Source organism: Pinus tabuliformis, chromosome 5_2, assembly GCF_031772625.1.
Source record: "Pinus tabuliformis cultivar Carrire ecotype Pingquan chromosome 5_2, CPIR1, whole genome shotgun sequence".
NCBI classification, from domain to species: Eukaryota; Viridiplantae; Streptophyta; class Pinopsida; order Pinales; family Pinaceae; genus Pinus; species Pinus tabuliformis.
The window spans coordinates 454,755,061-454,827,149 of NC_142306.1; the positions used below are offsets into that span (position 1 = coordinate 454,755,061).

Sequence of the window (72,089 nt, forward strand, 5' to 3'; positions counted from 1 at the left end):
TCGTTAAGAATTGGTCAACTTTTCGAACCAACTAATGTGGTTCATCCTCAAGACAAGGTGAGAAATCAATTGATCTGAAGGAATAAATGGAGTTGTCTACCGAGGCGGAGGAATTGCGCGGACGGCTAAAAGTGACCGCAATTCGGGCAAAAAAATTTCAAAAAATCTTGTAGAGGCAGTGTTTGAATCGTGTTTTTGATGGTGGAAATGGATTCAGCACCACCAAAAACATCCAGGACACCTAAAATTTTGAAGTTTAACAACTATAACTTGGATTTACAAAAATCTTTGTCCGATTTTCTCTAAATATGACTGGAATTTCCATAACTTTCCGGGCAATTCCTCCGCCTAGTTAGACTAGGGCAGAATAAATAGCATGGATGCATCATTGCCTAGAGTTAGCCGTTGGTTAATTTTTTACTGAGGAATCTAGGGCCGTTGGTTAATTTGTTATTGAGGAAAAATTGTTTAATATCTAGTTAAAAACTAGTTGTTCATTATTACATAATAGCTCGTTCCTAACTATATATTAAGCAATAATATTCTTATTATAGAAATTAAATAATATTTTATTTTGAAATATTATCAAATTTATCATGAATAAGTCAAACTCTAACAAATTAGATTATACAAATTAATTATTTTCTAGATAAAATTATTATTATAAAACTTGATATTATTAAATAATCTATTTATAATATCGAAATAAAATATTTAATTACATAACAGTTAGTTTTTAACTAGATATTAAACAATTTTTCCTCAATAACAAATTAACCAACGGCTAACTCTGGGCAATGATGCATCCATGCTATTTATTCCCTTCAGATCAATTGATTTCTCACTTTCTCTTTAGGATGAATCACATTAGTTGGTTTGAAACCTCTACCAAATCCTAACGATGTGATTAATTTGAAAGACTAATATCTACATCATGGATAACAAAAATCTTAAATCTAATATTATTATTTTATTTAATATATAAACTAACATCAATTTAAATAATAATATATATATATATATATATATATATATATATATAATCTAAGTTATATATATAAAATGAAATTTTCAATTGTATAAATCAATTCAATTTTTTTAATATAACATAATAAAACCCACGAATATTATTTTTTTCAATAGAGAAGTGGTGGGGTTGGGACATTATTGATGCAGCGTCCACTTACAATGGCACTGAAGTCACTTTGAAGGAATCATTAAGGATTACACAAAATCTTTACAACATCCACATGATAGACTGACATTAGAAAAACAAGGATAGTGGGAGGTGAATCGAATTGATGTTGAAGGCTATTGACGTTGGACTGGAAAATGACTTCATCAACCACAAGTTATAAAATTAGTTATCATATCAATTAGTAAAATAAGCAAAGAGAGAGGTAAATTAATGTTGATGGAATGGATTTCTCTCACAAAGGAATATTTACTTAATCACAAAAAGTCCTTAAACTAATTATCATATCATTGAATTAATTTACCTACTTTCTCAATCACGAGTTTTTAAACTAATTATTATATCATTGAATTAACATACCGGTTTTCAATAGATGATAAGGATTAGGTTCTTTGGAGTTAAAAAATAATGATTTATTATAAAATATTAATTGGTCTAAGAATTTGTAAAATTAGTAATTAGTATTGTAAAATATTAATTTTATAATGGTTTGAAGCTATTTTACTTTTCAAGATAATAAAGTGGATTTTGAATGTACACATTATTAGTATATACAAAAATTTCAGCGTCTTGAGCTTTTTGGGATTTGTTATTGTTTTAGTATTTGTGTTTTTATTACAATAATCATTATGCTAAGTTGTGTATGTATCAACATTGTATTTGTGTTTTTATTATAATAATCATTATGCTAAGTTGTGTATGTATCAATATTGTTTTTGACGTTTTTTGCTTTTGTGTAGTTTTTTTCTGGCCTAAATTGCGAGCTTCTCTCTTGTTTTTTTTAGCAAGAGATTTTGGCTTCTTTCGTTTTTATGTACTCTCTTCATATAATGAAAGGTGATTTCTCTCTTCTGGAAAAAACTAAATAGATAAAGCCTGTGTTATCTTTTATTAAACAAATGTGTCTATAAATACAATTTTAGGTGATTATTGGATTCATATTCCAACATTTCTTGGACTCCTTGTGATGGTTCATATTCTCTCCTTCGTCCCTTCCCCCCAACAACAACAAAAATCTGAAGGGGTATATGTGAGTCTAAGGAGAGAGTTGAAATCTCGAAGTGGATAGTAGACAATGGCTAAATGTGGTCTCTGAATCTGGTGGTTTAAGGAAGACCACAAACCAAATGGGGTAGTCGAAGTCGAAGTCTTTTACTCGTGGTGGTTTAAGGAAGACCACAAACCAAATGGGGTAGTCGAAGTCGAAGTCTTTTACTGGTGGTGGTTTAAGGAAGACCACAAACCAAGAGGGTAGCAGAAGCAAAAGTCTTCTACCAATGGGGTTTAAGGCTAACCACCAACTATGTGACTTGGCTCGAAGTGGTTCCTAGAACAATTTTGAATTTGGCTAGAAGTTGATTTCTTCTATGAAATCGAAGTGCTCCCTAGTGATGGTTTAAAGATAACCACAAATTGATGAGATGATTTGAAGTTGACCACATATTGTTGTCTGGAAGAAGCAATAAGTCTTATATTGAGTGGTGGCTTAAGGAGGACGATAAACAAACTATTGTTCATGGAACATGAGTCTATCTTTGGCTATAGCTCTAGCTCTAGCTTTGACTAACTCTAGCTCTAGGTTTTGGTTGTAGGTTTTGGTTCTAACTATGGCTCAGGTTCACTTGATATAACTTTGAAACTAGTAGTTGATTGTTGATTCCTCCCCTATCATATATAAGGTGAGAAGATGAAAATCTCTCCACTATAAGACGTGTCAATACCTGAGAATGAACTTTGTCATATGGCTGATATATCTTCTTAGTTGTTGAATGTTGAAATTCAGATAGATGATAGAATCTCTTATCATGGTAATTACTTGTGACTGATATACATGTTTTTCTTAACATTTACTTTGATCAATTATGTCATCAAGCAATTAAAAATGAACAAAATCGAGATCATAATAGACAAAAGACACAAGAGATTAGGCTAGAGGCCGGGGAAAAACCCACAAGGGGAAAACCCGTCAATCCTTTCCTTGTAGATCATTCATCAACAAGAGAAATCCAAGTCACAACTAGAAGATCCACTTTCCAAGTCAACCCTCCATCAAATCTATACATGAAGTCTGTAATAAGATAGTCCATTGTTCAAAGGATGTCACTTTGTCTGCCTTCAAACCAGCCTCAGAAGCTCGCATCATTACAGAGATAATAATTACGAAAGCTCGCATCAATACCATAGAGAATTCACATTATCATTCTAGGAAGCTTGCATTATTATTTCAGGAAACTCGCATCATTATTACAGGAATTGCCTTTGAAATTCGCATCAACACATACGTTTGAAACTTCACTCTCAAACCTCAAGAAACTCGGATTTCACAACACGGTTTTTTCCTCTGAGAAATTCAAATATTGCAGAACATTACTTGCCTCGTAAAACTTGCATATGTATCTCAGGAATCTATGCCATAGACCCGAACCAATCTGCCATAGAAGACCACCAAATTGTTGCCAAATGATGGAGGGTAGGTGCCAATACATAGTTGTTTCCACATGTGAAAATACATGACCCTTGGGCAAGCCGAATTGTTATCCTTGATGGCTAACTTGGCAATTTGGAGGGACAAATGACATTTATAAAATTCAAATTTTCTTCTTTTCAGAGGGTCACAAAGAACATGCCCTTAACTTTTTCTTTTGACCAAAATAAAGCATGAAGAACATGCTTGATAGTAAAAATAATAATACTAATTTTTATTCTTTTTGTTTTTACATAAAATACATATTGACACAAGTACAATGACAATTACGGAGACTAAACCTAGTTACAATTCCAACACTCCCTCTTAACTAGGGATGTATTCATAATGACTTAATAGGATATTCTCAAGTTGATAACTTCTATAATAAATTATTTGAATTGATAAGCATCAATGATGGTTTATATCATCATAGCCAAATTTGTAAAAAATACCAAGGCCTTGGCAAGTACGCTCTATCTCTCTACTAGATCAGAGCACAATGTTGGGAGGCATAAATTTGGACATCACTACCTCTAAAGGCACATAACCCACCTAGGTGTTCTCATGGTATGACCTCACAAGACCATTTCATAATCCAAGGAAAAGTATGTCCTTCAAACCATTCTTTACCAAGTTCATGTATCCAAATTAGGATGTTAATCCTAGTCAATCATAATACAAAACTCAAGAATATACGTCCTTGATGCTTATCCAATCCATTGTTCTCCCTACCAGTGTTCATGCACTAGGTTCACGATTGTTAGTCCTAGGCATAGTACGTGACACATGGATAACACGTTGTCCACCCTCACTCCCTCTTAGCTAGGGAGGATATCCTCACTCCCTCTCAACTAGGGAGGATATAACTGCAAACCTAAGCTTGTCTAAAAAATACTCATATGTTTCCATGAAAAGGAACTTCATCAATCCATCAACTACTTGTTTGTCCTATGGAGATACATTATAGCTTCTTGGCTTCTATCTGCATCACATCATAATGAGCTTCGACCTTCTTGGCTTTCTAACAATCTTCATATCAAATCCAATGTGTCATCAAATATTCCATCACAACATTTTACGGAGCCAAAATGCTTCATAGCTAGGCCTTCACATCTTCTTCCTTTGCATTGTAACATAGTTCTACTTCATGCTCTTCCAAGAAATCATACCAGTTCCCAACCATCAATAGTATGTTGACCCAATCGATGTGTTCATGAATTGAATATATCAGGAACCAATCAGCTGCCAGTACTATGATGTATCAACAATATCAAAACTCTTCAACTTCTAGCTAAAGGGTATTGTCATAAATATGTCCTCTATCCTTTTAATCAAAAGCTTATTTTTCGAACTTCAAATAGTATTATATCCATCCAAGATCTTACAACTCCCTCTTTCCAGCTAAGGTAAATAAACTTCTTCCATTTTATTAAGTCTAGCTTTCATGTTTCCATCTAATTGACTTCTTTGATTCATACTTCAAACTGCTTTCTCCTTCTTCAATCACATTCTTTCATCTTCGTGCTTTACTACATTCTTCCAATTCTTCCATCTGCTAATAAAGCTCACATAGTTCTTGTTTTGACTTGAAAACTTTATTAAAAGGTTATGAAATAACAAATATCATTAGGAAAAGTGCATAGTTAAAATAACAACAGTTAGTAATCAAGGAAGTGAGATGTGGAATACTTAAGTTTTGAGGAGAGTCAATTCCCTCTTTATCTTGGACCTTTCATCAAACTTGTCCTTACATCATCATGATGTCAATCATGTCATACTTAAGAGCTAGGTTTTCTTTTTACAATGGAAACAATTAGATAGGGTTTTATTCCCAGGGTTTTCTAACTCAAACCTTTGCTTGGTTTTATAAACCCTAGATGATTCAAGTTCAAGACCTTCCATTCTTTTAAAAATTGCAATTTCTACAAGTACATTAATGTGTTAGTTATAAACCCTAGAAATGATATTGACAAGCCTTTTATACATGGAGTTCATTTCATTCCTTAATTACAAAACCTAGTCTTCGCATGCAAGGAGAAACTTCAAATGTTATATCAATGATTTCTAATATGTCTATGCAGAACCATCACTATAAAGGATCATAAGATCATTAGCTTACTCTTCATGGTCATTTATTAGATGTAATCATGACCTAGACGACTTAGTGTTATATGCAATATAGGTTATGAAAAGAGCAAAACTTAGATGTACCTCTTCAACTTTACTTGTCCATCCTTGCAAAGATCTCGTCATTTGCAACATATATTATTCGACTCTTCTTTAGATGACATATATCATTTTTATCTAACAAAGGTACCTCAGATCTTCAACCATCAAACTAGGATGTGAACCATAAAAACTTCTTACAATGTTTTTGCACAAACATTTTCTATCTTCTCACAGTTCTTCCACGGTGTTCAAAAAATTTCAGAGATGGTCCTTATAGCTTCAGTCCCTTCCACTATATATCACTGACAAGGTGATATTTTGTATCCTTAGGTCTTCAAACTCATGTCCTTGACATATATATTATGGCATAACATCCCTCAGGTATTGTCATAGAAATGTATACAAAACTTCTCTCAAGTTGCCATAGAATGAAGTCTCAGATTCTTCCATAGAGAAATTCATCAACTCAGAAATTTCCTGTCATGGGAAATTTGGGTTTCTACGCAATTTGTATCTTTGTCACAAAGAATTCAAATATTTTTCAGGTATAGTTATGATCTTCTATCAGACCACGGAGTTATCACCACAAATTAAGATTGCTTCACATATTTGTATCTTTTCAGAGTATCACTACATGTTCGAACTGTTCATAATTACTATCAAACATTTGGATATGCTTCAAGATTATATTTAGTTTTGGCAAGACTTTAAAGAGTTTTCAAGACTCTTAATATATTTACAATAAATACTTCAGAAATTTGCAATGATAGGTGTACTATCATCCAATGTCACTTGTCAATTTAGGGCTGCCACACTTGAAGACTCCAAATATGTTCCAAGACTTTTCCAATAAGTTTTTCAATAAGGCTTTACAAGGGTGTCTTCAACAATATTCAATGCCCAAAAATATCTTCAATAGTCATTACAAGTAATTTCAAATATGCTTTCAGGTTTGCCTTAACCATTGTCACTAGGCTACTTCAAATGATGCCTCTAATCTGATTCAAAGAATGCTCAGTTTCCATGCTTTGTCTTCAATTATACTCTGATTATTTCACAAGAATAAAGACCATAGGTTCAAAAGTCTGAGCCCAAAGGTTGAATGTAGAAGGTCATAGGTAAAATTACAAGATTAAGATTGTAGGTAAAGCTGAGGAGGAATAGGCCTCAAGTATGAAGTTGAGATGCCACATGTTCGAAAGGAAGGTGTCACAGTTCCGAGAAAGAGGTGTCGTAGGTCTAAAAAGCTTCATGTCTGAAATTCCATAGAAGATATACACATGATTCAGATCTCTTCTTCTCATAGTATGCCACATGAAACTCGGGTGTATCCCCAAAATTTTACCCCTTATTAGCTTGTCCTTTGCTTATTTAAAGCTCAGTTTATCTTGTCCAACTTAGTGCTCATGTCTTTATCATAGCTCTGATACCATGTTGAAATTCAAATAGATACTAGAATTTCTTATCATGGTAATTACTTGTGATTGATATACATATTTTCCTTAGCATTTACTTTGATTATTTATGTCATCAAGCAATTACACATTAACAAAATAGATATTATAATGCACAAAAGACAAGAGACAAGAGACACAAGGGATTAGGCCAGAGGCCAAGGAAAAAACCACAAAGGGAAAAACCGTCAATCCTTTCCTTATAGATCATTCATCAACAACAGAAATCCAAGTCACATTTAGAAGATTTAGTTGCCAAGTCAACCCTCCACCAAATCTGAACATGAAGTCTTCCATAAGATAGTCCATTTTTCAAAGGATGTCACTTTGTCTGTCTTCAAACCAACCTCAAAATCTTGTATCATTACAAAGATAATCATCATGGAATCTTGTATCAATTCCATAGAGAATTCACATTATCATTCCAGAAGCTCACATTATTATTTCAGGAAAATCGCATCGTCATTATAGGAGTTGCCTATGAAATTTGCATCAACATATACCTCTAAAAATTTGCTCTCAAACCTCAAGAAATTGGGTTCACAACACTGTTTTTTCCTTAGAGAAATTCATATATTTTAGAAATTTAATTTCCTTAGAAAACTTGGATATGTAACTCAAGAATATATGCCACAAACCCGAACCAATCTGTCACAAAAGACCACTGAATTGTTGCCAAATGATGGAGGGTATGTGCCAATATATAGTTGTTTCCACATGCGAAAAGGCATGAATCTTGGGCAAGCCAACTTGTCATCCTGGAGGGCCGACTTGGAAATTTTGAGGGACAAATGACATTTACAAAATTCATTTTTTCTTCTTTTCACAGGGTCACGAAGAACATGCCCTTGACTTTTTCTTTTGACCAAAATAAAGCATGAAGAACATGCTTGATAATAATAATAATAATAATAATAATAACATTTTTTCTTCTTTTTATTTTTACATAAAATACATGTTGACACAAATACGATGACAATTATAAAAACCGAACCTAGTTGCAATTCGAACATTGAAGACCATTTCCAAGAAGCGATCCATCCAAGGTGAATCTTTGCTCTTGTAGGACTCTTGTGTCTAGAACATCTTTTCAAAATGATGAGTACGTTTTCCACAATGTTCATAAGTCTGAAGATCAAAACATTGATCTTTGATGTGGCTAACTCAATCACAATGTTGGCATTTGGGAATATTAAGTGAATGTGGAGCAGGTGTTGATGAGTTGTCATGAAGAAACCCAACACTTTGAAATTGGATTAATTTTTAGTAGTCTGAAATGTGAAAGGTCACTTCCTTTTGTATATTGATTCTATGTTTGTTGTTGATGACTTCTTCCCAAGGTCTGATGATAGGCTTGGGAAGTGCAAGCTAAACTTGTTTTTGACAAACTCCATCTTCATTTTATTATGTTCATGATGTGGTGTCATTGATATGATCAAGTGCTAAGAAGAGGTTAGTTGCAATGCATATTGTTGGATTGCAAGTTAGGAAATATGAAAATCCCCAACTCTAAGATTGGTGTTTAACAATTCAACTAAGAATACTACATTGAGTATAAAAGTAAGAAAACAAAAATGGCTCCCTTTATGCCTTGATATGATACTTGTATGTGAGCCTCTACTCACCACTCAAGTTTGGAAGTTTGTAGGTGATAGGTCATACAAAATTTAGGTTTGCACTACAACCTCTCCAAATTCCAACTTTGCCTAAAAATGGTACTACTCCACCAAACACATTTTTGAAGGCTAAATCAACTCGACAAAAATAGAGATTTATTGCCCTCCCAATCACCTTCCTATCCCTACCTATATCATTCCCCCCCTTAAAGTTGCATGTGACTACCAGGGGTATGTCTCCTTATCTGTATATGAGAATATCCCTACACTAACCACCATAAATAAACATGAATAATGTTGTTTTATAACTACCAAAAATATTGCTTGTGCATGTTCCACATTTAAGTAAACCATATTCCTTGCACGCTCTTAGTCAACCTAAAAATGAACATAAGATGCAAAAATGAAAACTTGAAACCTATTTGAGACACTATCCTTTTGGGCATACTCGAGAGCCCATCAACAAACCAAAAGACTAGTTTTGTGAAGGAGGAATGAACAACTAATGCTATTAAATTTATTAACCCTTCTCTCATCCCAATGAAGGGATGGTAGGAGACATAAGAGAAGAACAATGCTCAACAATCTCAAGCTCCTCCTTTGTCTATAACCACAACAAATAGGAAGTATTGGCACTTAGAAACAAATGAATAAAATGATGCAAGTGTTAGCTTGTAACTACCAGTGGAGTGTGACTATGGCTTTCAAGAAGTGCCTATACCGAACAACGTGATCTTGGCCTCAATCTAGATATTCTCTGAGATAGCCCAGAGTGACTTTACAAGCACAAAGAAACACTTCTATCAAAAGCATAATGAGGAGAAATGGAAGTGTGACATGTTCTAAGCACTATGTAGTTCATTCTGAATGGAAGGCCCATTCTCAGACCTATGACATCATTAAGGCAGAAGAGTTGGGCATGCTAATGAAGTCAACAACATCGGAGGCTGTTATGGATGGAAATTCTCTCACTGGGCACCACAAGAGCTACAAGAAACAAAGAGGTCATCCCCTCATCATTTAGCAATCATAATAATGGGGAGAATAAACAAGATAGCTCTTCACTACCAAAGTCTTGGAATAGTTCATAGCCAAAGACATGAACCTTGGCTAACCTCAAGCTTCCTCACACCTGCAACAAGGTCATAAACTTGGACTGGGGCATTGTGGAGCAAGGGCTATGTTGAGTGCATGTTGTCTTATCCAAGCATAGGGAAATAATATTCTGTCAATGAATTCCAGAATGTGTGCTGATAGAAACTATCAATAGTCGATAATGCTTTGTGATATGAATTCACTCAACAGGTCAAGAAGACCACAAAACCTTGATTGTCATGTTGGTGCAATGCTCCTAGGGGATAAGTTGTTGCACACAACAACACAGTTGATACCGATCATTTCTGCTTGATATGGATGGTGCAGATAGAGCAGATAAATGGGAAGGAGAAAAAATGCTCCAGTAACATACAATTGAGCAGTTGAATGGGGTGCAGAGTTGAGAGGTTATAGAGAGTGCCTGCCTCTGATAGCACACACAAAAATAGACAACTAAATGGATAAGACATATGTTACATTTCATTAAACAAATGTGCATATAAATACAATTTCTGGTTATAATTATATTCATATTTCAACATTACTTGGATTCCTCTTGATCGTTCATATTCCTTTACACCAACCCTAATGGATTAGGTGCCCAAATATTATTTCTAAGATAAATCTTACAAATTATTTCAAATTTATGCCTACTCTTTATGGATTAGTGCAAAGCTTAATTGAATTATGGAATCTTAATTAGATCTTGAGTAGTTTCTCTACGACAATATAATCTCTTTCAACCATTTGATATAATTTTACATGTGTTAGGTGACGACTTTACTATTTATCCACTGATATAAAATTATAAGACATCAGAGAGGGAGAGTAATAATGGCAAAGTTGAAGAAATGCATAACATTTTCATGTTTTTATATCTTTCTCTTTTTTTAGTTAGTTAATATTTATATTAATAAAGTACAATATATAGTAAATATATGACTACTTGTGGCTCGTCTCCTAAAACCAAGACCATGGTAATTCAAAAAGACAACATTTATCTCATGTGATTATTCGATATAGATATTTGATTGTATATTCCTATGTGTTTTATGACTTTTGCTACTGAAAGTAACACGAAAGAGAGATAATATAACCATAAATGGAACCTTGCTTCTCTTATGTAATTCTATCAAAAGAGAACGTCCGTGGCTACTTTTGCCAATGCTACATATCCTCCTATTCTTTAGGATCTCCATCAACCAAGATGGGTTTGGAGGGTGTGCATTCACTTACTTAAGTAGGCTTACCTTCTTCCATTGAGTTGTATCGAGTGTTCACTAATTCTCTTACAATAACATTAATATAATAGACTACTTTGTAGATTTCTTCATGATTTTATCCAATAGGTCTAATTTGTGAAGGATGGTTTGCCACTATAGACCTCTCTTCTCCACTCCCTGTGCTATGATGGTTTATTCTACCAATAGAAGTATATGAGCTTAAACATCTTAGTCTCCCTAGAGTGTGAAAATCTTATATTTGACACCCAATCCTTGAAATATGTCTCCACTTGATCTTGGGAAAGTTTTCACCTTTGCTACTTGACAAAATCCTCCATATGTGCGACCTCAACCTTAACCCCAACAAAGAAACAATAGTGATAATTAAATGTTTCCCTCAGGGCTTCAAATTGGGCTTGGGTGATGTGCTAGGGGATCTTCTAGATCAAGGGATTCTTGATATTCTTTTTGGATCCTTGTATGAGCTCACAATTATTCGATTTTAGCCACAATTCTTTGCCAAAGTTCAACATTGTAGGCTTGGGATGCTTGATAGAGGAAATAGAAGGATGGTAGTGACTCAATAGGGAGATTTGGTGAAAGGGAGGGGAGTAGAAACTATGGTGTTAGTCACCCACCCAAAAAGAAGAACCAATAAGAGACCTCTTTAACTAGCTCACATGATTTCCAACAATCGTAGTTGCGTTTCTCACCCCAACAAGCTATTGAAACGAATTGGCCAATAATATATTTCATCATAATAAAATAATAGAAAATCTTAAAGTTGAGTTAAAGAGATAAAACCTCGAGGTGGAGTTAGAGTTATTATAGAACCCAATAAATTGTATTCCTTCATCCTCCCACCTTCCTATGCTTCTCAAAATAGCCATATGAAGTTGTAATCATGTTCCAACAATCATGTTGCTTGAGGAGGGATTAATCATTACATCATTCCAATTTCTTCACCTCAAATGAGAGAGCTCTGCAATGAGAGCTTTCTTCCACGACGAGAGTTTTCTTCCCTTCCACTCTCCAAGTACACACTCTTGGCATGGGTGAGCCCACACGAGCATGTATACATGAATCACATGGGGCCTATCCCTGCTCCACTTAATGACACCTGATACAGGGAATGCCTTTATATCTTTTTAATTTTAATTTTTGAATGTTTTTGTTCAATATAAACAAGTGACACCATTTAATATGGGTTATCATAATCAAGCACATATATATCACATGTTATGGAATCACTTTTTCCTTGAGTAGTTGCAAAAAGGGGTAACTATTTCACTAAATCACTAAAGAATTACACTTAGTTTTAACCATCACCTAGAATTTGTACTTAGTCCCATATTACAACGACACTTCACTTAATAACATTGAAAGAAGTAAATGCACTTTACAATCCAATATGAATGATATAGGTAAAGTCTTTGTGAAAGGTGATGTCTCAAAAGGTGTTTTTGTAATTTCGAAAGATTGACTACCACTATTACACAAGATACAACTATTTTATAAATTCCACAAACGAGCTAGTTACAACATGTCTATGGAAAAATGAACCCACACAATTGGGGAAATGAATTATTCACCAAACTCGAGCTAAGATCCTTTTGCCCATATCTAGAGAAGAACACGGGGGTGAGCTTTGATCCACTTATGCATGCACGAGTTATGAAACCATTTATTATGGTCTCTCCGGGTGCAACCGAAGGTTCGATCACCACCTTGAGGTGCCCCCATGGCTCTAGGGAAGCCTTCATGAGAATTGAACCTTGCCCAATAGTGAAAAACTCATCCCTTTCCACCATTAGATTTAACTCTTTGGGTGATATCTCAAAATAAATTAATAAGTGAACAAGGTCATTTTTTTTTTAAGTTAATTTATTTGAAGATGAGGTAAAGTTTTTTTTTTTTTTCATATATGACTATTTAGAATACTTCAAAACTTTTAAATACAAAGTTATATGAATTCTCCTCTTAATTTTTTTTGAGTTTGTCTATTAATTAACATACTTTGAATTCCATTTTAATTTTCCACTCAAGTTAAATTTTAGACTTTTTAACTTACTTTTAATTCCATTTTAATGTGAAACTTTTTTTGAGTTTGTCTATTAATTAACATAATTTGAATTCCATTTTAATTTTCAATTTAAGTTAAATTTTTAGACTTTTTAACTTACTTTTAATTCCATTTTAATGTGAAACTTTTTAAGGAGTTGAAATTATAATTTATTTTTTTGGAAAAAAATATTATAAAAATTAAATTTATCTATACTAGTTTTGTTTGTTTGTTTGTCAAGTAGTTTGTGATCCTCTGGGCTTGACTTGTGGCTTGAGGAGCCGTGATCCCGGGGCATCTAAGCCGTCAAAGTCACTCGGGGATCACACCCGACGTGGGCCACACCAACCCTTAGTTGACTAAGTTTTTTAGCATGTCTCCTCCCCTAGCACATGGCACAACCACCCCATTGATGTTTGATATTGGGTCGCCGCACCAACAAGGCCCATCCTCAACTGGTTGGGCTAGTGAGACTTGACATCTATACTAATTTTTTTATTATAAATTATTAAATTAATTTATTTTAACATTCAATTTTTTGGAACAACATATAATATTATTATTTACAAAAAAAGTCCGACTTTTTAAATATTTTTTCTATGTGGTTCACCATGATGACTCTTACGTCCATTGTAAATTTGTAGTAGGTTGGCTCAACCATGGAGCTTGACCTTAAGGGCATCGAGAGAATTGAACCCGTGACTTCTTAACAACTAGACTAGCTTCAATTTTCTAAATGTTAAACTAAAGATTCAATTTTTTTCAATTATAGGTAAATATTTAATAAATTTAATTTAAAATACATTTATGTTGATTATCTAATTTAATTATATATTAATTTAATTTAATGTAACAATTTATATAATTATTTATTTTAATTATAATTTTATAGAAATTTAGATGCAAGTCTTGGAGGTGATTATTGACCCTATACAATTTATTTCATCACTATTAATCTCACTCTTTCACTTTTATAAACACCAACGTAGATTCATTTTAACTTAGATCTATAAGTGTACATAGGGATCAAATCACTCAAAGTGCAAACCTATTGTTTGAGTGAAAAACTTGAAGAAAAGTTTGCACCTAGAGAGATTTGATCCTGCTCTTTGATAGATCTGGATTTAAGATGGATCTATGCTAGTTTAATTAACAATTTTATTTTTATGTAATTTTTTTTTTTGTAAGCTGGGGCGGGACTCTCTGATTTACATGTCCATTGTGTACCCCTCTACGAGGGAGGGGTAGCCCAAGATTTGAACCCAAGACTTCCGGTTCGGTGAGACTTCATTTCCACGGCCCTTGCCGCTTAAGCTACCCCATGTGGACTATTTTTATGTAATTTGAATTAGTTATATATATATATATATATATATATATATATATATATATATATATATATATATATATCCTGAAGATGAACCACACTAGTTGGTTCGAGACGGGAATTTATTTTATGTGATTTTTACCGAAAATGCTATTACAATTAATATGGATCACAGAAATCTAAATTCTACATTTATACATATATATATATTTTAAAGTCAAAATGTTTACATAACATTACAACATCTATTCTACACTAGTTTGGAGAATGCCTCTTAATCCAATCACCCATGCAATAAGTGTTAAGTTGACTATTTAAAATAATGAGAAATTGGTCACCTAATACCTATGGATATCATCTTAGATTAATGACTAACTCTATGTAATTAATCCCAAAATTGATATATTGCATTGCTAATTTTTTTTGATACTTCAATGAAAAATGATGTGATCTCTAGCTAAATATTACCAAGGTAAATACTTATTAGAATTTTGCAATTAAGATAATTAAGATAACTAGTTAAATAAAAATACACAAATTAATAACAACTTATTTAAAAAACAATATTGATTTGTGTTATTTAAACTCCTTGAAAAACCCCTAGGGCACTTTGATTCTGCAGGGGTTACCATCAAACATGTGATTTCAATAAATTCCTCCCGGATTTTAGAGAAATTAGAGTAGTGCCTGGAAAAATTTGAGGTGAAATATTGATTTGTGTTATTTAAACTTGTTGAAAAACCCTTAGGGCACTTTGATTGTGCAGGGGTTACCATCAAACATGTGATTTCAATAAATTCCTCCCAGATTTTAGAGAAATTAGACTGGAAAAACCCACCAAAAAAACTTCCAAAAAAATCTTACCAATAACTTGTATAAAAACTCAACACACATACACTACTCACCTAACTTAGTTATTACACATTGATTATCATATTGATCTAATTTGATGAGAATGGTTGAGTGATAGTTGTAAATATTGTAAAATTTAATATAACACAACTAAGTTAGTTACACATTGACTTGACTTGATGGCAAAATTTAATAAAACAAACTTAAATAAAACTTAAAATAACAACTTGTGGAACTGTTGATTGATAGCTGCTAAATTTGTAAAGTTTCTATTTATTAATTAAATTTTATCTCCACAAGGAAGGTGGAATGACGTGGAAACCAATAAACATTATATTTAGGTATGGATGGATGGAAAGCAGGCGGGTCGAGAACGGGATCGGGATATAGTAATATTATATTTTGTTTTCATTCGGAGTAATGGCCACATGTTTTTCCTTTTCCACATAATGCTATATTGTATTCTGTGTTCGAGGAGATCCTGCTCAGGAAGTGAGGACGAAACTTTATGTAGAAAGATGGGTGGTGGTAGAATTTTAATTGAGCTGCATGGGTCTGCCCTTTCAGACCCGTTCTGACGATAACAGAATGACCGTTTCAAGCTTTAATTTGATTTAAAGACCCCTCAAAAACTGTCTTGCAATCTGAAGTAATTGATGCCTTCTGCTTTTAAATTGGCCAGAGGCATTGCATTTGCCGTGTTTGATTTGTTTCTCTGAAATCAGAGATGAATTTGGAGGAAAAAGAAGACGAGTTCTTTTTGGCCCAACAATTACAGACCAACTTTGAATTGCAATCAGACAGACCTAAGGATTTGGGTATGCAAGCAGAAAATGTGGGTGGTGGAAGTGGATTTTCAATGGACACTCAACTTTTCAAGCTCGATGAAAAGTTGCTGATTGATGCTCAGTTTCTGTTTGTTGGCGCTAAGATTGGAGAAGGAGCTCATGGAAAAGTGTATCAGGGGAGGTATGTACGAAAACACCTACCAAAAAATTTTCAGTATGAATTTTTATAATTTTCTTTTTAATGGGTAATTTTCCCCAAAATATCATTTTTTTGTTTTTCTGTGGCGGAAACCTCTGGTTGAAGCTTGTATTAACATCCACCATATATATTTAAGTTCCAAAGGTTTATTTTCCTCTGTACCTGGAAGAAATTGCTTGGAATATGAATTGCTTGAATGCAACAATACCCATGAAAATCCTACCAAGATAATTTGATAAAAATCTTGAAGGATTGCTCTTATTTCATTTGATTATCTGGTTAGCGGCGCCTACTATGTACGCAGCTTTTGTTTATATTTGAACGCTTTTAAGGTTATGGAATAAATAAGATTGCTTGCAGAACATATAGGGGTACATATTGTTAGACAGTAGATAATCATCCAGTTTGGAAGCGTTATGATGAGTGCTCAGGTTTACCGGGACTTACATGAACGAAATTATAAGCAGCTAAACCGTGATGATAGAAAATTCACAGTAGCCGTTGCAGATCTCACAAGCCATGGAGAGAACATGGTTGCATAATAAACATGGAATTACGTCTGAGCCCTAACTTCATCAGCTCAAAATCTAGAGAAAAAGGAAAGAAAGAAAGGGAAAGAAAAGGTAGCTTCAACCCACTTAAAAATACTTGTTGAAGTGCAATCTGACCTGAGCTCTGGCTTTCATGTTTGTTTAGCACTACCAATGGCATGCTTAGGGTAGTGTAGCGAGGCATGTTTTGCTTTTGGTAGGTCTGGGAATAGCAGGTGATTGATTAGTTGTAACTATCATAAAATTTGTAAGTAGTTTCCCCAATTGACGTTCATGAGTGAGAATCCTATGGCATGTTTATGAAGACACTTCTGCAATAGACCTGAGGCTATGTCTCTAGTAATCTTTGTGTACCTCTAGGTTGTGAATAAACATCAGTCATATTTATTTGACTTGACCTATTCTATATGGTTGTCTTTTCTATCCCGGTGTTAGCTCAATTGATATCAGCTTGGGGGATGATGTATATATTAATTTTTTCATATTTTTCATATTCCAAAACTTGGTCACTTAGATGGCATAGACCACTGGACGCAAAATCAGAGGATGGAAAGAATCTCACTACACACTTCTTCTCGGCCTTGGATGATAGAAGAGCTGACGGCTTACAGCTTTGCTGGTTTTGGGTTACTTCCTTGTTTCCCTTTGAACTCTCGTCCATTTTTCTGTTGGGCTCTCTAAGCTTTGATGGTATCTGTTTTGGCACTCTCCTTGTCCTGTTTGATTTCTTTTACAGTTCTTGTGGACATGCTTGAGTACTTCCAATGCTTAGTCGTCTTTGTAGTTTTTATAGTCTTATTGCCATCGGGTGGAATTTAATATTAAATTTAAAAGATCGGTGCTGCTGGTAGAATTCCATTGTAGAGGTGCGCAAAAATCCCAAACTGTCAGTGCACGAGTGTGGCTTAAGTCGTTTATTGAGTCAGAGGGCAACCATATGCAGGTGCTTTCTTGGTCACAGGTTGGAAGGGCCCAACTTCAGGCAGAAGGGTATGATATTGTAGAGAATTTGCTGACAAGATGTTCATTAAGGTTACATTATACTGACTGTGGTGAGTTTATTTCCTCAAATAGTGTACCAGAGGACAATTCAGAATGATACTTGCTTTAATATAGTCATCTTGAGAGATGGACAACTCCCAAAATAAGGTCGTGGAGTTACTTTCCATAAACTAAAAATGTAGACTGCAGGAGAAATTTATTGTTGTTCCCTGGTCCTGTGGTTAAGAAGCATTACTTGTGATCTGAGTGTCAAGAATTTGATCCCTATGAAATCATATTGCTTGTTGATAACAAGCTTAGAATACTTAAAATTGACAATAGGGACCCATCTCTATCATCATAAAGAGCTTGAGTTTATACAATTTTCCTTTTAATTCAAGCAAGCTTTTGATTGTTGTCTGTTAGGTTTTTTTCAACTCTCGTTTCTTGCAGTGAATGGCAGGCTACAGCTTGCTTATGCTGATTGAACATCATGAAGATTGGGTTACTTTTGCTCAAGGGTCAATGTCCCTCTTCTCTGGCTTAAATCAAATCCCTTTTTTTGCTCAAGTGGCTTGATTCTGTGCTTACCAAAACTGAGGGACCGTATAGCTTAAGTTTTCTGTTGAGGATGGCATTTCTAAAACAAAGATATCTGAATATGTATTACTCTATAAATGTAATATCTTCCTGTTGATGGAAAAAAGGGATTAGAGAAATGGCCTTGAGAAAGGGGACATTTTGGATTTGAACTTTCTCCAAACTTCATGATGTTTCTTTTAAGAATGAACCATTGCTTTGGTGAGTTGGCAACAAATTTACTTTTTCACTGCCTTTTACAGTGTTTGATAAATTTGGATATCAATTCTTAAACTCCTCTTGTTCACGTATGTCTCTACCTTGGCTATGCCAACTTGTCTCTTTTGACGTTATGGCCTATATAATATCATTGAACTATATAGTCTTGGTATAGTAGTGCATCAAATAATTGTATGCCTTTATAGATAGGATCTGCCTTCTCTTAGAGCATGAAAAAGTTAGACAGACTAGACTAGGTTATTTCTATTGACAAGGTACTGATAGAGGCACATTGAGAAGTGTCTATGTGATTAGGAGAATTACTCCAGTTATGGGCAATGCTTGAGAAATTTTTTGAGGTCAAAGTGGCTGGTGCATATCCAAGGAGGTTTGCTAGAGCGTTGGCACCTAAAAACTCTGTGGCATATGTTTAAATGTTGGTCTCACCAACTCAAACTAAAAAATCCTTAAGACAGATGCTTTTCAACCAAACTGGAGGTTATCAGGGCCTGATCTCTGATTTGTCTGGTTCAAAGCTCATTAGTATTGAAATTAGTAACAAAACATTTTTGTAGTGTTTTAATTTTTGGGAAATGTTTAAAACGCATATGAAGGATTTAAATCTCAGAACCTTTTCATGATTCTGGGATTTTGTTTTGAAGCTTTCATAGCCTTTTTTTGCATATCATGAATTGGAGAATTTCTTTTGATAGTCATCGTTTCTCTCTGGTGAGGCTTGCTGATTTCTGTTGGACCTTTGGCCTCCTTATTTTTTCTGGGCTCATGTTCTTTTGGAATTTATGCTAAACCCACTATTTGTGATGGCCTCATAGGTAGGTTAAAAAGGAGAAAATAAATAAACTTGTGCTTATATGGATTGTTATTTAGATATCGAGATCAAGCTGTTGCTGTGAAAATACTTCAACGGGGTGAGGCAGTGGAAGAAAGAGCAACACTTGAAGCCAGATTTGTAAGAGAAGTTGCTATGATGTCAAAAGTACAGCACAAGAACCTTGTCAAGGTGCTGGTTTTGGTGCTTTTTACAGTCATTATTTTTTTCATGCCAAATATCTAGATGGATTAGATGAAAACATAGCATTGGTTCTGATTCCCAATACCTTGCAGTAGAATCTAGATACACTTGGGGAAGTTTCTAACGTACCATTGCCTGCAGTTTATCGGAGCTTGTAAGGATCCAGTAATGGTAATAGCTACTGAACTCCTTCCAGCTATGTCACTCCGGAAGTATATGTTGAATTTACGTCCCAAACTTCTAGAACTCCATGTTGCAATAGGTTTTGCACTTGACATTGCTCAAGCCATGGATTGCCTTCATGCAAATGGGATTATTCACAGAGATTTAAAGCCTGGTATACATCTCTTCCTCCTTGGAAACGTCTTTTTGAACTTTTTGATTATATGTTAGTTATGTTTTGAATAACTTCTAGATCTGTGCCTGCCTGAGCATGTACAGTTCAGAAAAAAAATAGAAGACTGGAGATTTAATTGGTTTCATTTATATACTTATTTTGAGAGGGAAATGCTTGGACTTATACAACCTTGTACAAGTTCTGTAAATACTAAATAGTATTGTAGATATATGCTTGCTTTCTTGTTTTTGTTGGGGTGTATGCTGTTTTATCAAGAGCAGAACTAGGAGGCAGAAAAATTCATATACATATAGATAGATACATATGCAGTTCATCATCATTTACAAAATTAAATTTATGTGACAGGTATATTTTGTGTGTTAGAACTAGAAGCATGCGTTGAAAGCACACTCATGGGTCTGCATTTTATCTTCATCATAAAGTGATGAGTATCAATGATGCCTCTGTTCTTGACATCAAGATTGCAGCTGATGCTACCATGCATCAATTGAGAAAGCAAGTTACGTTTAGACTAGTGATATGCACTGCTAACATTATTCAATTAAGCTCTAAGTCCTGACAAATAGTCAGAGTCATGCAAGATGAAACTTATTAGTTGTTAGTTTGTTCTCAAAGGTTTCATATCTTTATTATGCTTGCAACCTTATGTTGCTTATGATTAAGCTCCTCCTATTTTAATTTTTTTTCCTACAGTGAGTTTGTGTAAGCACACCTAGTCAACTTATAGTTGAGCTGCATCCCATGTTGTCTTTTTGTAGTTTCAAACCTTTGATCATATTGTTGTTGTTGCACTTTTTGCATCTTGATTATGCAGTTTTATTGTAGAGTCTAGATTCTAGATTGTTAAAATTGGCAACTAGGGCCAAACTCCATGTGGGTCATCTTATTCATGGCTGATAATATTTTTATTAGATTCCTCTCGTCGAGAGGTGTAGGATTGATCTAAAGATCATCCGATTCAGATGAGTATTTATGGAGATATGAATTTATTTTGATTATGGAATAATTATCAAGCCGACCAGCGACTCATGTAGGCTCAGAAGCCCAATAGTGGCATCTATTCAATCATCAACATTTGTATATAAATACAGGAGGTCTTTTCCTCATTTGGACACACTCTCTCATCACATATCTCTCTCTCCCCTGCGCAGAAAAGAGGCTCTTCTCCTACTGCATAGAAAGAGACTCTTCTCTCACACATGTGGAAGGAAGGACACAGATTCAGGGCTGCAACTGCAGATCGGAAGTTTGACCAGCGTTGACCATCTTTCTCTCTCTCTCAGAACTGCGCTGTAGGTGGAATTGACTCTCCTCAGAAGGCCACATTTTTTGGTGAAGGAATCAAGCCGATCCGATGGTCGGTTTGCAAGATATTGTCTGCCCTAGTTGAGGGCTGATCTAGGGTTTGCTGCTGCTGATGTAAATCAGATTTATGCACTGTTTCTCTCTGCTGAATTATTGAAGATAAAGGAAGATTTGATCAAAGGGTTTCCCCATATTGGGGCTTGTCCCTGGGTGGCCGCCACATCTTGTGTCTCTTGTCTTGGCTTGTTTTCTGTCGATCATTTAATGTTCTATCTGAACTTTACTTAATGTACATGTGATTGCTAATAATAATAAAAAGAAGTACACTGCTCTAAGCATAGAACATACCATAAATTAACATAGACTACCTAGGAAACAAGGTTATTGCTTGCTTCTAGATGCATTTTTATTTATCTCAGAAAGTGAAAAAATTTGTGTTAGATATATTCCTAGCAGTACAACCTGTATGCAAAACTGTCGTTTGAGTCCAAATCAAGTGCAGGTCCACTCTCCAAGATCTATCCCTTTCCAAATGACATTTCCCCTCACCATTTCTGAGCTTCATTCATATTCTTGTAGTTTTTAAGTGCATTGTTGTCAACGATATGACCTGTTGTTTCATAAGGACATTTAACCCTTGGCCTTTCAGTCGAATTCCAAGTTACATTATATGATTGATTGTAAAATGGATCTTCTTGGCATACTTCAAATAATACACAATCATATCAGTGATTTGTAAAAGTACCAGCTTGTGTCCTGTTGAATCCAGCCACAAGAAGCACCTCCCTAAAGGCCAAATTCAATCCTGATGCCAAAGCAATCAAGTTGGACTTGTTCCTTCTCCAGCCTGATTGCTTTATCTCAGTAAATACTCAATCCTTTGAGGCCTCATGCAGTGCATCAGAGTTAGGGTCACCTCTAATTGTTTCTGAAGTTAAGATAGAGCTTATTTTATCTATATTTCATTTTATGTTGGCTTCTGTCAAGCAATTCTGTAAGTGAAATCAAAATATATTTGACTAAACTGACAGAAAGATGTGATTTCTTTTCATAAAGTAGCTGATACCCCACTTTAAAGGTTTGCAGTCTGTTAACCTAATTTAATTCCTTAAAAAAGAGTTAATGTAATACTTTGATATGTATGCCCCTGGAAATGGCCTTCATATATTGTTCTACATCCTTTTGGAAGATACTTCAAATATGCAGAATCAACTCTCCAGGGATACTACACAAGTGAGAAATCCACCCTAGAATCTTCTTAATTTGACCAAGTGTAGCACTCTCAACCAAAAGAAGAGGATTACTGTCCTAGGAGTAAAAATGTGATGCTAGACTGATGAACATAGCTAGTCTCCAGGATCTGTGCTTGCTGTTAATTTTCACCTCTTGTAGAGAATAGTCTTGCTGATGAACATGCATCTTAAATTTTAACAAATAGTTAATACCCTAATGTTGGACAGTCACCTCTCCAAGCTGATTGTGCTATCCATCATTTGTAATAGGATTGGAAAGGTTCAGCTAATCTATAATCCTTATTTGGCAAACTGAATATGAATTCTTTTTCTTGTTCCGGAGTGGAAGGAAGGCTGCTCTTATTGGTGTTCTCCCAAATGACACCAGAGTTAGGGTCATAGCCTTGAAGATGCTTATGTTTCTTGCGAACCATATAACTTTATAAGCCAGAAATTTTCTTTTGAGAGGAGCGACATATGAGGAAGGAGTTGTTTTGATGCTGAGTGAAGGGATAATAGGTTGTCCATTCATTTATTTGGATATTTATCTACGTGTTGGTCTTTAGAGCTTCCTTATCCAGTTTTTAAAGGGCCTGAAAAATACTCACTTGTTAGACATGACCCAACAATGACACCAAAGTGTGGATCATGGATTCACTTGAACTTGTGAGTTTATAATAACAACAAATAAATGGAGTAAATAGAAAACATGTGCATGCACATTTTGTAACAATGTTTATTATATTCCATATAATGTAACAGTTATACAATATGTACAACCAACATTTTACAAAAAAAGGGTGGCATGCCTATTTTAAATAAATAGGAGAAAAACAATACAATATTCACGAGAACACGGAGCCGAATGGCATCATGCAATTATTTAACACAATGGTCTATTTACATATGTAATGCATGATGAAAAGAGATGGAAGTATTAAGCACAAACACAATGATGCCTCCACTAGTGATGACATTTCAATTTGAAAATGCGAGGCTTCTTAGGCACATCAAGGTTCTTTGTACATGACAATGAGGGTAGAAACCGTTCACTCAACTAATTAGTAGGTCCTAATCAGTGAAACATGAATCTCCGATCACTCACGATTAATCACGAGTCAAACTTTGCTCTTCCTTCAAATGATCTGATTCAACTCTGGGCGAGTCAAACTCATGTTGACCGAATTTGACTAGCGACTCACCGATTAATTGCGATTGAGGTGATTTTCAGCCCTCTACTCGATGAGCACGAGTTTTAACTTTCAGGGTTGTTGCATTGTTTGCCACGTGGTTTAGTTAGATTAAAAATTAAATGTCTGCCTGTAACTTACTTCTCACTGCTCAGACTCGACAACTCATACGCCAAGAAGGTAATAGAGGCATGGTTTCAGTTTCAGTTTACTTTGCGTAATAGAGACATAGTGTGTAGTGTGCTCTAGTGTTAGCTTCAGCGTGTGCTTTGTTAGAGATTTCAGTAGCAAACCATTATCATATTATTTCAACAACAATCAAGAGATTTTAGATACTATTTGTTTACTAATTAGTATGCAGTATTTTATAAACTTTTAGACGCAGATGCTTCTGGTTCTATGTAGTCACTGGTTAGGAGTCAGGACTCAGTACTTTGGATCATGTTTGGACTCAACATATATGAGATACTTATTCATTCATGATATTTTGGACATCTATTGATATTATGGATTGTTTGGACATGGCTTTATTGAATATCAATGATTTTTTTTTAATTGTTTATATTCAATATATGTGTATATCTTTATTTATTGAATTCACTGGTTTTTTCCCGTTACGATTAAAACTCTTCGCTCTTTTGCCGTGCTGATTTATTGCCGATTCCGAGTCTGGTAACATTAGTCCTAATGAAAACTTCCTAATGACTCATGAGATCCTCATAATAATAACCTTCAACTTGTGATCCATAGTGTAATAACATCTCAAAAACATAATATTCCACTCAACCACATTGATAAGTAACTATAAGAAGAGAGGATGGACTTCATGACAAAATATACTTAGAGACACGCCTCCATGTGAATATTCCACATTTGCACAACAATTTGCAAGGATAGATTGGCACATGTTACGATATCTTCATACTATGAGAAAGTGTGAGAAGGCTCTTTATCATTAAACACCACATTGTTGCATTTCTTCCAAAGGAAGTAAAGCTCTTCAATGCGAATGAGCAACCAAGAAGACTAAAACTCAAGGGCCCAAGGGAGATGGTCGCTTAATAGAGAAACATTTCATGAAATGGAAGCAAGGAGGTATTGTTAACATAGAGCTTGTGCCTAGGCCCACGTGGACTTGGATAAGGGACACAATTAGAAATGATATGTTAAGGCCTTGACTCCCAAGTATACTAGTCTTTTGTCATTGATAACCCCCTCCATAGTAAGAAACCATACAAGAAAAGGGCCTTTTTGGGCTCCAACGCTGATCTTCAAAGGCTTCATAGCCTGAAAAACATGTTTTCTACTTGGACTTTAGGCACCAAATCTTGTTCAAGTGATCTTCTAGAACTAGTTTGAAATATAGCCATATATAACCTAATGTAGGCTTATATATGGTAAATGTTGTGGCATGCCCCCATTTCTAGTCCCATCACAATGCTTGAGGCACTTGAAAACCCAAATTAAGTATAATATCATCTCGAATTGGGCTCTACACCTGTTCTTAGATAAATTTATTCATATTGGCTAGTTTGAATTTATGTTTAAGCTCCAGTGAAGGCACCCATTCTCTTGTTTTGTTATCAACCAAATCTTTGGCAATTTGAATTTCTCTTTTAAACAATTGCAAGTCCAAAATCCATGAAAACTCAACCGAGAGCTTCCCACTGACTGAACACCATAAGAAACAATCATTAAAAGACAAACTAGAGCACAATGAAATCAAGAATAACAATTATTTAGTTGTGTGTGAACTATGATTAGAGCTCACATGTCATGGAGAACTTTGATATTTGTCCTTTCATGTATGGTATACCTACATAACAACAAACATGAACCTATATTAATCAAGAGTGTGATCATAATCTTCTATCCTAGCGAGAGCCTCAATTTGAAGGACTAAAAAGATTGACGAATAATGGAGCATATTACAATTATCTAAAAAACCTTGATAACATACACCTCTCCACGTTAGGAATAGCTTAATGGCCCACCTAGGTCTTCCAAAGACTCAAGAACACAAATATGGCAACAATCTTAACATGAGTTGGGGGGACAACTAGAGTTTGCAAGGATAAACCATTCTAAGTATTTTTTTCCTAGTAGAGCTTCTTATCTAATACGATGCTTGAGTAATGCTTTCCATTCCTCATTCTCTTTTTTTTGTGTAAATCAACATTTTTATATTAATTCATAGAATACATAAAGTACAAAATGGTCTGCATGCACAGACTATAGAGAAACTTTCTTGCCCGTTTACAATGATAATAAGCTACTAAAACTTTATCAGACGACCCCAAGGTCAACCACACAGGGTAGCACAAGGAAAAGTTAGAGATTGCAAAACATTGTGCCCTCTTCAGCTGTACATGGATAGAAAGGAAGAAAAAGAGCCAGAGGGACATCCTATAACCTGAGCGACCATTACAAAACATTTCACCTTGAGACCAGAGACAAAACATTTCAAAACAGGGATTGCAAACTGAAACTGAAAAGCCATTACAGCTTGAGAATGACATAATCTTTGGTGGGAGCATCCGGGTTGGTTGAACCAGTCGAATTTCCAGGCTTGGGAGTGCGCTGAGTGGTCCGTTTCCCCTGACTGGTACCTGTAGCTTCCTCTGAGAGCTCCCCCCCGCAGCAAAGGGATCTTGACAAATGGAGTTTCTAAGAAGACTGATTAGGACACTCATTTTCTTTGAGAGAGTGCCAACTTCCTGAACAAGGGCGCTGAGTTTGAAGTCTAATGCATCTAGTTTCGCCGTGTGCTCTGTAGAAATTAGGGCGATAGCTTGATGAGCTTGATTGATGTATTCCCCTTGCATACTTATCACCTTAGCTAACATAGTTTTCATCCTCCAGGCCTTTGCCTGAGTGCGCACAAATTGAGTGGCCCGAGTGGTCGCAGTTCCCGGATCTTGAATCCATTCCACTTCCTTCTCCATATCCTGCTCCTCCAGATGCTCTTCTTCCTCTGCGACAATCGCTTCTAGCTCTTCTATCTTGCACTTTTCTTTTAGGGAGGTCCGGGTTTCATAGGAGTCCCGTGCTTGCTGAAGGTCTCTGTTGGCCGAGACATTTCGGCTTCCCTCACGAGCCATACTGCTATTATGGAGCACAGAAACCTTGAGACTACTAAAATCACAAATGTTGCTATGTTGCATGCCGTGGGAAAGCAGAGTGTCGCAATCCTGGTGGGAGGCCTTAGTTATAGTAGATGGGGGCCTTGTTTGGCCTGAGGCTTTCCACTTCATCGTCGGATAAGCGCATATCCTGCCATAATAACTGCTGCTCCAATTCCCACAATCCTGTTCATGATACGAATCCTTATTATTTACTTTGCCACGCTTGAGCCAATTTGTGGAAAGCCAAGTGTCTTCCTTTGTGATTTGTTTCTGGCGTTGCTCATAATTTTTGTTGGATGTGCTTCTCGGTTCTAGCACTTTGTCCTTGTTTATTAATTCCCACTTCTTCTTTTGTACTTCCTGGGTCTGCCACCCATTACTCCTTCTGTCCCTCCGATTGGTTGTCTTCATTTACCTTTTAAGGGGAAATCCTTCGTACCTCTGCGCCACTTCTTCCGTTAACTCATGTCTTGCCTCGATAGAAGTGTGCACCTGTTTCGAAGTTCGGCGTGGAAGCTAAGATGGATGGTTTAAAGAAAGGCATAGACGCTAAGATGAATGACGTGGAAGCTAAGATGGATGGTCTAAAGAAAGGCATAGAAGCTAAGATGAATGACGTGGAAGCTAAGATGGATGGCGTGGAAGCTAAGATAGATGATTTAAAGAAAGGCATGGAAAATTTGAAGACAGATTTGACAAAGTTTCTACAAGAAATGCTTACTAATGGCAAAAGGGTAGTAAATGAAACTCATGATGAGAACAATATAAATGTTAATCATGATTTTTTAAACTCTAACGTTGGATTGAAGAACCACCATGTTCCAAAGATCGATATGAGAAAGTTTGATGGCAAGGATCCCAGAACATGGATACTACAAATGGAGCAATTTTTTGATCTCCATAATGTGCAAAACACACAAAAGGTACGCATTGCAACTTTATATTTGGAACCAAATCAGTTTGAATGGTATCAATGGCTTTGCTCTCGTAAAAAAATTGTTACTTGAGCTATTTTTATGGATGAAATGATAGCACATTATGAGGATACAAAAAGCAACACTTTTTTTAGCCAATTGATAAATCTCAAACAAAAGGGTTTAATGATGGAGCACATTGAGGACTTCCAAAAATTGAATATAAGGGTAAAAGATATTTCAGAGGAGCATAGGATTGATGTGTTCATAGAGACTTTAAAGGATAACATCCAACATGAGGTTTGCCTTTGGGAACCAGATTCATTGGAGAAGGCATTCAGGTTGGCAAGAAAAATGGAAAGCAAAATTATGGCAACAAGGAAGCCTACCACTCACAGTCATAAAGATGGAAGTGTTGCTGCCCCTAGCTATCCACAACCTACAAGGTTGACACCATAACAATTGGAAGAAAAAAAGCAAAAGGGCTTTGTTTTAGTTGTGATAGCAAATACACTAAAGGTCATAAGTGTGTCGAGAAGAAATTATTTTACATAGATTGTGAAGAGGAGGAAGAAAATGAACAAGAAACGTCAAAAGAAGAGGATATACATCAGGAACAAACCCTAAAAAAAGAAGAAATGAATTCGACCATATCTTATAATGCATTGGTTGGAATTATCCCTCCTCAAACTTTCAAGATAGAAGGGCATATCAAGAAGAAAAAGGTAATAGTGTTGATTGATTCGAGAAGTACCCATAATTTTATTCATTGTAAGATAGCCAAGGAATTGAATTGCTTCCTATATCCAACACTAGATTGTCGAGTGATGAATTGCTCAGGAAAGTGCCATAATATCAAGCTATCTATGGGAGAATATGTATTGAATAGCCCAATGCTTTCCATTCCAATGGGTGGTGCTGATGTTGTACTAGGAGTCCAATGGCTACAATCCTTGGGTACAATAGCTTTTAATTTTCAAGAACTTTTCATGAAATTCTCTTCAAAAGGAAAAGAAGTTGAATTAAGGGGTATCGCAGGGAAACCAGGAAAGATAATCGGCTCTAACGGAATGACAAAGCTTCTAAAGAAAGAACAACGAGGCATAATTGCACAATTATGTTCACTAGAGGTTTCCACATCGAAACCATCCATTTCTCCAGATTTCCAAAAAGTCTTGGACAATCATTCCAAGGTATTTGAGACTCCCGAAGGTCACCCACCTATTCGTGATCATAATCATGCTATTCACTTGATTCTAGGAAGTGTTCCTCCAAACATCAGGCCTTACAGATATCCCTATGTCCAAAAGAGTGAAATTGAACGTATGGTTGCAGAAATGCTAGAGGCTGGTATAATTCAACCTAGTCAAATTGGTTCACAAGAAGGATGGATCATGGCGCATGTGTCCAGATTATAGGGAGCTCAACAAGCTCACTATTAAAGATAAATTTCCCATTTTTGTCATTGATGAATTATTGGATGAATTGCATGGATCAATTTACTTCACCAAGTTGGATCTTTGTTCAGGATATCATCAAATCAGAATGAAAATTGAAGACATTCCAAAAACAACATTTAGAATTCATGAGGGTCATTATGAATTTTTGGTCATGCCTTTTGGCCTTACTAATGCACCTTCTACATTTCAAGGTTTGATGAATTCCATTTTCAAACCCTTCCTTAGAAAATTTGTGTTAGTATTTTTTGATGATATACTAATCTACAACAATTCTTGGAAGGATCATGTCCAACATGTTGACATGGTGCTCAAACTATTGGAGGAGAAACAATTATATGCAAAAATCTCCAAATGTTTCTTTGGAGTACAAGAGGTTGAATATCTGGGCCATATTGTATCTCATGAAGGTGTTAAGGTAGACCCTAACAGAATTAAAATCATTAAGGAATGGAAAATCCCCACATCCATAATCTACGAGGATTTCTCGGGTTGACAGGGTATTATCGTAAGTTTGTTAAGAATTATGGGAGAATAGCAGTGCCTCTAACAACATTATTGAAGAAAGATGCATTTTCATGGACTCCAGAAGCAACGAAGGCCTTTGAACATCTTAAGGAGGCAATGTGCCAAGCAACAGTCTTAGCTACACTGGACTTCACAAAAACCTTTATTGTGTAATGTGATGCCTCAAGAAGTGGAATTGGCGCTATTTTAATGCAAGAAGAAAGACCCATTGCTTTCGAAAGTCGTCCAATCAAAGGAAAATATTTACACAAAGCTATTTATGAGAAGGAAATGTTGGAAATACTACATTCTCTTAAGAAATGTCGACCCTACCTAATGGGAAGACACTTCAAGGTAAAAAAAGTTCATGATAGTCTTAAACACTTTTTAGAACAAAGATTATCTTTAGAAGAGCAGCAAAAATGGGTCACAAAAATGTCGGGTTATGACTTTGAAATCATCTACAAAAAAGGGAAGCAAAATGTTGTGGCAGATGCACTCTCAAGAAAGGATGGGGATGTAGAAGCATTTCTTTGCGCCATTTCTATTATCCAACCAGATTGGATAAACGAAGCAAGGGATGAATGGAATAATGAAGAGGAAGTGTGGGCACTCATTCAAAATATACAACAAGATCCTAGTACATTTGATACATTTAGCTGGAAAAATGATTCGTTATGGTACAAGGATCGATTATACCTATGTAAGAATTCCCAGCTCAAACAAAAGATTCTTAGGGAAATGCACACCTCTCCCTAAGGCGGGCACTCAGGATTTCTAAAAACCTACCACAGGGTTAAGAAGGATTTTTTTTGGGATGGCCTTAAATCGGATATTCAAACGTTTGTGGCGGAATGTTTGGTTTGCCAACAAAATAAAGTTGAAACAATTAAGACCCCAGGTCTATTACAACTTTTATCCATTCCAAGCCAACGTTGGGAGGAGGTTTCAATGGATTTTATCACAGGTTTACCCAAGTCCGAAGGAAAGAGTGTTATCATGGTGGTAGTTGACAAACTTACAAAGTATGCACACTTTTGTGCATTATCTCATCCATTTAAAGCGAGTACAGTTTCTACTGCATTTATGGAAACAATTCAAAAGCTACATGGAAACCCAAAGATTATTGTAAGCGACAAAGATCCCATTTTCACTGGAAATTTTGGACAAAATTATTTTCTTGTCTTGGTACTCAGTTAGCTCATAGCTCATCTTATCATCCTCAATCTGATGGGCAAACTGAGATAGGAAACAAATGTTTGGAAAGATATCTTCGTTGCTTTGTATGTGATAAACAGATACAATGGGTCAAATGGTTGCCTCTGACTGAATGGTGGTATAACACTTCCTTCCATACTGCAACAAAAATGACCACATTTATGGCACTTTATGGATATCATCCACCATCCATCACATCATATTTAAGAGAAAATTCTAAGGTTCAAGCAATGGAAGATCACATTGAGCATCAGCAACAAGTTCTCCAACTCTTAAAGGATAACCTCACCTTGGCTCATAATAGAATGAAACAACAGACAGATCAACGTCGCAACGAAATAAGTTTTGATGTAGGTGATTGGGTATTCCTACCGCTACAACCATATAAACAAATGTCCCTCAAGCAAGCTAAGAAGAATAATAAATTATCACCAAAGTATTCTGGTCCGTACAAGGTGTTGCAAAAGATAGGTACTATGGCATACAAATTGGAGCTTCCTGCAGCTTTCCGAGTGCACCTAGTTTTCCATGTTTCATGCTTAAAGAAAGTTATAGGTGACAAGCTTCCCGTTCAAACAATATTGCCAGAACTTGATGAGGAAGGAAAAATCATATTGGAACTTGAAGCAATCAAGGAAACAAGCACTCAACAGCTACGAAATCGATCAATTTCAGAGTATCTCATCAAGTGGAAGAACTTACTTGTTGAAGATTCCACATGGGAGGATGAGAATTTTATACAGAAATATCGAGAACTACTCAAGCGTTGAAAACAACACTTTTTTGAAGGAGAGGGGCATGTTAGGTCCCTATAATACTAGTGATTCCCCCATTACTATTGTCGTTGTATCCCTTATTGTTATTGTTGTGCCCCTATTGCCTCCATATTGTTATTATTGTGCCCCATAGAATCCCACTATTGTTATTTTTGTGCCCTTATATTATTATTGTTAAGTCGGCTTTGGTTATATTGTGACCCCTTAGACTCCTATATATAGAAAGGAGGTTTTGTCATTTGTATCATCCAAGAATTGTTCATTTGTGTAATGTAAAGGAGGTTGCCCCCTCGAAGAGGATTATTTCTAAGGCGTTGATCTATCTTTTTGTGAGTTGGTTTCGTAATAGTTTTTGAGCAAATACACACCAAGGGTAAGAACCGTTTGGAGGAAAAACAGTTAAATAACATGGTTTATGTTTAGTATAACCTTAGGTTGAGGCAAAACCAGTTGCTAAACAAGACACTTGAATCAAGCAACATAACTTTAGATGATTTTGATCCATCATCAGAGTGGGTTGTGGAGACCCAGGAACCAACATTTGACAATGAAGATATTTCTTGGATGGACTTGGACCCACTTCCAACTCCACCTTCATGGCCAGGGGAATCAAGTCCAAATCCCACTATAGATCCTCAATCTGCTACTGCTAATTCTAAGGAGGAAGATGAGGGGTAGACTGAGGATGTTGATTCTGATTAGTAAGTCAATACTAATTGTATTGTAGTTTGATGTATCAAAGGCCATATAGAGTCTGTATCTTGATGTATTTTGTTTCAAACATGTATTGCACTAAGTATTATTTTGGTATTATCATATTATGCACTCTTACTTACTATATAAATGAGAATTTTTTCATATTTTTGTATAATGGTTTGAATTTATATGGATGCACATGAATATATATGTTTTCCTTTAAAATTTGAATATTTTATGTATTTTTGCTCAACCATTTTTTTGGTCCGGTTTTTTTACCGATTTTGGTTTGGTTCTAACCGGTTCTTAGTCTGAAGGGTCTACCAGTTCGACGACCGGTCCAGTTCTGATAACTATGACCCCCACAGCCTGCGCACCACTAGTGTCTTTGCTGTAAGGATGAGGATGGATCTGGTCCGACACCTTCCTCAACTGGGCCAATCTCTCATCGTTATAACCAATTCCACCCCAAAATTCTTGCATACTAAATCTTCCTTGAGCCATGGGTTGTCTATGGTTTAACCTATCACTATGCATACATGCCTAAATCTTCCATGATCTAGATGGCTACCCCATACCTGGCCACGATCATGGCTCTGATACCATTGTAATATTCCTAATGGAAATATTAAGTGAATAACAAAAACATGCACTATAACAACTAGGAAATTCAACACATACACAGGAAATCAAAACACAAGAGGAAATGCACCAAAACTCTGAGCCATTTTATTTATTTTGAGCAGAATGGAGTACAATGAGTATGGAAATAGGAACTTGGGCTTGCTACAAGTTAGGTGAAACCCAGGTTGGAATTGTGATGCCCAAGTATTGGAATGACTCCACCAAAAACCTTTGTGCTGACCCAGTAAATTACTACCACTGCTGCTGTAGGTGAACTGAGATTTCGGCCCTCAAATCTACTCCAAAAATTCTGCAAAATTAAATGTAGGCTCTCTACACCAGCTCCAACAAAACCCAAAAACATCTCATGGACCTAAGTGGTGGAAATGGTCCCGGGATAAATTGAGCCCTCTAACAATTTTTGCTGCTGACTGCTGAATGGAACTAGGAATTCTGCCCTAAAAAGTGCTCAGAAAATTTCGTAAAATTAATCCTAGCCTCCTCTCACCAAACCCACAAAAACCCAGAAAGGGTTTGGGTTGAATCCACCGACCCTTGGTGACCCCCAACAAGTGTGAATTACCCAATTTGGCCAGAAAACGCCCCACAGAATGGAACTGCTGTAGGATGCCCAAAATATGACACTGAAAGCCTCCCAAAGTCCTGCAAAGATCCCCTTCGGAAAATGCTTGATTTCTCCAACCCAAATTTCCTCGGAAAGAAGCCACCTCCTGCTCCTGCGCAGACTTGAGCCAGTGAGCTCTGCGCACTATCAAAATGAGGGGAAATTCGTCCCAAATTCTGACCTCACTCGCTGCCCTGCAAAATGCTCCAAATCTCCGGCCTTAACTATGAAGAATGTCTTAGCAAAATCCTGGAGTCTCCAACCAACTACAACTGCTCCAAATGATGTGCCATGAACTCCTTTCGTGCCCGGGAAATGCGCATAACTGGGAAAACTCCTGCAATGAAGCTCAAGGAAAGCCCTGAATTGGACCCCAAATTACCTCACTAGGGAGACACTCGAAGTTCTCCGAAATGAATATGGAAATTCTACTTGGAATTCCTAGTGCTAAACAACAACTTTTTTCTTGTGCTAAACAACCCTAAGAAAAGGTGAAAGGTGAAATGTAATAGTCAAAAGATGATTAGCAAATAAGTCCCTCCTTTTATAATTTCTCCCCATGCTTCTAGACTCTTTTTTTAATTATTATTTTATTGGTGGAGGCCATTTTCCACTAAGTGACTTTTGCCTCCATTCTAATAAAATCTCCAATAAAATAATACTTGCCACCTTTCTCCAAAATAATATTTGCCCCTTTACTTAATATCACCAAAACTAGGAAAAATTCTCATGCTCACAAAATTGGGGATATTACACTGTAAATGGGTGTAAAAACTGAAGTACAAAGCTGGTGGTTCCATTGATAGGCTCAAAGCTAGACTTTTGGCGAGATGTTTTGCTCAAAAGGAGGGCATTGATTATGAAGAGAAGTTTGCACTTGTTGCAAAGAAAATGTCAATATGTTTAGTGTTGTCATTGGCTGCCCAATTCAGTTGGAATCATTATTCATTGAAACACGAATCTCCGATCACACGCGATTAATCGTGAGTCAAACTCTGCTCTTTTCTCAAATGAGCCGATTCAACTCTGGGCTAGTCAAACTCACGTTGACTGAGTTTGAATTGTGTTCAATGCGAGTTTGACTTGCGACTCATCAATTAATTGTGATTTTGGCCATTGAGGCGATTTTCAGCCCTTAACTCGGCAAGCATCTGTTTTAATTTTTAAGGTTCTCGTATTTTTTCATTGCGTGGTTTAGTTGGGTTAAAAATTAAATGTCGGTTTGTAATTGACTTCTCACTACTCAGACCCTCAAATCATATGCTGAGAAGGTAATAGAGGCATGGTTTCTGTTTCAGTTTACTCCGCGTAATAGAGTTGCAGTGTAATAGAGGCGTAGTGTGCAGTGTGCTCTAGTGTAACTTCAGTGTGTGCTTTGTCAGAGATTTTAGTAGCAAACCATCTTTTCAGTAGCAATCAAGAGATTTCAATTACTGCTTTTTCACTGATTAGTATGTACTATTTTATAAACTTTGAGAAGTAGATGGTTTTGGTTCTATGTAGTCACTGGTTAGGATTTAAGACTCAATACTTTGGATTATGTTTGGACTCATAACATATTTGAGATACTTATTCATTCAGATATTTTGGACATCTATTGATATTATGCATTGTTTGGACATGGCTTTATTGAATATCAATGAAAAATGTTTTTTTTTTTCAATATATGTGTATATCTTTATTTATTGAATTCGCCGATTTTTTCCCGATTTTTCCTTGATCCGATTAAAACTCTTCGCCAATTTATTGCTGATTCTGAGTCTGGTAACATTGTGTTTATTAGATGGATGTCAAGTCTGCCTTCCTCAATAGTGACTTAGAAGAGGGAGTATATGTGGTTCAACCCCCATATTTTTAAATGGGTGGAAATACTTAGTTTGCAGTGTTGAAAAATAATAGCGAAAAAGGGTTCTTTGATTTGTGCCATAACCAAAGTAACCACAATGAGTTTCTCCTTGAGCATGCACAAGTTCCAATGAATTAGGAGTTAATTTTTAAAAAGTAGGACGAGTTCCTAAATTTTAGGGTGAATTCCTAAAAGTTAGGAGTGCAAGAAGTAGTTGACTAGTGCTAATTAGTGGAAGGCCGAGTTTATTGTCTTCTAGTGCGAGCTATTTTGGGTAAAAGACGAGTTAACACAACTAGTGAGCTTTTGTTAACTAGTCAATCAACAGTTCGACTTTCATCAAATAGAACTTGCTGGTAATAGCCTAATTGAAGTGCTTAAAAAGGAGGAGCAAATGCACAAAGGCATAATTTGATCATTGTCTTGTGAGCACGAGTTGGTGAGACAAGGTAGTAGAGAGCACAAGTTGGTGCTTGTGTGAGTTTGATAGAGAGCAGATAGGGATCAACAATCTTGCAAGGGTTTCAACCCTGGTTCAAGGGAGGAAAACAAGTTTGCTTTCAGATTGAAATAAGTTGTATTTGTAAGATATCTAATGCTTTGTTTCTATTAATAATCAAGTAGAGGGTTTTCCCAGTTGGGTTTTTATTTTGTGATTGTTGTTATCTATGTTCCTATTCCACTGCAAAGTTTAGTAGAGAAATTTTGTGTTCATATGAGAAGAAATTATATTTCAGATTGCTCATATTAGTAGATTAGAATTTCGTGAATTTTCTACATGCAGTGAAATGTCCCCAATTTTGATGAGCATGGGATTCACTGAGTTTTGCCCAATTTTAGTAATATTAATTAAAAACGGGCAAATATTATTGGAAAAAGGAGGCTAGTATTATTTTATTGGAGAATAGCGGCAAATTATTATCTTATTAAAATGGTGGCAAAAGTAACTTTTAGTGGAAAATGACCCCACCAATAAAATAATATTAAAAAAAGAGAGTCTAAAAGCATAAGAAAAAATTATAAAAGGAGGATGGACTCATTTTGTGGATTATCTTTTGGCTATTACACTTCATATTTCATCTTGTCTTGGAGTTGTTTAGCACAAGGGCCAGAGTGTTGTTTAGCACCAGGAATTCCAAGTGGAACCCCACCCTCATTTCAGAGAAATTCGAGTGTCTCCCTAGTGAGGCAATTTGGGGAGCTCACTTCAGAGCTTCCATTGGACATCATTGCAAGAGTTTGCTCAACAATTCGTTTTTTTTTTGGGTGCAGAGTATTTTTGTGGAGCACATTGTGGGAGCAAGCGTGGGTTAGAGGCTCCTAGATTTTGCAAGGAATTCTCTTATTGTTGGACTAGAGTTTAGACAGCTATTCGTCGGGCTAGATTGGAGGCCATTACCTGGATCAATTTTTCTATCTTTTGGCAAAGGGCGTAGAAGCTATTGACCATGTGCTGCGTAGGGGTTTAAAGAAGTGGAGTCAGAGGAGATAAGGGTTGGAAATAGGAGGTATTTCTTATTGGAAAATTGAACCGTAGTTGGGAGAAATTTTCTGTGGTGGATTTGGGCATAATTCAGTAGTATCAATTCTATGGGGTGTTTTCTAGCCAGATTGGGCAATTCTCACTTGTCGAGGGTCACCCGAGGGTCATTGGATTCAACGCAAACCCTTTCTAGGTTTTTTTGGGTTTATTGGGAGGGGTCCGGGGTTAATTTTACAGAAATTTCTGAGCAGTTTAGAGGGCGGAAACATCAATTCTATTGCAATAGTAGCAACAATGATTCTCTAGGTAGTGCACATATTTTGTGGTAGTCATTTCTAGCAGCGGGGTCCGTGAGATTTTTCTGTGTTAGTCTAGGTTTCTAGTGAGGAGGCCACCCACAGAGTTTTAGCTCATCCCAGACACTCTTCAGGGAAGATATTCCAGTTCCATTAATTAGTCAACAACAACATTTTTTGGGCAGGGTGCAATTTTGGTGGAGAACCTCTCTGACATTTGAGCATTGTACTCTCACCTGGGTTTTGCGTAGCTTGTAGTAACAAGCCTAGGTTCTACCTTTCTTTTCATATGTTGTACTCAGTGCTCCACATCAATAAAATGGATCAATTATTCGCCCTATTTCTTGTGTTTTATTGACTGGTGCATGTGTGGTAAATTTTATTTGTTGTAGCTTAGTTCATGTATTTGTTATTTGTTGTAAATTTCAATTTTGGATGTTACAGTGGTATCAGAGCATGATCTTGGCCAACTATGGGGAAGCTAGCAAGATCATGGAAGTTTTAGACATGCATGTATAGTGATTGGTGAATTTATGGACACTCCAATGATGCAAAAGGGAAAGAGTACACAAGGGATTATGGACAAGTTGGTGAGGCAAAACCAATAGGTCCTAAAGGGGATGCAACTATGATGGGAATGTTGATACATAACTAGCAGAGAAGCCACGCACATGCATGCACAGTTCAGTAGAAAAATACCAATGGCCAGTCTAGCCAACCTACCATGCCTTATTTTCTGGATGAACCAGAGAAGGAAAGGAAACCAGACTCCTTTGCAGATTTGATGAGGTCCTTCATGGATAGGATTGATGAGTATGAGGTGTTGGACTCCAAGATCAGAAGTCTCTCTTGTTTGAGGAGCATAGATCAGGCACTGGATCATCATATAGAGGAGGGCAATTAGAGGGTGAGATTAGGAGGCGCTTCTACTGGTGGAGACCTAGCTTTAGATATCAGGAGTCTGAGGAGGAGATTGAGCATGAGGTTGATGGCACGCAGGAGTGTGAGGAGCATGTAGACATACCCAACATGACGCAGGAGTCACCCTTGTTGGAGATCCCTTTGCTAGCTCCAGTTGACACCTTAGTCAAGAGATTAGATCATACACTCAAAGGGCCATCTGTTGATGAGGTGCCACCCATGGATGACGTGTTGTCAGTTGATGAGGTACCGAGGGCTGTGTCTGAGTTGTCAGGTGATCGCAACCCACATCAAATTGGTGAGGTGTCGAGAGATATCCATTGACAAAGTGCTAGTAGGCATAGAGTTATACAGAGCCGTGATAAAGTTGGCAGATGGTAGCTACCTACAGTTGATTATTAAGGATGTTATGCATAATGAGTTATCTATGGAGGGGTGGTTAGTGGCTCATGTTGAGCCCATGGTGGAGGAGGACGAGTAGCCATCCTCCATCCTTGGAGTCAGTCATCGATGGGGAGTAGACAGGTGCATCGACAACTAGTAGAGTTGTTGTACTTTCAGACGGCAACCCTCTTCAGGCATACATCGATGGGGCTTGCAACATTGTTGGGTTGCCTCCACTCGTTGGTGAGAGAGAGGTCGTGTTACCTAGGCAGATTACATTGGTTGGCCAGACTAGCGAGGCGAGGTGACACGAGTTGTGGAGGGTGCAACATTCGCGTGATGGAGGACTTGTTCTGTGTACGGGTGTTCGTGCATTCAATCCCTCTCTTGGGGTTGGATGGCGAGAGATATTGAGTTGGTAACCGATGGAGCTAGCTGGGTGCTTAGATACATTCATGACCATGGTTTAGCAGAGGTCGTGGATTACCAGAGGGGCTATAGGGCCAGACTGTTGTTGGGATCTAGGTGGGGTTCTCCATCACATCATGGAGTCGGTAGGTGATGGTAGTAGTGATGTGATGGACTCGATGGTTGGGAACACCTTTTTATATCCCCTTCAGAATTTCGGACAACACTAGTGATAGGATAGATTGACAAGGGGGTGGGCAGATTTCATGAGTTGTCATGGCAGGTTGGCTGTGCATGGGATAGTAGGACGATTAGTGTACTCTGGCAGGAGTTGGTCGGAGGAGGTGGCATTGGCAGGCCACCAGACAGTGTCTTGTATGGAGTCGAGAATTTTCCATGAATGCAGGGGACATCGAGCAACAATGTAGTGGGGTCACTGTCATTGGCACTTAGGGAGGTTTGCTTGTCAGATCTCTCAGGGAGGATTAGGAGAGGAGGTCCACACATTAGGGGTAGTGGCAGTGACTCGTGAGTTAGGGGAGATGATGATGCAAGTTGATGCCCACTGACTTAGTTTTAGACCATGGCATCCAGGGGTGTATCAGGGTATGCAACATTGCACAACAATATATAAAGGAGCACGACGGTGCATGGTGGTGCACAATGGTGTGTAGGGCAACACTGTGGTATAGGAGCAACTCACATCGCAGTGCATTTCTTCGTAGTGTGACAGACACATCAATACAGGAGGGATGTCAATTGATCTGGGATGATGCAACAACATGTAGTAGGGTCTAGCGGTGCATAGAGATGTGCAATTGGGTGAAATTGTATGCCAGGGTGCATAAGGATACATGGTTATATACAGTCGTTTGCGGGGTTTCACTGCGGACTAGGGGAGTGCTACTAACAGGGGGATTCCTTGACGTGAAGGTCAGACATGCCAGTGAGGTGGGCATACCAATGTTTGGTGAGTGGGACGTTCATAGGGTTGGCTGTGAGTGCCCACATGAGTTCTTGATGATACCCATCGAAACCCACACATCTTCCACTCGTTGGCACCACGTGCAGTTGAGAGGAGCATTGTTGTGTCCAATCCAGGCCCACAATATGGATAACAGGGCTTGGGGAATTTGTCTGAGACGACACTATGAGGTTTAGTGCCTGAGGGGCATGATAGATATTCTCTAGTGGAGGAGCAGGGTCAGTGCGCGAGTTGATAGCCACAACTTGGGGGATGAGGCGATCTTCTGCAGGGGTGGCATACTGTTCATTGCTGAGCCTACACTTGGGGAGTTGGTCACGGGGGAGACATGTGGAACTATTTTTACAGGGCATGTCGGGATCTTGCATGAGCAGGGGATACTGTGTACAACTGAGGTAATTTCTAGTGGGTGTTTGGGCTCCAAACATTGTATTGGCACATTATCGAGAGGGCAAATGGTAGACTTAGTGGTGATGGTTGGCAGGAGCAAGGCGGATCCGCATACATTGAGTGGATTGCAAGTATCGAATGCCCATCGATTGGCTGCATTCAGGGGGTAGCTATTTGGTAGATATGGTTTCCATCGGTCATTGGTACTACACAGTGGCAGGGACACAACATTTTAGCATGCATTAGAATAGTTCATGATATATGGAGCCTATATATTGGTTGTATGCAGGGACTAGAGACAAGGCACAGATGGATTCCAATAGTTGTCAGAGCTATGCCATAGCAAGTTTGGCTATGGGATCTAGGGATTCAGTTGGTTGATAGATTACTCTATCTCGTGATGAGCGGAGTCATGGCAGAGAGTGATCTAGTTCACTCTTGGGTTGACACATGGGATTTTGTGGAGCCTTTCATTGTATGGTGAGGTAGGCATTCCTTGTTGCTACACAGGTTCAGGGTTAGCTTTGGATGGGTAGGCTTTGGCATCATGGAGATGCATGGGCAGGATGTATTTGGCCTTTACCGGTATTTCACCATCAGGTTCCAGGAGAGGAGGATACGATATGCGCATGATGGGAAGTCAATTATGATCAGAGTGGCACAACATCGACATGGTGGCATCTTTTTGAGATTAGCGTGGGACCCTAGTATCGAGGGATTCATTTGTGACAAGATTGTGCACGGATTCAGGGTGACTCAGTGGCACATTTGGGACCTCGATATTGTTTGCAGGGACAATTTGGGCCAATAGATAGAGGGAGCACTTGTTCGAGCATTGCTTGAGGACAAACAATTTTTGGTGGGGAGGACTGTAATGTTCCCAATTTTGATGAGCATGGGATTTACTAGGGAATTTTGCCCAAATTTAGTAATATTAATTAAAAAGGGGCAAATATTATTGGAGAAAGGTGGCTAGTTTTATTTTATTGGAGAATAGCGACAAATTATTATTTTATTAAAATGGCAACAAAAGTAACTTAGTGGAAAATGGTCCCCACCAATAGAATAATATTAAAAAAAAAGTGTCTAGAAGCATAAGGAGAAATTAGAAAAGGAGGTTGGACTCATTTTGTGGATTACCTTTTGGTTATTACACTTCATATTTCTCATTCTCTTGGAATTGTTTAGCACAAGGGCCAGGGTGCTGTTTAGCAATAGGAATTCCAAGCAGAATTCCACCCTCATTTTTGAGAACTTCGAGTGTCTCACTAGCGAGGCAAATTGGGGAGCTCAATTCAGAGCTTCCATTGGACATCATTACAGGAGTTTGCTTAGCAGTGTGTTTTTCTTGGGTGTAGAGGTATTTTTGTGGAGCACATTGTGGGAGCGTGGGTTAGAGGCTCTGAGCTTTTGCAAGGAATTCTCTTATTGTTAGATTGGAGTTTAGACAGCTATTCGCCTGGCTGGATTGGAGGCTATTACCTGGATTGATTTTTCTATCTTTTGGCAAGGGTGCAAAAGCTATTGACCATGTGCTGCGCAAGGGTTTAGAGAAGTGGAGTCAAAGGAGACAAGGGCTAGAGATGGGAGGTATTTATTTGTGGAGATTTCAACCGGATCTGGGAGAAATTTTCTGCGGTGGATTTGGGCATAATTCAGTAGTATCAATTTTGTGGGGCGTTTTTTGGCCAGATTGGGCAATTTGCACTTGTGGAGGGTCACCGCGGGTCACTGGATTCAACGTAAACCCTTTCTGGGTTTTTGTGGATTTATCGAGAGGAGTCTGGAGTTAATTTTACAGAAATTTTTGAGCAGTTTAGAGGGCAGAAACCTCAGTTCTATTCCAGCAGTAGAGACAGTAATTCTGTAGGCAGTGCACATATTTTGTGGGAGTCATTTCTAGCACTTGAGTCCGTGAGATTTTTCTGGGTTTTCTGAGTTTCTAGTGAGGAGGCAACCCGCAGAGTTTCAACTCATTCCGGGCACTCTTCAAAGCAGATATTCCAGTTCCATTCAACAGTCAGCAGCAACATTTTCTGCACATGGCACAGTTTTGGTGGAAAACCTCTCTGGCATTTGAGCATTGTACTCTCACCTGGGTTTTGCGTAGCCTGCAGTAGCAAGCCCAGCTTCTACCTTTCTTATCATCTGGTGTACTCAGTTCTTCACTTTAATAAAATGGATCAGTTATTCGCCCTATTTCTTGTGTTTTATTGACTGGTGCATGTGTGGTAAATTTTATTTGCTGTAGCTTAGTTCATGTATCTGTTATTTGCTGTAAATTTCAATTTGGGATATTACATGCAGACTTAAGAAGGATCTTCATGGCCTTAAGCAATCCCCAAGAGCCTGGTACAACAAGATTGATTTTCATGTCAAGCACATTGGATTTAATAGAAATCCAATGGGTTCAAATTTGCATGTTAAAAGCAATAGTGTAGGTGATATCACTATCATTATTTTATATGTAGATGATCTGATCAGAACTGGAAATAATGAAGATGTGATAGGAGGGTTGCAAGCTGGTCTGAACCAGAGAGCCGATATGTCTGAACTTGGTCTCCTGCACTACTGCTTACAAGTTACAGATAAAAAGTTGGCAGCAACCTAACGTGATTTTTATGTCCAAAGCAAAATATGCATGAGAAATCTTAGAAAAATTCATGACTTAATGTAAGCCAGCCTTGACTCCCATGGAGGCTGGTGCAAAGTTATCAGTCATGAATACTAATAATTTAGTTGATGAAACTGTATACGAGCAGCTTGTTGGCAGCCTCATATACCTGACCACCACAAGGCATGATTTGAGTTTCTTAGTTGGATTAGTTTCCAGATTTATGGATAAGCCAAGTCAAAGTTGGTGGAAAGCAGCCAAGAGGATCCTTCAATATGCCAGAGTGACTCTTAATTATGGTCTTCAGTTTGAGAGTTGCAGATTTCAAGCTCCAAGGCTAGTCATATCCAGATTGGGCAGGTTGTATTAGTGAAAAGAAGTCTACTACAGGGTAAGCTATCATCTTATGGATTAGCAAGAAGCAACCAGAGTTGCCTTGTCTTCCACTGAAGCAGAATAGAAAGCCACTGTAAGTGCCACCTGTGAGGCTGTTTGGTCAAACAGAATTTTGGGAAACATTGGTCTTCATTAGCAAAATCTAATATCTATAATGTGTGACAACCAGAATGCCACTGAGATAGCAAGACATCCAGTTTATCTTGACAGAACTAAGCACAATGGGTGCATTATCATAGCATTCAAGAGAAGATGCAAGAAGGAGAAGTTGAGCTTCTCTACTTTAATACTGAAGATCAATAAGTACATTTATTCACTAAATCATCGGGGAAAGAAAAGTTTATGAAATTTAGGGAAATGGTTGGTGTTAAGGCCAATGAAATGGTCATTAAGAGAGGGTGTTAGATTTAATGCCCATTACAAGGTGTGATTCTGTTAGCTAGTTACCAGGTAGTTGTCCTTTGTTATTCCTTTATCTTGCTGAATTCTAGGGTGTTGTCTAAGGTTATTTGTTTAGTTGGTAAATTGTAGGTGTATTTCTAGTTGTTAGTGGATTTTCCGGGAGTTTTTACTCTAACCAAATCCTCTATGTACAAGAGTTCTATCATTTGAATATAAGGGTGTTATTTAAGAAATTATCTTATGTATTTTGAAATTAAGGGTGTTATTTAAGAATTTTTCTTGTGTATTTTGACTTGTGTCAAGGACTCTCTTCATATTTTGTTTTCAGTTTTATTTTGTAATTCTCCGATTATCTGGTGGCTTTTCCTGAGAGTTTTCTGAAATCCCAGATGCTGTGTATTCCCATTGTGTTGAAGAAACTTTAATCGTTACTTCTGCTAACCAATGTTGTAACTAGAATTTACAGTTTTCCAAGTTTCTGATCTCTAGAGAAACTCTGCTGTAGGGTTAGTTGATACCTCTTTAATTTATTGAACCATATGTCCTTGTTTGACGAAGAGGCAGATGCTCCGGGCATCATTTCTATTTAATATGGCTCCTCCACAATACTTTTCCTGATATTTTCCAGATTTTGTCATAGACTGTGACTCACCTGACACATATTTTGACATCAGGGCCGGTACTCATAAGAGGAAGCCCTTCAACTTACTTTTTTCTAGGCATATTGTTGATTTTGTCATCTTAATTTTGGTGGCATATGGATAATTTTATGCAGTGTAACTTTGTTATGTTGTAGTGGTGAGAGTTATAGCTAACAAGAGATTAATGGTTGCCCATACTTATGGAATTAATGTTTGCCTATGTTGTTATACATACACTGCTGGCCAATTCTTTATCTCTACAGATAAAAGTTAAAATTATTTTGGTGCTTCTTGTTATTGCATACCATCTTAATATCCACACAACTCACTGAGGGAATGCCAATTTTCCAGACAATTTACTGCTGACTGCAAATCAGAAATCAGTAAAGCTGGTTGACTTTAGCCTTGCCCGAGAAGAATCTCTGACAGAGATGATGACTGCAGAGACAGGCACATATCGTTGGATGGCTCCGGAGGTTTATATACCCTTGGATTCTTTTATCAATAATGTTATTATCATGCATTTGCATTGTAAATATGTCTTGTTTATCTGGTGAGATGCTTAAAGTGAACTGAATCATAAGTGGTCTATGTGCAGCTTTACAGTACAGTCACCTTACGGCAGGGAGACAAAAAGCACTACAACAACAAGGTTGATGTATATAGTTTTTCCATTGTTCTTTGGGAATTATTGACTAACCGCATGCCATTTGAGGGCATGTCCAACTTACAGGCAGCGTATGCAGCTGCATTTAAGGTATGAGAAGTGTTACATGTCCTCTCCAAATTGTTATAACCCAGTTGGATGATCTGTTTGATTCTAGCTCCATCTCCCAGAGGCTTTCAGTGTCAAAATGACAGTTAAAACAGTTTAGTTTGGTAGCTGTATATATGAATACGTCTCTCAAAATAATTAGGTTGTCAAGAATGTGAGACTTACTGTATAATACTAAAGTCTGATACATGCAATCTGTTAATGAACATGTAACAGCAAGTGAGACCCAGTATTCCTGATGATCTGCCAAACGATTTGGTGTTTATTTTGCAATCTTGCTGGGCTGAGGACCCGAACAGTCGACCTAACTTTACGCAGATTGTTCGGATGCTGAATACATTCCTTTTCACTCTTCCAGGTTGTCCTCATTCATCAGTTCTAACCTTGAAGAGCAGCAATTCTAGCAAAGAATCTGGCGATGCCAGATTATTAAGATCTAATGGATTGGAAGATGGCAGTGTAGCTACAGTGGCAGGGGCAAAGAGGTTATTTTCCTTCTTCCGCAGATATTTTGCATCACGAAGAACTAAAAACTTGACATGAACTTCCCAAGTTCTCACCTTCACTAAGAGTATGATGAGCCAAAGTGCATCAAAATTTACTTTGGTAGTCATCACAATCATTGACATAGCTCATTAGCTGAAGACCAAGTTTCACATATGCCTGAAAAAAGTTTTAGGCATGCTAATTATTGTCTGTTGATTATTTCATTAATATGTGAAGTTCTTACTATTGGGATGCAGATGAGAGCTGTCAGACAAAGACAGTGAGAATATTCTGTTAAAGTTTCTCAAGAGCAATCATCTATAGGTTCTTCAGAGTATTTGCACTGCAGAATGCTTACCTTTGATCTTACTAAGTATTAAATAAACAAACTTGCTTCAGCTGTGGTTTGGGAATAATCAAATCTATACACTTGAAACTTGAAAGAGCTGGGTTGTACATATCTTCATAAGCTGGTATTGTTGCTACATAGGCTCTGATACATCTCACAACTCTTAAAGATGTCAGCTGTGACCTCATAGATGTACTTTGGGCAAGCGTCTGGATGCTCTCATCCTTTATCTCCAAGGATATGATATTCAATGATCACCGAACAGCAGAGACAAAGCTGTTACCCCTGAACTTAATAGGACGAGAACCGCTGCAGTAATGGCAACTTCAATGTGAACTAAAATAATTTGGTCATAATAACAGCTGTAATTAGGTCTTACATGTGTACAACTTCTAAAATATCCTTTGCTGGTTGTCAGAATTTTTGTTGTAAGACATCTTGATGCGAGAAGCTATGAGTCACGTGTTTGTAAGACTCGGATCACGCAGAGGGCTACATAAAGTTTGCTAATTTATACAAATTTGGTACTGGTTCAATCCTGGATCTCAGACACTTAGGTTGCCAATAGTTTTATGAAATTGTCAGTGGCTCAAAGTATTGTGACGACTTTATTGGAAAGTACTGGATTTTGCATTGGAAGCTGTAGTTTGTAGAATCTATACACGATTGTTTCTTTCCTGTTTCTTAAAGCTTCCCTCAAAATCCATTAACCTCGTAGATCTGTGCTAAAACTGATATTGATGCCGAGTTGGTGAAGTTTAGGGCTCAAACATAAGTATGCTTATTACGCATTCATATTCTCACCATAATTTTGGAAGGTCCATACTGACATATTATCATTGAACTGATACAAATCACAAAAATTCTTGCAAGCAAAGAAAACATATGATTTTTGGGAACTGATGGTATGGATGAGCTCAATTCTCTATACAAAGACATATGATTTTTGGGAACTGATGGTATGGATGAGCTCAATTCTCTATACAAAGACTACCCTACGCTAATTGCTTAGAAAAACTCATAATAAACAGGGAACCCTAAGAACATTTGTATTTGTATATATTGAATACTCTCAACAATCGACATGAAACATTTGGCTCGTTTAACGAGGCAGAGGAATTGCGCGGCTGGCCAAAAGTGGCCAGAATCTGGGCAAATTTTTTAAAAAAAATCTTGTAGAGAGAGTGTTTGAATCATGTTTTTGATGGTGGAAATGGATTCAGCACCATCAAAAACATCTAGGACACCTAAAATTTTGAAGTTTAACAACTATAACATGGATTTACAAAAATCTTTGCCGGATTTTCTCTAAATATGACCGGAATTTCCATAACTTTCCAGGCAATTCCTCCGGCTGGTTAGACTACGGCAAAAACATTTTTCTTTGTACATGAAAAAATAATCTGAGAAGCAGTCATGTTTGCTAAATGATGCATTGCATAATACATAATCAGTAAAAATTATTATTGAGCCTCGTAACATTTTTGTTCCTGATTTGAAGACTACTACAATTCAACAGTTGACTCTACCACAATCCATCCATTTTCCAAGAGACTATTAATATCATCTAAAGTAATTGATTTCAATATGATAACGTCAAAATGTTGAGAAGCATGGGAGAATATGTATACTAGTAATTGTCCCAAAAGGTACAAAGAGAGGCCGATAGGATTAGTGAAAGGAAGAAAGTTCTATAGATAGTCAAGCATATATAAAGGTAAGTAGTGACGAAGGCAATAACCACGTTGACCATCCTGTACCAGTACATTTTGATATTAGAAGAACAAAACCAAAACCAAACCATTCATATTAATATAGTAAGTGTAGAACGCGTTCATACTTAAAGCTCAATAGGTTCAATAGATTATTGGCAGCACAGTTTTTTTCTAAATGAAAAGTAAATTACAACGTTGTACATGGTAAATGAAAAGTGGAGAAATTTGTGATTTGCAAATGTTAAAACAAATCACTTACACTACTGGTTGACAGTAGAACTAAAACATTAACATTATTAAAATTTTGAAACCGATTTTAAATTCATGTATTGTATTTTTCAAAGTATTTTGTTTTACATACTTAAGTCCTCAAATATAGTGGTTTTAGATTCCATTTTGGCAAACCCACCATTGAAAACAATATGTATTTCTCTGGCCCTCAAAGCAAGCTTTTAGCACTTATTAATCTATGCTCTGTCCAAGATACAATTCAAACTTTCATTTTCAAGCATTTTAAGAGGCAAAACAGTGCAAATATTTTAAATGTTCTATTTACTTGTCTGAATTTCTACAAATAAAATATATATCTTACATCCCCACCCCACCTTTAAGGGGTTTAAAAAGAAGAAAGAGCGCTCTCAAAAAAATTAGAAACCTTTAATATAAGGTGAATTTTTAAAAATTTACATCAAGAATTTGATTCGGGAAATTTCTGCAATCCCTACACATCCTTCCTTTAAAGGGCATTTTACAATTTGGCTTTCGAAAAATGGAAATAGTCTCAACCAAAATTTTCAGTTATACTTTAATCTGTGTCTCCAGATAACAACTCCCAATGATCGCCAGTTTTCACAGAACATTGGTCACACACCAATTGCCCCCACTTAACACTGCTTATGCATCACTCATTTGCAATAGGTTAACAGGTTTCTTTGATATCCAATTCTAACAATAGTTTTAGACCATCTTTGTGTTTTGCTTCCTCACATAATTTGTGTCTCCAGATATTTTTCCTTCTACACTCCCATACTCCCATACACTCGTTTTCCTTCTACTCAGACCAATCATCTTCAACTTTGATTTCAAACCAAGAAAGGGGTTCAAGGTTTCTACAATTTCAAATTCAATTAAAATGATTTCAGTTTCTTGGAATTTTCTCTGGAGCAATCTTTGCTGCCCCAAAACTGTTTATACCCTTTTCCATAAGTAGGATACATACGCAGCGACATTTTTCACTCAAACCTTGAAAAAGAACAAGCCTTCAGGGAATTTCGTCTGGATCTTTTATCATTAATGTAAACAAAGAAACACAATCTATAAATTCCCACTGTTTTCTTGAAAAAGGAATCAGAAGAATTTACATTTTAAATGGCAAATATGAATACTTTCGAAATTGTGATGAGTTTCTTCTTCCGTATCTATCACATAAGTAGTTTTAGTGCCACCCCATTGTTGGCCACTCTTCGCCGCTACAGCTGTAACCTGGACACTTTGCCTACTTCAATCGCCCTGCACAGTTCAGATCTCTCTTGCTACAGGATCTACGCATCAATTCTGCACTCAATGGCTCCACAATTATAGCCCCAAGCATAATTTGTCAGGGATTACCCTAGATTTGTCACGGTAACAATCTAGAAAGCAAATACTCAAAACTAATTGATTGAATATATATATATAACAATAGTGTGGAGATATTTTTTCAGCCCATCGAAATAACTCATGATGTGGAATACAGTTCTTGCTTTCAGACCTTTATGGACCAACTGAACATATCCATTCATTACCAATAATGGATTCTATGATACATTATGTAATCCATTTGTGGCCTTCTTATCCTAAGAATTGAACATTTAGGAATTATCATACAAGCCTCATTCATCATCCAGGGGCAAGGAAAAACTTTCGTTCAGGAAGTAGTAGTAGTTTACAATTAGGGTTTTCATTCAGGGAGTAGTAGATCTGCATCTTGCAACAATTGCACAACTTCTTTCATAGAAGGCCGCAACGCTGGCAGTTTGTGTGTACAGGTTATTGCAATTCTCAAAGTCTGAAGCATTTCTTCCTTAAATGAATTGGAAATCTTCGAGTCAAGAACCACAAGTGCATCTTCCTTCTCATATATTTTTTATGAAGTCCAATAAAGAATATCCTTGTTCTCTCAAACTCTTGTTCAATGGCTCATTTGCCAGTTATGAGGTCCAGCAAAACCACAACAAAACCGTAAACATCGTTTTTTTCTTGCGACCTTCAAGGAGTATGCATGTTCTACCAGAAAAATAGATAAACAAGGTGCAATTCAGGGTTCATCCATTTGCAGAACCTTGTGTGGGAAACATCAAGGAAAAAAATGGAACACATAGGCTAGGCAAAAGGGATGGTAAATTTACTAGGAGCAATGTAACCGTGAGTGCCTACAAAAATTGTTGAATCCCCTCCTCTGTTACAAGCTTGAAGAACTTTTGCAACACCAAAATCAGCAATCTTGGCCTCATAAAATTGATCCACCAAGATATTGGTAGACTTGACATCTCTATGAATAATTGCAGGGGAGCAATCGTGGTGAAGATAAGATAATCCATGAGCCGTCCTTAATGCAATCTTATGTCATGTTGGCCAATCCGAATTATTATTGCTATGCAAAGCTTGAAACAGGTTCCCATTAGGCATGTATTCATAGACCAACACATTAGACTGCCTGTTGGACATATAACAATAGAGCTTCACTATGTTTCTGTGGCGAATGGTTCCCAATGTTTCAACTTCTTCCTTGGACAATCGATGGTCATACTCTCACAGTAAATGCTTCCCACTTCGTTATTCTTCTTCTTATGTTTGTCCGTACTGAAATCATCTCTATCCATTTTGGAGGTCGTCCAGAGGTGCTTCACTGCCACTGTTTCATTGTTGTGTATCTCAGCGCGATAAACCTTGCTGGATGCCCCACTTCCAATTACATTTGCTTTGTCTTTCAATAATAAAACCCTAGAAAGCTCTTCTGCATTGAAGCTCAAGTTATGAAAATTTGTGATTTTCAATGTTGAGTTTTCTGTTTTCTCCAGCCTATCTGCTTGGTGACGAACATACCTCCGGAAAAATACAAGTCCAATGACGAATATTAATGCTGTTGTTATCGCTCAAAAATTGTCCTGGTTGTGGAAGGAGATCTCTGAGATAACCTTTTCAACCAATCTTTGGGTTGGAAACTGACCTTTCCAACCGAGGGGCTCCCTCTTTGAATCAACTACCCAATGTCACTTAGGCAGCTGCTCATGTAATTAAGCAATGGCCAGATCTTTGGTAAGTGAGATATTCAAAATAAATTTGGTTGGGCAGGAGAGGGTATCCATTGGGCGATGGAGTCACAGGCTCTGGAAGATAACCAAAGGTTTGCTGGATGTTTGGTCGAATGAGCAAAGGCTTGACAGAGGCAAGGTAGAAAAATGTTTTCTTAGACATAAAATTTAAGATTAGTTGACAGATGAAAAGAGAAACACAATCCACTACAAAGGAGCACCTAACAGAGGGCGAATTCCAATGAAGTAGCTTTAGAAGGAAAAGCTTGCACGTATTGATTACTATATTTCAGAGCATCTAACTTGGACGAAATCTGAAATATTTTCCCTTAATCAGATACTGAAGAAAGATAATATGAATGGAAAACAATCACATGAAAGAACACAGACTAGAAAACACTTTTCACATGAATCTCTATGGCCAAAGCTCTGGTACTTCTGATCCAGAGAATTTGATTAAAGTTCAGAAACACTGTTACAAAAATTGGCCCATGAAATTCCTCAGGACCCAACCCCTGACTATTACAAATCATCCCTTCAATAAACAAAATAATAACCATATGTTACTGGTTTACTGGAAATAAAATCAATTAAAATCATAACAAATAAGCTAAAAATAAAAGTTGTTGCAATGGATTCGAATTGCTGTAGCTGCTGATGGATTTATCCTATGCCTGAAGATTTGGAACTTTTATTGCCACTTGTGTTTTGACTGCCAACTATGTCCTGCAAATCTGGAATTGCTGATTTGGTGCCAATCAATCATCAGTCCACAAAATTTGGAGTAAATTTTGACCTGCTAATTTCTCCTGGAATGCTTTGTCTTCGATGGATTTGAATGCTCATTTTGTGGCCTAGAATCTGCAGCAAGTTCTTATTTTATGTTCCTCAAAATCTAGAAACAATTTAAGTCTGATTTTATGCCTGGAAATGCTCAAATAATCTCTTTTTAGATGTACTGCCACCTGAGCCTGCCATTTGTTGCTGACAGTCTTTATCCATTTTAATGTGCTCTCGATTGTGCATGCCAAAACAGTCCCTTTAAAGTTAAAAACGAAATATAACAAGAGAATAATCCTCTGCTTATTTCCAGCTAATTACCAAAGTCAATATTAGTTCGAAGGAATAAGAGTTAGCATAAAAATTTGGAGGAACTGATATCTTCAACAAAATTACTGTCACAATCTCCTCAATCATAGACATACATACTGCAAAGTGTGCAACAGAACAAACTGGTTGCATATAATGACCCCATTTTTGCTGTCCATATCCTCCCTGTTGGATTAACATTCGATTGCAAATTTTTGTACTCCACTGAGTCAATCTTGCAAAACTATGGTCATATATTGGTCTAATTCAACATGCACATGATTGGGCTTATCTTTTGGTCACAAAATCTATTGAAGCTAACACTAAAGAAATTGGTTCCTTTGCTAGGAACTTTATCTCACCCTATATCTGAGTGAAGTGAAGAATGAAAAGTTCACAGAGCAAGTCTCAAAAGGATCGAGAAGCATTCAAAACCCTTCCTCTTGAAGCTACAATTCTCAAAGTCCTCATAGAAAGCCGGATTCAAAATAGCTTCCAATTGATACATTCCAATTCTTGAAATCCTTTAAGTAATGTCAACTTCACAGGGTTGCAAAAGCGAGTTTGAACTTCTCCATTCCTTTATTATCACATTGTTTTTATAACAAGATAACACTCGATTCTGCTACAAACTGGAGGAAGGATTGAACCATTGCCTCGAATGTTATAACTTTATGGCGATTATGACCCCATAGTTATTCAAACCAGACCTCTAGGAATTTGTAATACCACCATGAATTGTCTTCAAAACTTGTTAGTAAAAGTAAAAGTGCAATGCGCCCACCAATCAACTTTATTTGGCTATTATATCATCCTGTGAGCATGCTTGTATGATGTCTGCATTTAAACTCCTCAGAGAGCTCTATATTCTTGGTTTGGAACAAACAATCCTCAATAGCAAACACAACATATGTCAACAGGGGGTTTCACATGGGCTTTTCGCTTCAAAAGCATTCTGAAGTTTGTGACCAAAGTAGGAAGAACACTTGCAAACTAGGCGTTTTCCTTCATCTCTTCATCTGTCATAAATGCCCCTTAACTCAAATGACATCGAGTGCATTTCGGACACAATTTCTTCCTGATGTAGAACCATCTCATATGAGAGAACATTTGTGGGACGATCTCTGTAGATATCACTGCAAAGGTCACAATAATTGGGCATTGCAGTAAAATCTAGACTCCTTTAGAAAGATGCATACATGTCATTTGGCATTCAAATGCACTAATGGCGTTCCATATTGCTTGTAAACTGGCACATAGGGTTTTGAAAATTATCCTTCGCGGTCCATATATTAACACGAACCTTGCAACGCTTACTATGAAATCTGGATACGAAACCCTGTCCAGCTATTGTGGATCATGAGGCATTACTTTAAGAGACAATTACGAGATCAGTTTCAAAGCAGAGCTGTAGGAGATGGATCAAACAACAGAGCAGAACTTTATGCTTTTTGGTAGATTCTGAAAATAGCAATAGAGAAAGGTTTAAATTGTCTACAGGTGATAAGAGATTCCAAACACATTGCAGAGAGGTCAAATGGAAATTTCAATCAGGAAAATTTGCAGCTGGACCATCATTGGACGGAATCAGAGAAGCAAGGAAAAATTCCATGTCATTATCTTTTCAGCATGTCTGCAAGGGATAAATATGAAGGCTGATATATTGTTCAAGTAAGCACTGAGGATGCAGAACAGATGGATGGAGATGATTGAATACCCCATCTGGACCTTCTCATTCAATCTATTTCTAATCAAGCTATTATAGTAATGACCTTTTGGATGGCTGTTTTGGAAGCAGTGTCAAAACTTAAACATCATACTTACCCTAAAATTATTATAACTGTTTACATGCTTTCCAGGACTTTAATTGCATACCATAGTTACACATAAAAGCCACGACATTAATCACATAACAGTTTGAAATATTTCAGCATGCCTTCATAACATTGGAGATATTCCAACTGTGTTCATATTTGTCACTAATCCTGGATGACTTTAATTACAGTTCTCAGACCCTCTCCTTTAAGCATGTGATCAAATGCCTTGTTGATGTCAGCAAAAGGAACCCAGTTCAAGCTCCTGCAAATTTAACAATCAAGGAAGGAAAGATTAAAACCGTAATTATAACTCTAATTAGATATGATAAGCATAGATTGCTCCCGTCATGGTACGGACAAAAAAAAACAACTGGGAAATATGACCACACAGTATTATCTACAATTATGGTTTGAATAAGCTGTTACAACTATGTTATGAAGTCTTACCCCATTCAAATACATCTCTACAAGGCCTGGCAAATCAGTACAAGGCTTATAATTTCCAAAGAAGGTTCCTTTCAACGTTTTCTCGCTCAGAAAGTTTACAGGATTCGTTTTAAAGACTGCGTCTGAACGAGGGACCCCTGTTAAAACGGCTACACCCCAACCCTGCAAAAACAAAACTCTGATATCAAACATATGCATTGCCTGCATTTTCTTAATTAAATCGAAGCAATCAGTTTAAACTTTAAAGCTACAGCTTAGAATTGAAATGATTGATGTATCTTAAACCAAAGGAAACCAAGAGCTAGTACATCATGGCAGCATTCCAAAGCTTGAACCATGGCCTCAATACTCCCTGTGCATTCGACGCTGCAGTCCACCCCTCCATCAGTTTTTTCCGCAATTACCTGTAAACATTTTTTATTATAAGTGTTTGGAAATTAAGAGTCTACACTGCTTTGAATGGATGGTGAATGAGTGCACTCCATGCGAAAACTTAAAATCTCCCCCACCTAAGTACTAAAGTACCACACTAGTCAAAAGCAACCAATACTCTGATCTGGGAGAGAGTTTGATGATCATTTTGGGCAGCTCAACGTACCTGCTGAATAGGTTTTTCGTACTCTTTAGGGTTTATAAATTCCGTTACTCCAAATTGTTTTGCTGAGAAAGGAAAGATTACAAGAAAGGGTTAAAAAGGCAATTCTACAAGTCAACATATCAACATATCAACATTCGAGGCAGCATATATGTGCAAGGAAAGCCGAGCACCTGCTCCCCCAATTCTTATCCACGGTCGCTCCCGTCACCGCAAGCTTCTTCCTTGTCCTTCAAGGATACCGATGAAGAAAACAACAGCACCAAATCTCATTTTCTCTTTCAAAAGCGCGGTATTTATGAAGATCCCTGGCCTCCGTTAAAAGGATCACGCGGATGAATCAAACCCTGACTTCGACTATTGACTGCATAACCAGAAATTAAAAATATTAAGTAATAAATATAAAACCGCGTCAAAGACCGCTGGAAGTCGGAGGATAAAGCCCTAGCTGCGCAGAATACGAACAAATTAGCGGATGTTAGTTCCTCAACGCTGCCCCCCTCTGGCCTTTCCATGATACCAAGTGCCTGTTCGTCGTCCAAGTATTAAACAAAAATCACTCCAGTCCAGGCATTTCACCTACTCTGTCATATTGTGAGAATTAAAAGAAGGAACCCCATCGCTGCTAACTCTACACTGCCTTCTCAGTAATTTGTAACGTTTTATTCCGGATTACAGGGATCTGTAACAAATTTGCATTTCTGCCTGCGAAATAAAAGAAGGAACCCCATCGCTGTTAACTCTACACTGCCTTCTCAGTGATTTGTAACGTTTTATTCACGGATTACAGGGAGCTGTAACAAATTTGCGTTTTATTCACAGATTACAGGGAGCTGTAACAAATTTGCGGATATTTCTGCCTGTTCATGTAGTGGGTGAAGATTCGGTTTGCCCGAAGTTCTGAATCACTGAGAATAAACAGAAATTGCCTCAACATTAACAATTTGCCTGCTGTATGCCCGCCAGATGTCGACGCCAGGTGTCATCCTCAGAATGAAAGGGACGACGAAAGTCTCTTTCAAAGGGAAGGCCTATCGGCCTAATTAATTGTCATATCATTCAAAAAGAATATTATGCAAAATAGGGGAAAATTTTAAAATAGCATAAAATATAATAAGATAATATCATTAATAAGATTATTTAATTATATAAAGTAATATTATTGTGCTGATAGGCGTTCCAAGTCAATATGGAAGGGATGTTGGAGTGTTATGTATTTTGACTTGGTCAAATTATCAACGGTTTTCATAACCCATGTTTTTTCCCATTGTATTCTTCTTTAATGTAGTGTATTTAAACGCATAACATTAATACATAAATAACATATAAACCAGCTTAGATCCATCTTAACTCCGGATTTATCAAGCACAAAAAGGGATCAAATCTTTCAAGTGCAAGTTTATTTTGCAAACCTTTTTTCAAGTTTTCACTCAAAAAAGAGGCTTGAAACTTGAGAGATTTGATCCCTCTCAGCACTTGATAGATCCAGAATTAAGATAGATCTAGATTAGTTATGAACATATCCTTTTTAAAACATGTTTTTTCATAGTTACTTATAATTATGGAAAGTTTTGTGAATGTAAATTATATTTAGTTTTGAAATATTCTCAAAATAACATTATTACGAGATTAATTATAAATTCAAAATGATAAAAAAATAACCTAGAAGTGTTAAATGGAAATAATTTTTATAATTTGAATCATTGTTTTAAAAAACGGTCGAGTCACATCGAGCCAATCCCTGGCTGGGTTGGCTCGGTGGTCGAAACAGAATGGTTGGCCAGGTTGTTACCGAGCCAGTCATTGACTCGGTAACAACTCGGTTGACTTGGTAATGACTTGGTCGGCTTGGTAACTCGGCCAACTCAGCTCTACTCGATTCTTTAACAAAAATCCTGAAGCACATTTGTCAAAAGTTGTTCCGCCACCTACATATCAATGGTTGGGTTGTTGTTTATTGCATCCTTATAGCCCTAAAGTAATCTATCACTGTGAGAAAGTTTTGAAAATTACAAGGCCGAAATATGGTTATCCTAGTGGCATGAATTAGAAAACTGAAACAATGCATTGAGCCATGCAATGTTTTTAAAAAGGCAAGCGTTCTGGCAATGGACTAATAGATACATATTTACCTTTGGTTGTTCTGGAGCTTGACCAGAATTAAATCAAGGGTTTTGAGACTTCATTAGGGGCAGAGAATTGGTATTATTGTTGTTGTAGTCTAGTGATTGTCCTTAGGCTGAGGCAGAAAAGAATCATGGCATTGGTGGCTAAGTATGAACTTTGTATTGGACAGTGCACTGGGTGCCATTTTGATATAATGGATATATTCATAAGCTTACTTTGATCATATGTTATCTTCTCTCTATATTCTAAAGCTTTGTGTTTGGAAACATGAATGAAAATATTTAAAATTATGTTTTTTATTAAAAAAAATATTTAATGTATTTTTTACAAAGACTAAGTCAATGAATCAAACCGGCTGAGTTGACTCGGAATCAGAGTCAGAGTCGAAGCCGACCCTCGGTCGTTTCCAAACCGAAGTCGGAGTTTTAAAACATTGATTATAATAATGATTACTTTATCTCATATATATGTGTGTGTGTGGAATGAGAAAATGTATCCATTAAATTAACAAAAACAAATATGGATTCATTAATAAAGAATTTTATATTGAGAATGACGAGGGAGATTTTTTTTATTATTATTAAGTTCTCACAATAAAGTTAATATTCACAATATTAGATATATAAAATAAATTAAAGGGAAAATTGAATAAATTAAAAAATTAAGTATAAGGGTAAATGGTTAATGAATTTATTCTTGAAATGTTTTTTTATTAATTCATCAATTGAGAATAAACTATAAAAGATTATTAATTCATTAATTGAGAATAAAGTATAGAAGGGGTTTTACATAATGTTGAAAAAGTACAATGAAAATTTAATTATATTATATATATGGAAAATAAAATTATAAAGAAGATTTTTATATAGTGTTTAAAGAAAGAGAAAAATTATATTACATGCTAGTAATGAATCAAAGGACTAAAAAGGATAGTACACAAGTAAAAATGTAAGCAAAAGTTAATGGGAAAATATTTAGGATAAAGACATTGGATAATAAGTTATCAATGACCAAGTTTATATTTATTTTAAATTTATTAGGATGTATTTCAATTTTAAAGTCTTCTCTAATTATGTGGGTTGAATGATAAGGAGTTGACACTATGACTTTGGCATGGTCAAAATATATGAGATGCTTATAGTTATTATGTTTTGTAACCTTAGTTTTCTTATAGTGATCATGAAAGAGTATCAACCATACATTCCTTAGGTGGGTTTGGACAAAGCACTTGGTTTGGTTTGATTTTCCATAGGAACAAGGAATTTGGTAAACATTTTGACAAGGGAGCGGGTTTCACCTTATCTTTTATGCTTTTGATGTTTTTGCATTGTGAAGCTTAAATAAGATTTTGATACTCTTTGTGGCTAATATTTGGAAATGTGGCCCCTGATATTATTGAAATTCGAATACATAATAGAGTTTCTGAACACGATAATTACTAGTGGCTATTTTTACATGTTTTTTGTGTAGCATTTACTTCATTCATTAGGTCATTAAGAAATTATACATATATAATGCACAAAGAGACACCAGAAATCAGCCAGAGGCGAGGGAAAAACCCATCAATCCTTTCCTTATAGAATCTTAATCAATAAGAGAAATCCAAGTCAAACTAACTAGTAATCCAAGTTCCAAGTCAACCCTCCATTCATCCATAATACTGCTCACAAAACTGTCCACAAATATGTCCTTAGGATGCCAAATACCACTAAAATAAAGTACCTCAAGAACTTAATCTCAGAAGAATATGCTTTAGGAACTTTGTTATTCCATAGAAAAGTAGTGCTTCAGGTAGCTCGCTTAAGTTTTAACCATAGAGAATGTGACTTCAGGAACTCACATTTCAACAAAAGTATAATGCCACAAATAGTATCGAACCTCCTTTGTCTCATAAACGAACTGCCTCAAAATCTATCTCAGATTTTTGGCTTCCTTGATCACTAGAGCGAAGGTTGGTAAAGATGATTATTATATTTTGTCTTCGTCCTCTAAGAATCCTTCTTCTTCATTCTATATCATATATGAGTGTGTGTAATGATATTCAATTGAGAGATGTGAATGGGCTATATATAGTCTTCTACACAAGCAATGGTGCCACATGTAGTTGAGCCAACTTGAGAAGGAGGGCCAACTTGGCATCTTGGTGAGACAAATGACACTTTGAAAAAGTTCAATTTTATTTCTTTTAGGGTCATGAAGAACATGCCCTTTAAAATTTTCTTTTGACCAATACAAAGCATGAAGAACACATTTGACAATAATAATAATAATTTACTTTATTCAAAATACATCATAATTTGTTATTATGAAGACCGATCATAGCTACATGCTTCAACATATATCATGAATTTAAGACATAAATTTGAGCTCTGGTCGGAGTAGTAAGGGAGATCTTGGTTTTAATGTTGGTTTTGGTTTTTGAGAGAACATAATAAGAGGCTTTGTTGATTTGGGAAATAAACCAGCCATTATCTTGGAGGACATTAATGACGTATTGATGTTGGAAATTCAAACAACTTTAGAGACTATTTTAAGAATGATCAATTTGAGTAGGGTGATGGTGGGATTGACTATGAAGTTATTTGTCTATATGGGTCTTTAATTTTGAAAAACTTGGTGGGAAAGGGAACCATTGAGTTGTCCTGTAACTAAGACATTTAAGAAGGGAAGATAACTATCTTTTAGGATTTCCATAGTAAGTCGGATGTGAGGGGAATTAATTATCAAGGTCGCATGATTGAGTTTAGAAAATATTGACCATGGGGTGAAACAACGAATATTTTATCAACAAATTGAAACCAACATTTAGGTTTAAGGGGTTGGGGTAGGTGGAATGCTAAGTATAAATTGTTGTTTTTAAAGAAATGACCAGATATAAATTTATTTATTAGTCTTCAATTAATATTTAGATAGATCCTACATATTTTGATTATTACTATTTTTTTAACTGAAAAGAGTATTTGTATTGTATAATTTTGTGTCTGGTTTGCAACAAAGACATCAAGCATTATAGAGCTAATTCATCAAAATTTTCTAATTGTTTTCTCCTTTCCAATAGGAATACATGATTTTCCCGAGGAGAATATATTTGATCAACAAAAGAGATGTTTGTACATGAATACCTTACAAACTACCCCAAAAAACCACAAAATTTACAACATCTATTGTTATTAATTGATTATGAAATCTTTCATAATGACTTGTCTGCATGCATGTTGTTCCTTAGGGTTGCTACAAAGTCACTTTGGCTCCCTAATTTTCCATTTTTATATTTTCTTGTATCAACCAATTTAACTATTTTTTAACAGACTTCATCCATAATTAAGGAATTATAGTAGGCCTGATTTGACCATTAATATTTAATTCACTCATCTTCAATTTACACCACTCATTAGCATATTTGTCTACTTTGTTGAAGTCTCTTAGGACATGGAGATATGCTTTGGATGGGATATCTTCCACAATTTTCTTAATTCTTTTCATAATGTTTTCCATAGATTTTTCCTTTGTGGGAGAGCCTTTGACAAGGTGATGCAGGATTATGAGAGAATCTCCCATAACAGTAAGTGTGTCCACCTAATGTTCTTTAACTAACAAAAGTATTTGGTAGAGAACATATATCCCTGCTTGATTATTTTCCATATGAACAAGACCCATGAGTACTTGAACACTTCATCCTCCTCAGGGCAATATATATACACGTGTGTGTGTGTGTGCACGTGCACGCATTTGTTGGGGGGGGGGGGAGGTGGGCACTTATTATGTTTGTGTTCTCGCTTTTGACAAGGATATCGTTAATTGCACATCACTACTACCTAGGCTCATTTGTATTTATATTAAATAATTTTCAATAGATAAAACATTAATAGTTAATATTTTTCCATCCATCTTGCGAGTTGTCTCTTTTTTTAAGTCTTGGTTTTAGAGAAATTTGTTTGGGTTCCTTAGAATTTACCATTATATTGGTGAGGTTTTATTGATAATTACTTTAAGATATATCTCTTTGTTACTTTAAAGAGAAATTGATTAGGTTTTAGCAAATGAAGGAGGCATACTTTTCATTTGGCGTGACCTATCTATTTAGTGCAAGTTTTAAAGGGACAAGGCTAGGAACAAGTTTCATAATTTCGATTGGCACCAGAGTCAAGGAAGTTTATTATTTATGATGTAACCCCCTGAGGCATGTTTATTATCTAAGAGATTTTTTTTTAATCTTTGTTAAGGTTTGGTGTTTTTTTTTTTTTGTTAATGTGGTTCAGGGGCCCCGGAGATCGATGACCACTATGTCCACAAAATATATGTACTAGGAAAATCCACCTAAAGGAATCACTTTTTTCCAGCTTAACCATGGAGCTTGACTCCGAGGGTGTCAAGAGAATTGAACCCATGATCTCTCAATAGAAAATTTGTTTTAACGACAAAGACTCGACCAATTGAGCTAACCCTCGAGGCTAAGGTTTTCCTCTAGTTATATTGTGATTACTTGTCAAAAATAACTATGAAAATTAAATGATTCATTGCGTGTGTTGTAGGTTGTCCTCGTATTTGTAAGGAAAATTATGTTGCTTGGTCAAATTTCCTAATGTGGATTGTCCTTTAAAGGTTAACATAAAGTTATAATCACCAAGAGATCAAGTAGATAAGTAGCTCTTACATGAGTCCATTGTGATCATATAATGACTTCCATAAGACATAATCTTATCATCTTGAAGTCCATTCCTAAGCAAGATAATAACAAGTATGATTGTGCTTGGTAGCATGCCTTCTCTTGCAACTTTGTTGGAATTTTCATTGTCCTTCACATGGTATATTGAGGTTAATAAATTTACAATAATCAAAATAATATGCAATAAACATTAGCCCCAAGAGTTAGCTCAATCGGTCAAATCAAGTGCCTCGCCAATGGGAGGTCATAGGGTCGAATCCTGAAAGCTCTTGGGGTTAGGTCAATAAATAGGCCGAGGGGTGTTGATGACCTTCGGGGGCGTCCACTCAGTGTTTAAAACCCTGGATGTAGCGGCTACCCACTGACCCGGGTATCCGTGAACCAGTAAGTGAAAAAAAAATATGCAATAAACATTAGAGAAAAATTGACACATAAAACAACCTTCTAAGGAAAATAATTAAATAATATTTAAACTAATAAAACAAGAGTGATGCATTTTCAAAGGAAAAGAAAAAAACAAATTTTTTTAAATTGTATTTACAACTTATAGGTCGATTCAAATTTCATGTGTAACACTCATTGGATGTAGAATTAAATTCTATATCGAACTAGTATCTACTTTGCATACTCACAATAAGATAAATATGAAATATATGATTTTTTTTTTTTTCAAGACCATTACCCTTATGATTGACACCATCATTTTGAATTATATTAATTCCTCTCAAATTAATGTTAATAAAACTTTGTTTTGACATTTTTTTATAATGGTTATTCAATCACAATGACAAATGGTACACAATGAGTATGTAGAGCCTTTGTATGATCAATCCTTTTCCACATGTTTCATGCTAGCAATATCATTCGATAGTATTTCATATTATGGCTAATGATCATAAAATAAAGATGTAAAACCATAACTATTACATGTATAATCATGTTGCCTAAATAAATGTCACGTGTGCCATTACTATATTACTAATCAAAATCAATGGCATGGAAAATATACAAAAATCAACCAAAATATAATAATGGGTATGGAAAATGGACAAAATTAACCAAGTAACTTGCAATGATTCTTTAAGCAAAATCATATGTACCAATCACATGAAAGGGGCAATTTTTATTAGGATGCAATCAAATGTGAGTACTCATGGTTTTAATGAAAGGTGTTGGCTCATGCTAAAATGTTAGTTAAAATGTAAATTGTTATATTGGTGGTTTGGACGTATTAAATAAAAATCCAATGATTTTTTTAAGCAAAATCATATGTACCAATCCCATAAAAGGGCAATATGTATTAGAATGCAATCAAATATTAGTACTTATAGTTTTAATGAAAGACATTGTCTCATGTTGATTTCACTTTTTCCAAGATGCTAGTTAAAGTGTAAATAGTGTATGGGTTGTTTGAATGTGTTAGTTAAAAATCAAATATTCTTTAAATGAAATTATATGTACAATCTCATGAAAGGGAAAATATGTATTAGAATGCAATCAAATATTAGTATTCATGTTTTTAATAGAAGGTGTTGCCTCATATTGATCCCATCTTTGCCAAAATGCTAGTTAAAATAAGTCAAAATCAAAATCTAACCAAGGATATAACAATGCACACCTAATTATAGCAAATGCAAATTGTTAGGAAATTATCTTTTAGATGTATTACATTGCACAATGCATTTTTATGTTAAATCATTTTATAAATATCTATTAATATCACAAAATATGTACAATGTTTATATACAAAAAATGTGAGTAGTGAAATAAGTTCTCCATTAGCACAATAAGAAAAATTAGAAGCCATATTACCTATCTGACAAATTTCATGATAGTCTAAAAATCATAGCACCACATGGCATAAAAAACAAAAGACGTAGGAGAATCTTAAATATGCCATCTTCATAGAGATAGGTAGCCAAGTTTGTGAAACAAGTCATAAAAATAGACTCTATAGCAAGGGAATAATTTTGAAAGGAAGATTATCATCATTGTTGCTCTCCCTGAACCTTGAGTTGGTGGCTTAGGCTCAAGAGCAGTGATTTCCCATCCATTATTATCACTTTGTTATTCCTTTAAGGGTTTCTCAATTTCAAGTATAGAAAATGATGAGGAAAACATACCATTGTAGGATTGATGAGGGAGGCTACATGGCCAATTGTGTTAATGCTCATGATTCTCCCTCATGATTTTCCTTTCTCGTTGGTAAGGCTTGCCTATACCCCAATATGTTTATTGAGAACACGCTGAAGGATTCATGGTTTTGCTAGGGGCCCTTGACCTATTATAGAAGGGACTTCTCTCTACTATTCTAGGTGTTGGTAGAGGTAGACCATGCACAACTTGACCTTCTAGACGTGTACAAATTGTCCTCTAAATAAGCCCAAAAATCAACAAGGAAAACCAATCATCATAAGAACATAATGATCACTCTCCTTGATCTTCAAAACTTTGTCAAGAATTCATAATAAATGCTTATCATCATGAACACAACATAGTAGTATAAAATGAAGTCACTTACATTAACACTGCCTAGAAAGTGTGCAATGATGATCACGCAAAAGAGAGATAAAATTAACAATGAAATGAGTAGTGCTGGCTCTAATGCATGCACTATCCAAATGTAAATTTGAAGGCACCAATCATAGCCAGTTTGGTGCAATGTTAGAGGAAATGCCCACCATTACCTTGATATTCACTTTTGTTATTTGGTGCTTTTTTAGTTGTATTCCTAAATGTTGTTTCTAATCTATAATTTAGGCTTTGTAATGGTATGATCGATCAACAAACAAAATAATTCTAGGATATATCAATGAAGGTAAGATGGATTCTCAAGACCAATGCCTACTATTGGGTTATGTAGGGATTTACAGGGTAAGTTCCATAGATAGAACACCAAAGGATGCCGCTCACAAACAGAGCACATATCAGTACACCAATATTCTTGACGTGGTTAAAACCCTCAAAGAGGGAAACAATTCACGGCCTGAGCCAACGTGGCCACTTCAGGCAATCTTCTAATGTAAAAGAAAGAAAATTTACACAAGCTTCTTTCATGAACTGTCACCTAAATGACCCTCCATGCTCTTTAAATAGAGATCATGGACCAATCGGGTGTTAAGCCACAAATCAAATGTCGGTAATACTGAGGAGAGAATGAATCGTCGGATCACTTCATTTCTAGAACATATTGTGACCGTCAAATTGTAAGTTACAAAAAGTACATACTAAAGAAACATACTTGACCTAACTATACACTAGACCAAGTTATACTTAATTATTTCCTACGTGTCGGAATATCCTAACAGGTTATGGAGTATTGTTTAACATATAGAGGCCATGAAATGGATAATGGAGAACATCAACAATATAATTGGATTAAATATTCAACTTGCTAATTAAATAAACCAAACTACTACATCAGATATATATGAATGAAAATGTTATGTCAAAACCAAATTTTTTATACAACCATAAATGACGTGAACCAAATAAATTGAGTAACCAAAATGTTGCTAACCAAATTCTAAGAAACATTATGAGTTTAATAACAACAATATTTGTTTCTTAAGAATTATAGAGAATAACATGGTAATGATCATAAGTTAGACTCCTACAACAAGCTTTCTATAAACCCCTAAAGGGTGGTAACTCCATATGTAATGTTAGGATATTCTGACACATAGGAAATAGTTAAGTATAACTTGGTCTAGTGTAGAGTTAGGTAAATTGTGTTTCTTTACTATGTACTATTGTAACTTACTATTCGACGGTCATGATATGTAGTGATCCGACGGTTCATTCTCTCCTCGGTATGACCAACACTTGATCCGTGGCTTAACACCCGATTGTTCCATGATTTCTATTTAAAAAGCATGGAGGGTCATTTGTAGGGTAACCGTGCATGAGAGAAGCTTATGTAAATTTTCATTCTTTTATTAATAAATTCCCTGAAGTCGTCGCGTTGGCTTAGGCCGTGGACTGTTTCCCTCTTTGAGGGTTTTAACCATGTCAACAATATTGGTGTATTGATCTGTGATCTGTTTGTGAGCGGTGTCCTTTGGTGTTATGTCTAAGGAACTTACCTTGTATATTCCTACATGGTATCAGAGCTATTTGAGGGCCACATCCGTTGGTGACCCAAATCTGAAGCCAGTAGAACTTCATTCGACTGTCATTTCCTAGATCTATTGTTACTGACTACTTTCAGGCTAAGAGGACTGCTCTATTGTGTTAGGAGCATCTGTTCCAGTGAGGAACCCCTTTCGTTTGACATGAAAAGGTTTCCGGTAGCCCTAGGTACGTCATTTTTAAGATCTGGAGGTATACAATGTTTATTTGCAGTTTTTAGTTATTTTCTCTCTGTTTATTTCAGTTTATTTAGCTCTTTGTTTTTTTATTACTGGATCTATACCTTTCATTTCTGCGTATGCTCTTTGCTCCACGACTCTATGCAATCTGGGCAAATCAGAAACAGAAAGGAAGGATTTTTCTCATGCGTATGCTCTTTTTCGCCACATCTTAGTGTGATCTCAGAAAATCAGAAACATTGAGGAAAATATTTAGTTTCCGGCTAAAGCTAACTTCAAGCTGTAAGGTTTGTTTTTTTTGTTTGTCCGTGTTGGGTTTTGTGTTTTTTGTTTTGTAGGCAAAAAAGAGCTTTCTCAAGTAAGCACACACCCCAAAGCTTAAGTGACTAAAAAAAACACTTCCTCTTTTCCAAAAATTACTAACCTTTTAATCTAGCTCACTTGGTCCAAAGCTACTTTATGAGAATAGAGGTCTTGAGTTCAAGTCTTTCTTTTTGTTGAGCTAATTAGATTAAGTTAGGAAAGGGGGCAGATTTTTATTTATTTATTTATTTATTTATTTTTTTAATATAACATTATCATTCATTTCCGCACATTCTCGCACTTCGTCGGCATCTTCAACAAATTTTCTTCAAAAAGCCATAACTTCTTCATCCGGAAGCCATTTTCAGAGCCATTTTTTTTTTAATCAGCCTAATTTTTCAAGATCTTTCCATTGGAACACTTAGTTTCAACATCTATAGCTTTAGTTTCTATTAAAATGGAAAGTCCATGCCAAGTTATTCTTGACAGCACCAACTACTTCCAATGGTGGTCCTACATTATGGATTTACTTAGAAGTAAAGGTCTTTACAGAATAGCCTCAGGCCAAGAAACCAAACCGAAGATGAAGATAAGGCAGCCAAATGGGAAAATAGGCAAGATCAAGCATGTGGGTTGATAGGGATGTCTATTTCTCCAGACCTTAGATTCCATATCGCAAAACTTGATACTCCTAATGAAGCAATGAAACAGATCACTAAAGTTTTTGGAATTAAAAATGAACTTAGAGCCCATCAACTCAAAAATGAGTTGCTTACATTGGACCCCAATAATTTTTCTTCCATTGAAGATTTTTTGTCCAAGTTCAAGACCCTTAGACTTCTCTTGGAAGGTGTTAAGGTTAAGAAAGAAGATGATAACCTTATCTATTCCATTCTTACTAAGTTGGGAACAACCTACTCTGTGTTTGTTTCCACCTTCCATTCTACAAGAGAAGCCTTAATTTCTCAAGGACAAGATTACAAGTCCCCTTCCCTTGATGCCTTTTGTGATTCTTTAATAAGAGAACAAGAAAAACTCTTACATCTTGGTCTTCTTAATCTTGGAAACTCTTCTAAGAAAGCCTTAGCCGCCTAGCAGCAACCAAATTCAAAGAATCCTAAGAAGTTGTATCCTAAAAAGAATGGTCCTAAACCAAACAAGGGTCCTAAGCCATTTCAGTCTCAAAATGAAAAATCATTTCAAAAAAATGATAAGGCAAATAAAAACAAAGGGAAGAAGACTGATAGACATTGCCACTTTTGTAATCAAGATGGCCACTTAGAATCCAAATGCTTTAAGAAGATGGAAGCCTTGGAAGCAGCAATGAAGAAGCATAACATCCATTTGGAGCACTCAACAACTTCAACTTCATCTTCAGGAATAACACTTTCTGCATGTGGTTGTCAAGCATCTCGGTCTAGATATGCACTAAATGTATCTTCTTCTTCTCATTCTCATGAGTGGCTCATTGATTCTAGAGCTTCTTATCACATGGCCAAAATCAAAGCCATGTTTTCTTCTTTAAATGATTGCAACACCAAAAATATATATGTTGGTGATGATAGATATCTTAGTGTTGTAGGGACTGGAACTGTTCATATAGAAAATGGTCTATTCAATAATGTATTATGTGTTCCAACCTTATCTTGCAACCTTCTATCTGTATATCAGATAAATCATTCAAGTGAAGGTAAAATCATTAAATTTTCACCTCACGATGTTTTAATTAAGGACCTAAGAGATCCTAGATAGATTTTAGCTACTGGCATTGTTGATGATTCTAAAAGGTTGTATAAGTTTAACAACTTTGGGTCATCAAATCTTCCCTCGGTATTTGTTGCTCATAATGATGAAGTGAGCAAACTTTGGCATAAGCGATTTGGTCACTTAAACTATCGCTCCCTTCAAAATCTATGTAAAGAAAATATGGTGATAGGTTTTCCAATGGTATCTTGCAGAGATGGTGTTTGTTCCAGATGTGTACTCAGAAAACATCATTGGGATAGTTTTGAAAAATGTGCCTCTTGGCACGCCTTAGCCCCTTTACAGCTTGTGCATAGTGATTTATGTGGTCCACTTCCAGTTGTTTCATTCTCTGGATACACGTATTTCTTAACTTTCATTGATGATTTCTCCAGACGCACTTGGGTATACTTCTTAAAACTCAAGAGTGAAGTATTTAACATGTTCTTGGCCTTTAAGGCCTTTGTTGAAAAACAATCTGGACATCAAATTCTTAAGCTAAGATCTAATATTGGCGAAGAATTTTTTAACAATAAATTCATCAACTTTTGCACTGAGAATGGAATTCAAATGCAACATACTATTCCATATACTCCACAACAAAATGGTGTAGCTGAAAGGAGGGATTGCACCTTAAAGGAAATGGCTAATTGTATGCTTCAATCTAAAGGACTTAGTCTTAATTTTTGGGCAGAAGCAATTAACTGTGCAAAGTACATAATAAATCGCACTTCTACTGAGGTTTTAAAGGATATCACTCCAGAAGAAGCATGGAGCTCAATTAAACTAGATGTAAGTCACTTTCGTGTTTTTGGAAGTGAAGCATGGACCCATATTCCAGATGAGAAACATAAAGCTTTAGAACCTAAGAGTGAAAAATGTATTTTTGTTGGATATTATGAAGATGTCAAGGGATACAGACTTATTCCACTTAATTCCAAAAATGTTATCATTAGAAGAGATGTAAAGTTTGCTGAAAATATATCGGTCTATGAGCCTAGTTCGGCGGATGTGCCACCTCTCTCTATCCCTTCTACTTCTGAAAATATTTCTTCTTTAGATGATGACAGTGAGGATGACAATCCCTCCCCACCTTCTCAAGATCCTCCTTCAACTCCTCAACTTCCAAAATGGGTCTGTGCTACTCAGGATGTAGCAGGTGCTCTTGTCAGTGATCCTATAGATCAGCGACGTACACGTTCTCAGTTCGATAGAGCCTCTTCTTTACTAGCTCAAGCTTCAGCGAATTATGATCCCGACACCTTTGCAGAAGCTTCAGGCCATCCAGATTGGGACACAGCTATGAATGAAGAATATCGTTCATTATTGGCAAATGATACATGGGACCTTGTTCCCCTTCCAAAGGGACGAAAACTTGTTAGATGCAAATGGGCTTACAGAACCAAGCATGGACCAGATGGAAAAGTTGATAAACATAAAGCTCGTCTTGTTGCTAAGGGTTTTTCACAAGTTGAAGGCATTGACTATACTAAAACCTTCTCCCCTGTTGCCAAAATGAATTCCATCCGCCTTGTTCTTTCCCTTGCTGCCTCTTTCAAATGGGAAGTCCATCAGATGGATGTTAAATCTGCCTTCTTGCAAGGGGACTTGCATGAAGAAATCTATATGGAACAACCTACTGGCTTTATACAAACAGACTCTAGCCTTGTATTTTGGCTTAAGAAATCCCTTTATAGTCTCAAACAAGCCCCTCGGGCTTGGTATGCCAAAATGGATAGCTTTCTTTTAGAAACTAGATTTTCTAGGTGTCATTTTGACAATATTGTCTACACCAAGAAAGTGGGCAAGTCTCTTGTCATTCTTGTTCTTTATGTTGATGATCTTATCCTTACTGGTAGTGATCCCAACCTTATAAACCATGTGAAGTCCAGCCTTAAAAATAAGTTTGAAATGACAGACTTAGGACACTTGCATTATTTTCTTGGTCTTCAAGTCTTGCAATCCAAGGAAGGTATTTCCCTTTCCCAGTCCAAGTATGCATGTGATATTCTACGCCATTTTCACATGGAAGACTGTAAGCAAACCCTTCTCCCTTTCAGTCTGGAGCCAAACTTTCAGTCACTTGTACTTCCCCTGAAGTTGATGCTACCTTATACTGTCAACTTGTAGGAAAACTTTTGTATCTGACCCATACTCATCCTAACCTTTCCTTTGTTGTTGGCCTTATTGCTCGGTTTATGCAAAACCCACATGAAAGTCATTGGAAAGCAGCTAAAAAAATACTTTTTTATGTTCAAAGTACAGTTCAGTTTGGGATTCATTATAGTGTAGAAGCATCTCCTCTATTGGTTGGTTTCACTGATTCTGATTGGGCTGGTGACCCTGATGATCGGAAGTCTACTGCAAGTTATGTGTCCACTCTTGGTTCAGGACCTTTTACATGGGCTTGCAAGAAACAAAGTGCCATTTCTCTTTCTTCAGTAGAAGTAGAGTATCGTGGTGTCGTAGAAGCTAGTAAGGAAGCCCTGTGGCTTCGTCAGATCTTGTCAGAGTTTGGCTTTCAACAGCAGCATCCGACTACACTTTGGTGTGATAATCAAAGTGCCATTCAACTATGCAAAGATCCAGTCGAACAGCAACGCAACAAACACATTGAACTGCACATGCACTTCATTAGAAAGCTCATTCATGACCATGTTCTTGAAGTGCAATATTTTTCAATAGATGATCAAGTTGCAGACATCTTTACAAAGGCTCTCACAGAGGCGAAGTTTACTAAACTTCGATTTATGGTTGGAGTTCAGGAAGTTGTCACTAAGGGGGGATAGTCTCTAATGCCTCATTCCTTCTCCTATTGTGTCATATTTGTACATCCTTCAATCCTATCCCAAGTTGTTCTTAAGGGGGGATGTTAGGATATTCCGACACATAGGAAATAGTTAAGTATAACTTGGTCCAGTGTAGAGTTAGGTAAAGTGTGTTTCTTTAATATGTACTTTTGTAACTTACAATTTGACGGTCATGATATTTATTGATCCAACAGTTCATTCTCTCCTCGGTATTACCGACACTTGATCCGTGGATTAACACCCGATTGGTCCATGATCTCTATTTAAAGAGCATGGAGGGTCATTTGTAGGGTAACCATTCATGGGAGAAGCTTATGTAAATTTTCATTCTTTTATTAATAAATTGCCTGAAGTGGCTGCATTGGCTTAGGCCATGGATTGTTTCCCTCTTTGAGGGTTTTAACCACGTCAACAATACTGGTTTATTGATCTGTGATCTGTTGGTGAGCGGTGTCATTTGGTGTTCTGTCTGAGGAACTTACCCTATGTATTCCTACATGTAAGTGAAAATAGAATCACTCACATAATATTGTTTAGTTGCAAAACGAAATTTGCAAACTAATCTACATAAAAAGAGAGAAGAATGGAACACACTACATGGAATGACTATTTTGTCCAATCCCTTAGAAATTCATCTTTGACCTTATTACTATCCCTCAATTTTACTTCAAATAAATCCACCTTTGTGAAACATTTTCTCCTCCAAATTTACAATTTATTTTAAATAGAATTCAATATTGATAATCTAAATTCATAGATGATCATTCAAAAATAACTTTATGTTACAAACCCCAAAAGTCATTTTATGAAGGCATGTGCATAGCCATAATGCCCGAGTTGCTTAAAATTTGAACATTGTGGAAGACCTTAGCCTAAGGACCTCGTCCCACATTTGCATTGGAAGTCCTTCAAAGCTACCCATTGTAGTGAAAGGAAATATTGAACACTATTGGTGGGGTGG

At 36.5% G+C, this 72,089-nt stretch overlaps 1 protein-coding gene and 1 pseudogene across 5 annotated transcripts; one reads left to right on the forward strand and one right to left on the reverse strand.

The window, feature by feature from the left end:
* Positions 1–15,846: 15,846 nt before the first annotated feature.
* On the forward strand, positions 15,847–46,262 carry LOC149159644 (serine/threonine-protein kinase STY13-like). Of its 4 annotated transcripts, none has more exons than XM_089436532.1 (7): positions 15,847–16,429; positions 19,666–19,798; positions 19,952–20,147; positions 44,955–45,079; positions 45,202–45,360; positions 45,595–45,863; positions 46,122–46,262. In XM_089436532.1, the coding sequence occupies exons 1-7, from the start codon at positions 16,188–16,190 to the stop codon at positions 46,123–46,125; spliced, it is 1,128 nt and encodes a 375-aa protein (XP_089292658.1). In that variant the 5' UTR covers positions 15,847–16,187; the 3' UTR covers positions 46,126–46,262. The 4 variants fall into 4 exon arrangements, 3 of the variants coding, with proteins under 3 accessions (XP_089292658.1, XP_089292657.1, XP_089292659.1); XR_016261757.1 differs by having other exon boundaries at positions 15,852–16,429; positions 45,737–45,863; XM_089436531.1 differs by having other exon boundaries at positions 45,595–46,262.
* An 8,100-nt stretch (positions 46,263–54,362) lies between these two features.
* Positions 54,363–55,299, reverse strand: LOC149159645 (alcohol dehydrogenase 1 pseudogene; annotated as a pseudogene). Its single transcript, XR_016261299.1, has 4 exons — positions 55,173–55,299; positions 54,883–54,978; positions 54,575–54,736; positions 54,363–54,389 (listed from the first exon to the last, which is right to left on the reverse strand). The product of XR_016261299.1 is annotated as an alcohol dehydrogenase 1 pseudogene (transcript).
* Positions 55,300–72,089: the final 16,790 nt, after the last annotated feature.

Bases quoted from the DNA above. Each gene is read 5' to 3' on its own strand.
- LOC149159644 (XM_089436531.1), top strand. From the start codon at position 16,188: ATGAATTTGGAGGAAAAAGAAGACGAGTTCTTTTTGGCCCAACAATTA. The intron at 16,430-19,665 runs GTATGTACGAAA...ATTGTTATTTAG, and splicing joins GGAAAAGTGTATCAGGGGAG to ATATCGAGATCAAGCTGTTG. The intron at 20,148-44,954 runs GTATACATCTCT...CCAATTTTCCAG, and splicing joins TCACAGAGATTTAAAGCCTG to ACAATTTACTGCTGACTGCA.